General features: G+C 47.2%; 1 protein-coding gene across 3 annotated transcripts; it reads left to right on the plus strand.

Moving 5' to 3' along the window:
- The first annotated feature begins 32,519 nt into the window (after positions 1–32,519).
- Positions 32,520–45,557, plus strand: LOC144101104 (uncharacterized). 3 transcript variants are annotated; one of them, XM_077634144.1, is made up of 5 exons: positions 32,520–33,172; positions 35,868–36,035; positions 37,110–37,198; positions 43,805–43,893; positions 44,657–45,557. In XM_077634144.1, the coding sequence occupies exons 2-5, from the start codon at positions 35,891–35,893 to the stop codon at positions 45,006–45,008; spliced, it is 675 nt and encodes a 224-aa protein (XP_077490270.1). In that variant the 5' UTR covers positions 32,520–33,172; positions 35,868–35,890; the 3' UTR covers positions 45,009–45,557. The 3 variants fall into 3 exon arrangements, with proteins under 3 accessions (XP_077490270.1, XP_077490252.1, XP_077490262.1); XM_077634126.1 differs by lacking the exon at positions 32,520–33,172 and having other exon boundaries at positions 35,092–36,035; XM_077634136.1 differs by lacking the exons at positions 32,520–33,172; positions 44,657–45,557 and having other exon boundaries at positions 35,092–36,035; positions 43,805–44,058.
- The last annotated feature ends 26,532 nt before the right edge of the window (positions 45,558–72,089 follow it).

Raw genomic sequence — 72,089 nt, forward strand, 5'->3', positions numbered from 1 at the left:
CATTGCCAAGAAATTTCTTTGATAGTAACGTAAAGCAGAGGATGAAATGAATGTAAAATAATTTACAATCTTGGCGGGTACTGCCTCCTAGACAGGGATTGTATGTATAGGTTCTTTGAGATCCAGCAGTTATTTTTAACCACCTATGTTCTTTAACACAATTTCGTGGAATGTGCCAGAAAGTCTGAATAATCTTGTCATTAAAATACTTGTCTTCAATTAAGCAACAAGCAATTGTAAGCTACCAGTGCCATCAAATGAGAGTGGTGGTTTAGTTAGTCTCATTTTCATACACTTACTCCTGCATACCACGCCTTTGTGGAAATACCAGAAACAAGCACATTTATGACGCTGCAGCTCTACCCGAGTTGTCTCCCATAAGGGAGCAGAAAATATCTATTGTCAAGTTTATTTTTACCTTTGATAGCTCTTTGAACTTCCAGGCTTTGGGCATCTGTACACACTTGGGAATATGCTGGGAATGTATGCAGGACTTCTCGGATCATTTGACCTCTCGCCGTGTAGAAAATGTTTGCTGCAGATCCTGGTGTTTTTCGTAGGCTCCCATGGGCTGCCATCCTCTCTACAAGATCCAGTAGATAACAGAAAGGTGCATGAACTAAGCAATTAGTTGAAAGGGCACATGACACAATATTAACAGAGTGAAATCAAATGCAAAGCCAGGCAATAAATATTACTGGTAAATCACATGTTAAATTGAATTTTTTTTTTTCAAAGTAGAGATGGTTTATCGAGTTTAACGTCACAAAAAACTCAGGCTGTGAGCGACTCCGCAGTGAAACACTCTGGATAATTTCAACCATTTGGGGTTCTTTAACGTGCACTAACATCGCATAGAAAACGGGCACCTAAGCATTTCTTTCGCGGCTAGGATCGAACCCAGGTCTTCCGAGTCAGCAGCCGAGCATCTAAACCATAAAGCCACCGCGGCGGCTTTCAGAGGCGAAACAAAACCGCAATAAAGCAGCATGAAAACATATTAATTCATTTCATGCAAAAAAGAGAACCACGCATGCTAGAACTACTACAAGGGTTAATAAAAAACGAAGGTCTCACAGAGTTTACAACTTCTTTCATTGTGACCACAACGCGTAACATAGCCGGGGTAGAGAGATTACGCATTCACCGCAGAACAAATGTTTCGAAGTTCAGGCGGTTACTGTTACCGCGAAGTCATGCTAAAAGCATTCAACACAAATGTTGTACGCCCTATCTAAAGCTTTTAATGCCCACAGGTGTCACGTTGATGCTTAATTCTTGAAAGGCATCGCGACCTTGTTTTTAACATGGAGCATTTTGTTCAAACCATCTAAGCGCAATGAGCACATCACAGCTTCGCTAGCGATTTTAACTGTTGACGAGGCGAAGTTTAAACGGGGAAGCGTTCGCTAAAGGTCAAGCGCTTCAAGCAAGACAAAAAAGAAAAGAAAAACGATCGAACGCTGAAGCAAACATAGCGCGGTTTCTCACCTTCTGCGTCGTACAGCCGCGATCCATCGCCGCCGTCGCTCTTGCTCGTGAGGCAGGACCGGAAACTTATAGAAGTGCGTTCCTGGCGAGTTTTTGTAGGTATTCGAGCAGCCAACTACGCAGCAGTTGTTTCTCGACATCGCTGAAGGCTGACAGCAGCGTTAATTGCAATCAAGAACACCCGCACGACCGCACGCGCGTGGACATGCATAGACGCTGGCGGGAACAGCGCCCGACCGAGCCCGCCTACACTTCGCGGTGTTGGCGACAGGCGGCGCTACCGGCGTTTTGCTCACGGCGTATAGGCTTCGGTTGCAATTCACGCTTCCCGTATAGTTTTGACAAAACCCTTATGGTACAGACATGAGCTGAGCCGCAGCGAGAGTAGCACATGAGCTTGCCTCGCAGCTGTGGCGTTGCCACATAATTTTAACGCACCACTGTGAGCATTTAGTGCTCATGCATTAGCAGATAACCCGTAATGGTGCGGGAGAGTGTGCGCACCACCAGAACATTTGTACTTTGGCCATGTTTAAGCCGTGTTCGTATTGTTTGTTTCAGCTAAAAAAGCTGAAGCGACGTATCATAGCACACAGCCATGTGAATGTGATCCGTGAGCAAAGTATGTGCGGATGTGCGGATGTGCGGGAAAATTGACTGGGAGCAGTCTCCACTGGTATGAAGGCGGACCTGCAACATTAATGTATTTTTATTCCGGTTCTCCCGTGAGCTAACAGCAGATGTGTCTGCAAACAGGCATGGCCACAGCGAAAACTCACCCACCATCAAGTCCACGGAGGCGGTGAGGACAGTAACCTTGTATCCCCTTTCATGTCAAATAGAGGGCACACTGTCGCACGGAGGACGATAGACGCGACAGTACACGACTACACCATCCGGACGGTGCCAGTGGGAAACAAAGCTTCCCTTTTTTCCTGAGAACAGCGACGGGCAGTGTTGAGAGATTTCCCATATGCAAATGCCACCACAACACAACGACCTTTGTACAAACGGTGGCGTTTCTTTCTTATCGACCTTGGAGAACAACAAGAGCGAGTGTAACCAGGGATGCCTCACCTAAGAAATAGTTTGGTTGTTGCACTTTTTTCATCGAAGGGAAACTGCTCCAGAATTTACTTCTGCACTTCTATCCGCAAGGAAAAGCCGTGTTTACGGCTGAATGCCAAATTAAAGCCATACAATAGTGCTGAAGAGACCCTAGCAGGTGGATTTGGGGAACAGCCTGAAGTGAGGGCACAGTTTCAGCAAGATGGTATGTGACTCTGGCCTAATCTCCTCAAACAGCTGAACTTTCAATCTTTGCGCATATTTTAGTACCGCGTACTTTGTCCTGTTAGTGAGTTTACGACATGTAAAATCGCCAGGTCTCTATACCCTCTGGAAGCCATAGGTTGGGGCACTTCACTCATTAGTGCATTCATTTAACATCATTCACACATGCGAGTGTTATCTGTATTTGTTTGCGTGTGGATATGAACAGTATCTAACCGTACACCTGTCAAAGCCAGTCGATGAAGCGGGACATAACCTCCTCATGCAGGGCATCAAGATTTACAAGGAGTATCTTGATAGCGAGTAAGTTATCTGTGAAAATATGTTCTGTATCTGGCTCAGCTGTCTTTTGTATATTTGCAAACTGATACGTTAGCACGTTATACGTTATTCGTTTACTTTACACGGTGCTAACGGTGCATGAGTTCTCATCATAAATATCAGGAAGATAGTATTAGGTTAAAAGTATACTGAACTTATTTCACGCAGTGCAAACTGCATATGGCAGAAGTGGCAGAACGCTTATTTCACGAGACCGCGGTGTAAATTTCGAGGCAGTGGGATGAACAGTTTTGACTATACATTAGCTTAGCTCGTTGGTACTTGCTAACTATTAATAAATGCATATTCTGTAACGTGTAAAGTTGTGCTTTAGTTTTGCTTTTTTTCTTCAATTGTCTGTTACATTTGAGACTGTGATGGTGAAAAGCTTGTTCCTGAACAAATGTGTTTCAAATTCTTGGCATTCACTGTAGAAAGGCTAAACAGACTGATTACATTTCACCTAAACATTTTCCGAAAGAAGGTGGTATGCACAAACCACAACCAGCTTTACAGACAGTGATTTGTTTATCACCAAATTTAGTTTGGATTTTGGAATAATAAAATGGCAGTTTGCCCAATACGTCGCTATCATGCTGTTTGAAAGCATACAGTGGAATGCTAGATGCGTGAGTGGAGTGTGTGTGCACAATCTGAGCGAGTATGTGGACCAGAAAAATATCCGCTAGAGCGAGTAAGCCACCTCGAAGGTGCAGCTGGGTGGATGTGCCAAATAGAGGCAAAGCCACAATAACACTTGATGCTCTTGTACATGATCGGAAAGCAGTCTGTTTCTGCATTGACCTATAAGTACAGTCGCCGACCGATTTTTCGCACTCGGCTGCACACAGAAAATAGCGCGAATAATCGCTACTGGGAAGGTGGCCCTCGGCACCGCTACAGCTGCGAGAGGGTGCCGGTGACTCCTGCCGCGGTGGGCGGCTCCAAAAAACTTCACGACGGACCACGTGATTGGACACGAATCACGGTATTAAAATTTGTACTCCCGTAATTATGTAAAAAAAAAACATTGTCTACACCTATCCTCAAAGCGCCTTTCTCCTCGTCACCTTACTACAGCAACATTTCGAGACGGGACCAGTGGAGCTCGGCCGGGCAGACACGACCCAGGCTAACTAAAGGCACAATCCTAACAGCACAGATGCTTTTGTCCGTGCACAGATTGGTTCCTTAGTGCAGCCCATTTCAAAGTGCCACTTATACTAGAAGACGCTGTACTCCATATTATAAAATATGTATTAAGTATTTACATTTTTAATATAGTTATCAACCTTTAATAGATGTGACGGCCAGTGAGTATTGTGTAAGGCCGTTTCAAAAGAGACTTACAGGAAAAATAGCTCAACAGGTGAAAGGTATTCAATGCTTTGCAGTGCCGCTGATTTCTTGTTTTCTATGTGCAGCATCAGTGAAATGTATGACAAATTACTGCGTGTGCGAAACTTGCGTCAAGGCAGTCAAGGCGTATTTTTCGAACACTGCTGCTGCTGCTGCTGCTGCTGCTGCTGCTGCTGCTCAGGATCATGTTTTTCATGGGTTTCTCTGTGGAACGTAATGAGTTTCCCAAAAGCGCGTCGACAAGACGTGAAGGCGTTTTGCCAGGAGATAAAATGCCATTTGGATGGACTAGTAACTTGTGTTACGAGTATTGTTTTGTTGTATGCCCAGTTTTATACATCAGCCATATGAGTTCCAAGTCTATTTTGGTTGAACTAATTGAGACGTCTGACAACTCAGTGCACATTCAGCACTGACTTGCAGCAGTTAGGTGTGATGTTTTGTTTGTTGAGATCTTCCTTCGTTCAGTGGAGCTTATTTTCAGTGCGCTGCTTCTACGAAAACACAATGCCATAATATAAAGTTTATAAAAAATGTTCAAATCATAACATATTTATGATTTTTTCTCACTAGTGATTTCCACTGAGTATTGTGCAAGGCTCTTTCAGATCAGAATAAAGAGGCGCCAGCGTTGCCCATCATCTTGCCCCCACCCCCAACCATAGTGGTGACAGTGACGACACCATGTGTGCTCTTTTGGTTGCGGGAAAGAGAGTTCACTGACGAGCAGTCCGCAGGACGGACGGCGGATGCACCAGGACGCCACTTCGCTGCCTAATAATCGGCGACATTTCCTTCATCTACAGCCAGCCGCCCACACCTCCCACGTGGGCGGCTTCACGAAGGACCACACGCTTGGGAGACTATTCAAGCAGCAAGATTAACCAACTAGGGACCCGGAGTTACCGAGCGCTACCTAATCAGCAGCGGAGCATAGGTGCTGGTAGAGCATACTGAATTCTGCTCGTTTCTCTCGTGCTATTCTACAATCCTGTAAATATGTACAATTAATGCATTGTCCACTACTCTTCTGAGAGCTCGTCACATCAGAGCAGATGCATTTCGAGACGGTACCCGTGGAATTCGATCTGCAAGGTAGCCCACGCGTGACATGAACGCTCCGAGGGTGCTACCTCGGGCAGTAATGCACATACATGGTATATGGACGGGACCTAGCCGTGTGCCCCGAAATCGAATGCCAAGGGCGCAGAGCACATTAACTGTTGGCCAGAGCACAGTTAGTACAGTTACAGTGCCTATAATATACTGGTAGTACAGTCGCACAGTGTTCTAGAACACTGCACTCTCCAAGATCCAAAGGCACGTCGTACCAGCGTGCTCCTTAAACATTTGGTATGGCCAGCAATATACGCGTGAGGACCCAGTACCTACAAGCTAAGGCCCTCGAAGAACTCAATAAGCGGGCAGAAGATGCCCACTCGGATTTTGAGAACGTATTCAACGGAAGCGCCAGGTAGAATCCAAGCTGCGGCGGTGAAAGGCTGAAACCTAACGGGTGAATCTCGAGGGTGCTACGAGAGTGGAGTCGCACGAAGGAGTTGCTGCTAGTTGCGAGTTTGATGGCGTAAGGATGACTAAGGCAAAAGAGCGCCAGTTATTAATAACTCCTGTGATTAAAATGGTGTGGGTTATTATGGCACGCTGTATATTAAAAAATTGACTGGGTTTTGCCACAGGCAAGAAGGCTAAGATTTACCTCCCACCGTGCTTGGCTACGGCGCCCTCTTGTCAGTGTCAGAACCCCCTTTTGGTGATGGTGATAATTTTTATGGCGCAAGGGCATCTCTGGCCAAAGAGCGCCAAACCAAAAGGTGTTTTCGCCTGCTCAAGATGGGGACAGAGAGAAATTTCTTAAGCAGTCAACGCTAACAAAGCCGAGCACAAGGCCTCGGGAAAGCTTGCTCATTCCCTAAAAAAATGAAGGACGGCGTGGTGGGTGGTACCCATAGAATTTTCGAATTGCATGCGACAGTACGTTCCATAAAATAGACAGTTAAAAAAACCAACTAAACATGGACCATTCCAGTGCTGACATTCCGGCGGCTCTGTTCCCCAAAGCAAGCTGTTCTGTTTTAGGTGTTTGTCCGATTCGTAGTCTTGAATGTTTGACTTGGTAATATCTGTTCTTGAGACGGCAATCGTTCTATTCATTTGTATTGGGCTTAACACCATGCAATAATTTTCTGCAGGTTTCAAACCAACTTCTCATTTGGACATCAGCGCTCGTTTAAATATTCTTTTATTTTCTGCAAGGAATTTTAATCTTGCAGATATCGCTCACAGTTGGGTTTCATACCATGGAGTAAGCAAGGTCGTTCCCTGTAATGCCAGCTCGGCCTGGAACCCAGCTGTAGTGCACGCTGCAGCCGCATATCGCAAGATGATGAAGTAGTTGTACGCTGTGTAGTAAAAGAGGGATATTTATTTCGTTATTTGAAATAACTTCGGTCATAGCGCTCCTCGAGTGGGTGTAAATTACCGCCGTATTTTGTTTTCATCACTTATTTCCAACGCCGCTGATATGGCATGCAATTCAGCAGAATACACATTGCCTTTTGGGTTAATGGTAACGGCACCACGAATTGAACCCTTAAATATTTCGTTACCCGAGAATACCAAAGTTCGTCAAACATGTCATATGATGCTCTCATCAGGCAAAGCAGTGATTCTATGTATCTAAGTCCAACTACATGTTCTAAAGTATTCACTGCATTTTTTAACATGAAGAACAGCAGATGCCACGATGCGGATCTACAGATACGGCCTGTGAAGCATGTGTTAGATATTCTAGCCCCAATTTTAGCACATATATTTAATTTAAGTTTTGAATGCGGAGTGTTCCCACGGCGCCTGCAAATTGCTAAAGTGACTGCTTTGTATAAGAAAGGAGAAAAGCTTTGTGTTTCAAATTACAGGCCAGTTTCCGTGCTGCCAATCTTCTCTAAAGGACTGGAAAAAATTATCCACACGCGAATATCATGCTTTTGTGACAAACACCAAATAATAACAGATTCGCAGTTTGGTTTTATCAAACAAATCTACGGAGACAGCATTAATAAGCCAGAAAGAGTATACCTTACAGTGTTTCGGGGAAAGAAAACATGCCCTTGGTGTTTTATAGTTTTTTTCGCAGGCTGTCGACTACATCAGTCATAATATACTTTTGGCAAAACTGTTCGACTACGGCTTTAGGGGTCGTGTTCATGCGCTTCTTCCGTCACACCGCTTCCTGTACACCGCTTTTAATTTTTAAAGTATTAATAGCTGTCAATCCTCAGTAAAAAAAGTAACTGCTGGCGTACCTCAGAGAAGTATCCTTGGACCGCTTCTTTTTAACCTATATATAAATGATGTCGTTAATCAATGCCTGCATGCGAAGTGTGTTATGTATGCAGATAACGTATGTGGAGATGTGATAAACGAGGCAAATAGGACACTAAGTCCACTCCATCAATGGTCCCTTAATAATCAGTTGCAAATTAATGTAACTAAAACTAAGGCTATTATATTCAAACCAATAATAAAAATATTATTCTACCATGCGATCTTAAGCTAGGTCTGGAAACGATAGAAATTGTAGACAATATAAAAATATTAGGGGTATATTTCAACAGCCAGCTAAGCTGGGATAATCATGTTAACACTGTTATCAGTAAGCTTTCTCGTGTCACAGGTATCATTAACCGGCATCGTTATTTACTTCCATTCAGAGTTAAACTTCTCCTGTATAATTCGCACTTTATGTCCCAAGTAAACTATGCGCACTTAGTTTGGGGAACAACTACAGGTACCAATAAAAATAAGATTTACGTTGTACAGAAGAAGGCTCTACGTGCAATACTCAACATCGGTTCAGATATAAACACATGCGACTTATTCCGCCAGTTCAATGCCGTAAAAGTGTCTGAAATGTATAATGTTAGGCTGGCTGAAAGATATAAGAAGGACCTAAGAGAAAATGTGAATTACTTGCGTGACACGGCACACCTTTCGCTAAATGTACAAGTTTACTAGCAGACACAGCGAACTGTGGCATATTCCAACATGCCGCACCATATATGGTACATATAGCCTAGCAAACACGCTGCCCCGTCTTTTAAACAAGTTTCATGCCGCAAAAGTTGATGTTTCGCGAGCATGCCGCAAAAATATTCAGGATGTATGTGCTACTTTTTAGATTTCATCATGCTTTCACTGCTTCCTTATCTCTTTCGTTCCATAAAGTGTTGACCTGATTTGAATAACCAATGACATGTTTTTCTGTGAAGTATGTTTTTCTGTTGCTTTTTTGTTGTCATTTTTTGTGTACGCTTCATTTTCTTATTGTCTTTTCTAATGATTTTTGTGTATGTATGTTGCCTGCTGCCCTGCAATGTAGGGGCCGAGGGGCATGTCAAGCTACAATTTCTGACTTTTTTCCCTCGACCCTCACCATGTATACATGAGAAAACAAAACTCAGTTGAATTCAAAATTGAATAACACGGTCAAGTGTTCTGGAGCTATCTATAGAAAGCTGGAAAATAACAATATTATTCATCAATGATTTGCCGTAACATTCCTCGCGCTATCTCTAATTATACGTCCAGAGGATGCCCAGCCGACAGTGTTTTTTTTTCGCTGTGCGTTGCTTTAGCAATACTAGAGACAAGCAATGGTGGAAAATTTGCGGGCGATGATTATAACTTGATGCTCCGGATTTAAGCGGTAGTCGCAAAGCTTTTTATGCTGACGAATAGGGTACATACCGTGTCCTAGTTACTCGACGAGGACGCGATCAGTCTTATGGCGGAGATTTTATGAGCAAGAGAAACGCACCCGTAGGCGCTATTAGGAGTGCCTTGTCTCAGCCTGGAACGTTCCTCTTCTCATGCAAGAAACTGAGGACCGCGTCATTGGCTGCTTTTTGTATCAGTTTCCATGTCACAGTCAGGGTGTTATCTTGGTTGTGTTCAATTGAGATTCACGCTTTAGCGCTTCAGGACGTAGAGAATGTTGGCGCTTATACATTTTCCATCGCGCTGACGACGACGGTGTTGTTAAGCATGTTTAGATGTCTCAGATTAAGTTTTAAAATGTTTTGAACGCTGTAACGTGACCGGTTCTTTAATAATACGATATACACACGAGCGCGTTCCTCGTGCCGAGAGAGGCCTTATTTCTTATTATTTTGTGAGGCCTTATTTATTTTTCGGCGACATAACATCGAGCCGCTGCCACGATTTCAACCTCCAAGCCTAAACCGCACGCTCGCCGCAAGCGGACAAAGTACAAAGGGATCACCGCACACGTTGCATAAACAACTATGTGCGTAAAACACATTTGACGGGCAACCAAAGTTGAAGACAAGCAGTCGCAGATGAGGATGCCAAAGCTCGGCCCGATCTCTAGCGGCGCCGCATTTCGTCCACAATGGCATTCCTTTCTTTAAACAGTATATACTGTGACCATCTCAGTAGTTAAGACCACGACTGTCCGCTGAAGAAACAGCGCCAGTGAAAAAACCTTTAACCTAACGGGCCCGCGGCCGGTACATTGCCGTATGCGGCGCTTTTGTGACGCGCGTCACGTGCGAGTGCCCGTACACACATGCACGCCGGAGCAACCCAGACAACCCAGAGCGACCAGTGCGACCACCGCTGACAAGCACCCCAACATTTGTTAACACGCCGGGCAGTGCGCTTGCGATTGGGCGAATGGATGCGCTAAACCACACCTGTAGCGAGCGCAAGGTTTTGCTCTGCGGCCAGTGCTGTATGAACATGTATGCTTTTTGAGCCCGCAGTGGCAGGGCACTGCTTGTCTTTTGTGGAAAATCATCCGTTAAGCCATGACTGTTATGCTGCACTGTAGTGTGTATTGCGTCAGACGTCGCATAAGCCTGGACTCGTTACGTGGAACCGGCATGGCTGAAGCACTGCCGCTCACGTTTTTCCTGTTGCTTTTGCAGACACATGGCGTCTCCGCTTTGAAGGAATGTTGCGGTTGCGCCGTTTCGTGTTCATCTCCTACGAGTTCACCCTTTTCGTCTGGGATATGCGCCGACGGATCAAGGAACGCAACATCGTCTGCTGCTGCCAGGGAAGATTCGACGTGCGTCGCCGCTGACTTCGGCAGATGTGCCGTACCGGTCTATGAACACTGGTGCAGTGATTGCCTTATCGACAGCCTACAAATACCGGGATCTGGCAGTCAACCAGGGGGGCGTGGAACCGGCATGGCTGAAGCACTGCCGCTCACGTTTTTCCTGTTGCTTTTGCAGACACATGGCGTCACCGCTTTGAAGGAATGTTGCGGTTGCGCCGTTTCGTGTTCATCTCCTACGAGTTCACCCTTTTCGTCTGGGATATGCGCCGACGGATCAAGGAACGCAACATCGTCTGCTGCTGCCAGGGAAGATTCGACGTGCGTCGCCGCTGACTTCGGCAGGTGTGCCGTACCGGTCTATGAACACTGGTGCAGTGATTGCCTTATCGACAGCCTACAAATACCGGGATCTGGCAGTCAACCAGGGGGGCGTGGAACCGGCATGGCTGAAGCACTGCCGCTCACGTTTTTCCTGTTGCTTTTGCAGGTTAGTAACACAAACTTGCACTGTTTTCGCGCGCATTTCGTTTTGCCGGTTCCACCCCATGTGTTATTTGCTTGTCTCAGAACTCACTCGCAACAGAAAGGTTACTCGCTTCGTCGTTTTCGGTTATTGCGTCGTATTTCCTTTTATCTGTTGCTGCTACTTCTATGTGGTGATGTTGAGCTTAACCAAGGTCCGTCTACCGCAGAAACTCTGCAGATGCTCCTAGATGGCCAAGATACGATCAAGGCCAAGTTGAGTGCAATAGAACTGACCCAAGTTGAAAGTAAGAGAGCCATGCATGATCTCGGCAGCCGTATTGCATCAATAGAGTCAAGAATAGCGAGCCTTGATGAAATGAACTGTGCAGTTGGTGAATGGAAAAAACGATTTGAAGATCAGCAGCGGATGTTGAGTTCAGTAATGGCAAAGGTTGAGCATCAGGAGAACCAGAAGAGGCGTTGCAATTTGCTTTTCTTTGGTGTCGAGGATACAAAACCAAACGAGTCAAATGAGGACTCAGTAAAATGCGTAACTGATGTGTGTAATTCGAAATTAGGCGTTCAATCCGTAAAACTAGAAATTGCTCACAGGTTAGGCAGATTCAAGTCTAGTAGCAACCGTCCTTTAAAAGCGATTTTCGCCTCATACGCTGACAAGCAGAAGGTTTTAAAGAGGGCTTATAAATTAAAAGGAAGTGATGTCAGTATTTCAGAGGACTTTTCTGAGGAAGTACGTAGAAAGAGAAAGTTTCTATGGCAGTTCGCAAAATCGCTTTAAATGTTATAGAAATGACACACTTGCATGGAGGTGTATTTATTCTTGTGGATGCTACAATTTCTTCTTACCAAATAAATGTTGCCGATGAATGTGAAGCTGTATGGTGTAAACTGGTGCTTAATAACAAAAAATTATAACTGTGTGTTCGTTCTACCGCCCGCCTGATCCATCAGTTGATGTGTTTGCGCAGCTGGCGGGGACAGTTGACGCAATTCAAACAGATTTTATGGTGATCGGAGGTGATTTCAATCTGCCTAGCATTAACTGGACTCATCAACCTCACTTCCAGTCCTTTACGAGTCGCTCCTGCCAAGAACTGATCAACTTGGTTGAACTTTATGCATTGCGTCAAACGGTTCTGGAACCGACACGTGGGGATCACATCCTAGATTTGTTGTTCACAAATCAACCTGAATTCGTCAATTCCACTCAGGTGCTACCTGGAATAAGTGATCACAGTGATGTGCTTTGTGAAATGAAAGTTGAACATGTAAGGAGCGCTGGTACAGCACATAGGCGAGTATATAACTATGAAAAAGCAAACGTAAGGGAGATAAATGAAGAGTTGAATAAGTACCAAACGATCTTTGAAACGCATGCCGATAACTCTGGAGTGGTTGAACTATGGTCTAGATTTAAGGATGATGTTTGAACTGAGGCAGTGCTTTGTTCCGGCATGGATATTAACGAAAAGGAGTAAAAGTAAACCATGGTTTACTCGGGAGCTACGCAGTATTACGCGCAAAAGGCAACGTGTTTACGTTAAATTTAAAGGAAATCAGACGCGTGAGAATTGGTTCAAGCTGCAGGAAATTGCCGGAAGAATGAAAGTTGCTGTTGCCGCTGCAAAGAATTCGTTAGGCATTTCAATGGAGACGAAATTAAAAGAAAATCTAAAGGAATTTTGGAAACATGTACAGAGAAATGGAAAAGACTCTGTAACTATACCACCTCGTGTTTCTGGTGACACCTTTGTTGATGATGATGCACAAAAAGCTGAGTTCTTCAATAAATATTTCAGCTCTGTTTTCAGCTCTGAAATCGAACATGCTGATATGAATACCCCGAGTTTCCAGCCAGTGGCGAGTGTTATGGATGATGTTGTGATCAGCATCAACGGCATACAGTCTCTGCTGCAGAATCTGAAGATTGGTAAGGCTGGTTGTCCTGATGACTTGCCAAACAAATTCTACAAACTGTGTGCTGAGTCGGTTGCACCCTACTTAAAGATAATTTTTGAAAAATCGCTTGAAGAATCCTGCCTTCCAGATGACTGGAAAATTGCAAGTGTTGTGCCAATCTACAAATCTAGCCCTCGCAACACTGTATCAAATTATAGACCGGTATCTCTAACTTCAGTTGCGTGCAAGACACTCGAACATATTTTGTTCACCAGTATAGCAGCACATATGGACGCACATTCATTGTTTAATCCTCGTCAGCATGGTTTTCGAAAGGGCCTATCGTGTACTACGCAGCTGACTGAATTTGCGCACGATCTGGCTGAGGCACTGGACAGGCGACTTAGCGTGGACTGCGTGTTTTTGGACTTTAAAAAGGCCTTTGATACCGTGACGCATTCTTTACCAATTCAAAAAATGTCTTTTTACAATATTAGCCCTCAAGTGATATAATGGGTAAAAGATTACCTATGTTTACGGCAGCAGTTTGTGGTTATGAATGGCGCCGAGTCTCAAAGAGTGCAGGTTGTGTCTGGTGTTCCCCAGGGCTCCGTGTTGGGACCACTATTGTTCCTGCTCTACGTGAATGACATTGGTGACGGAATAGTATCTCAAATGCGGTTATTTGCGGATGACTGCGTTCTTTATAGTGTTGTCACTGGTGAACGAGATGTGGAAATGTTCCAAGAAGATTTGAACAGAATCTGAGTGGTGCGTTAAATGGAATATGAATTTGAATTTGTCCAAGACTGTCCATATGAAGTTTACAAGAAAGAAAAACCCTGATGTGTATTCATATGTTGTTAGGAACACTGTTAGAACAGGTATTTGAATTTAAATATCTAGGCGTTTATTTTACTCCTGATTTGAGCTGGCGCCCTCACGTCGATTATATCTCTGCTAAAGCATGCAGAAACTGGGGATTTCTTCGCCGAAATGCAAGCACTTTTCCACTGTCATGTCGTGACATTTTATTCAAGACTTATGTCAGGTCGGTTCTGGGCTACGCGTGCACTGTCTGGGACCCGCCTACTGCTAGAGATAAAAATAAGTTGGAGAGGGTGCAGAACATTGCCTCTCGTTTCGTGTCTGGCACACGCGGGGCTCGTTACAGTGCATCGCGTACGAAGGATGCACTCAACTGGGAATTGCTTGACACGCGCCGAAAGAAGTTGCGTCTGAAGCTATTTCATGCTGTTTATTATTCAACTGCTCGGGTTGAACGCGAAAGGTATGTGCAGGAGCCTTTTTATAGATCCAACCGTGTTGACCATGTTTTTAAAGTCCGCGAATTCGGGGCAAAAACTGAATTGTTTAAAATGTCTTTTTTCCGAAAACCATTAGAGAATGGAACAGACTACCGAGCGATGTTGTGAGTGTGACATCAAATAATGCGTTCTTTCGTTCTTTAATGATGTGATGCGATTGTGATGTGTTCTTTTGAAGTGAGATGTACATGGAGAGCGCTTTATGCTTGTAACTCTGCCTGCGAGCGGAGGTGTCATGTCAATCCTTTATCCTTTATTCAAGTTACTCACAGGCTCCTTTACATTGGAGCATTGTGTGAGTGGGGCAGTACATAGAAGTTAGAGAACAGCGCAAAAAAAACACAAAATAAGGACAGAAAATAAGGACAGAAAAAAAACTTTATACAATAGTTAGCAAGAGGCACTCAGAAGAATACAAATAAAGTAATACAACACACAATAATTACGTGTTTCAAAATGTGGCTCTAAGCAGCAATAAAACATTTTTCGCAAGAATACACAGAACTGAGACAACTAGGCGAAGATTGCGGTTATTTTATCACGAAATGTAGCAGGATTTCTGGTATTAGTAGCATCGTCAGGAAGGCTGTTCCAATAGTTTATGGCACGTGGGAGAGCAGACATGTTGAATGCTTTTGTATGACCAAAAATACGCGTAAAGCTGCTATGATTATGGAGGCGATGAGATGTGCGACATGGCCGTGACAAAGGTAATGTGTGACTGTGAAGACTGAAAATCATTTTATGAAATAAGCAAAGAAGGGCTACGGTACGACGTGATTCTAAAGACTCAAGTGATAGCGATAACTTGATCTTAGTGACGCTGGAATGCCGGTTATAATCACGAGCGATGAAGCGTGCAGCACGGTTCTGTATAGATTCGAGATTACGTGTTAGATACGCTTGGTGAGGTGACCAGATGGGTGATGCAAATTCTAGTTGTGGGCGGACAAACGTCTGGTAGGCTAGTTTTCGAGTGTCAGATGGTGCACCATGAATATTACGCTCTAAGTATCCAAGGGTTCGTGAAGCCTTAGCTGTAATTTTATTAATGTGTGTCGACCAGGAAAGGTTTCGATTTAGGTGAATGCCGAGATATTTATATGAGGACGCTGTTGTCACATGATTACTGCTGAGCGAGTAGGTGAAAGAAGAGTTTGAAAGTTTACGGCTGAAAGTCATTAATTTACACTTATCAGTGTTGACCGGCATTAGCCACATGGAACACCAGTTTGTTATATGGTCTAGATCTTTCTGTAAAGCGATATGATCGGTTTGATTAGAAATTCTGCGGTAAATAATACAGTCGTCAGCAAACAAACGGATGTTAGAGGTAATGTCGGTTGGCAGATCGTTAATATATATTAAAAATAGTAACGGGCCCAGGACACTGCCCTGGGGAACACCGGACGATACTTCAGAGATAGAGGATGAACAATTATTTATACTGGTAAATTGTTTGCGAAATGAGAGGAAATTTCTAATCCATGATAGCGTTAATGAGTCGATATTTAAAGCAGAGAATTTGGCAATTAAACGACAATGTGCTATCCGATCAAAAGCCTTAGAAAAGTCGATGAAAATGCAATCAGTCTGTTGGTTATCATTCATGTTAGTCAGAACTTCGTGCGTAAATTCCATGAGTTGAGTATCGCATGACAGTCCTTTTCTAAAACCGTGCTGATGAGGGTAAAAAAAGCGGTTTTGTTCAAGGTGCTGCGCAACATTTGAAGCAATGATATGTTCTAGGAGCTTACATGCAATACTGGTTAAAGATATAGGTCGGTAGTTACTGATGTTACTTCTGTCTCCGGATTTGAACACGGGAATGACTTTGCCTATTTTCCAATCAAACGGAAGTTCACCTGTAGATAAAGACTGCTGAAAAATGTGATACAAGATTAAGCTGCTCGAGTTTATAGTGAGTTTAAGAATTTTGGCGTTGATTCCGTCAACACCAGAGCTAGTGGACATTTTAAGGTTTTTGATAAGTGACGCGATGCCTTCAACAGTTAATTCGATGGGGGTCATATATCTGTAGTCGACGTCGGCGGTGGCAGGAATGTTAGAAAGATCTTCATGGGTGAACACTGAAGTAAAATAATTGTTAAAGATAGTCGCACTTTCTTCGTCAGTAATGAAATTTCCGGTATTGTCCTGTAGAGCGATTTGGGTATGAGTGTTAGTTGGGGATATTGTACGCCAGAATTTTTTAGGGTTGTTGCGCATAAGGGATTGAAGATCATGAGAATAAAATTTATGTCTCGCTTTACGAACGGCACGGCAGTATTGTTTTTCGCAGTCTTTCTGTTGCAGTTTCAGAGAGGGAGATCCAGATTTTTTCATTGCTTTAAATAAGCGCTTCTTTTTATTCTTAATTGTGCGAAGTGACCTATGATACCATGGCTTAGAAATGTTGACCCGAAATGAAGTTTGTGGTACGTGAGCAACCATTAATGACAGCAACTTTTCTTTAAATAAGGTCCAGTTTTCATTGACGGTACGGGAAGAGAAAGTGGAAAGGTACGAGGAGCAAAATTCTTGCAGACCAACGTTAAGAGCTTTGCAATCAGCTTTTTTATAGTTGAAGATGAGCTTAGACGTTAGATGCCGCGTATGTGATGGAATGCTAACTGCAAAATTAAGAATCAGATGGTCACTGAATCCCTCACTAGTAGAGACGATGCTTGAATTGTCGGGGCATGAAGTCAAAACAAGGTCAAGAATATTCGTTCCGCGTGTAGGTTGGTTTACTGAGTTAAAGAAAAATCTAAAGTTAAGTCGATGAAGTCTTTAGAACAGCGAGAGTCAGAGGTGAGGTTAGACCAGTCAATGTCCGGGAAATTGAAGTCCCCCATCAGAAATATATTAGCTTTAGGAAACTTGGTCCTTATGGCACTGAGGTTATCGCGCAAGTGAGATATGAAAGCAGCGGAGCTATCTGGTGGTCTGTAACATGCACCTATTATTGAATTAACGAATGATGACGTAATGCAGATCCATATAATCTGAAGGGGACTGGGTAAATTAACAAGATGAGATGCTATACGCTTCTTGACGGCTATTAGGACACCTCCTCCTCTTTTGTTTTCTCTATCTTTGCGGAAGATTATGTACTCGTTGGTATCGGGCAGTACCTCAGTGTCAGAAATATCAGGATTAAGCTACGTTTCAGTTAATGCTAAAATGTCACACTCACTGTTATCCAGGTATGAACATAGTTCAACACGTTTGGGTAGCAAACTACGCATAGTGCATGATAAGTGTAATCGTGATGGCGTGTGATTACGACAAGTAGAGTTTGAATGATCGATTGTACCAGCTATCTTTTCCCTTGTGAGCTATCTTGTAGATCGAATGACGCTCCCAGATGCAACATCAAATACGAAGGTGACGTCACCGATGTGCAGTCTGTCTACGCTAAGTTTATACGTGGCGTTTTGTGACTTCGCAAAATCAAGTAGGTGTTTCCTTGATATTCGTGTTTTTAACGAAAAATCTTCTCGAACAGCATAATTTTTGCTCTTGAATTTGGGCCCCTTTTCCAGAACGAGCTGTTTGTCTTTGAAAAGTGCAAATTTAACAATGACAGGTCTGCATTTGCCTTCCTGGTACTTCCCGAGGCGATGTGCGCGCTCTATTTGGGACGGCTCGACTGTTACACCGAGGGTTTCCGAGCATAAGTTTATTACTTTTGTCTCAGCGGATGACCAGGTTTCGTCAGAGGTGTCAGGTAGGCCGAAGAAAAGGAGATTGGAACGGCGTAGACGGTTTTCGGCGTCTTCGCAGCGCGATTCGATAGACTTTAACTTGTCCGAGATCTCGAGAGCAACCTCGGGCGCCTGAACTGGTGAAGCACTACTGTTTTTTAGAGCAGCAGTGTCCACCTCTAGCACCCGAATTCGAGCTGACAGCTGTCTCAACTCGACATCAACGGACGCCTGCCAATTCTTTAAAGCGCGAAGGTCGTTGCGGATATCATCCTGGCCTAATTCAATTCTTTGCACAGTTTGCAAGACAGTTGCTAGAACTTCATCCGCTCCCGGGCCAGGATTCGATTCAACATCCCCTGACAGAAGCAATAGGATTCTACACAGCAGGTCTTTTACAAACTTGTCACAGTTCATGAAAGCAACAGACCACTCACTGGGGCACAACACCACAATAAGAAAACGATTGTCGCTCTTTACGCGGCAGTAGGAGCAGTCAAGGTAACTGACCTGAAAGAGCAACATCGGTGAGCGCTTCATTGCAGTCGTGGTGCTGTGCCCCAGCGGGGCGCAGTGAAATGGCGGTTGATATACTGTGCATCCTGTGGTGATAGCGTCGACACGTGTGGTCCATCCCGGTTGCCAGCAGAGGCGGTGGCAGCTGTCCAGAAGTGGCGACCGCTTCCAGTTTTCGCGTCCATCATGCCCGGTAGAGCTCGCGCAGGATTTTGCGGACTGTGCCTCCAGAGACGCGCCGAGAAAAAGGGCCACCTGAAACAGCAACATCGGTGGGCGCTCCATTGCAGTCGTGGTGCTGTGCCCCAGCGGGGCGCGGTGAAATGGCGGTTGATATACTGTGCATCCTGTGGTGATAGCGTCGACACGTGTGGTCCATCCCGGTTGCCAGCAGAGGCGGTGGCAGCTGTCCAGAAGTGGCGACCGCTTCCAGTTTTCGCGTCCATCATGCCCGGTAGAGCTCGCGCAGGATTTTGCGGACTGTGCCTCCAGAGACGCGCCGAGAAAAAGGGCCACCTGAAAGAGCAACATCGGTGAGCGCTCCATTGCAGTCGTGGTGCTGTGCCCCCAATTGCTCCCGAGCTCTTGGTTATGGTCTTCCTCGTCGTCCTCATCTGGAATCGCATGGTGTTGCTGAATTCCTGTTGACTTCTCCTTCTTCCGTTGTCCACAAGATGAGGTGGCCCTCTCCAACTTTCCGAGCTCCCTTTGTCTTTGGTGGGAGAGGTCATCTTGTCTTTTCCCTTTGTGTCCTTTTTTGTTTTTTTCTTCTTACGGTCTTGTTTCATGCTTTGGTCTCCTGTAGTCGTATCCGTCACACTCTCGTTGCTTGAGTACAAAAATTCTTCGCTTGCACTCATTGCCTTCATGACCCGACGTCTGGCCACTCGACGGTATGATGTGTTCAGTCCGTTCTCGAAAAAGCAATTTCGTATTGCCTCTGTTGGTTGGTTTGCTCTCTTCTCCTTGAATTGATGGCCTCTAGCACTTTCTCAACAACCAGCGATTTTTTCCAGCCTCTGGGACGATTTCATCGCAATTTCGCCAAATTTGGTTCATTTAGGTTATCGTCTGACCACCTTGTGCAGTTGACCTATATACAAGTCGTGGGTTCGATTTCTCAAAAGCTGTATGAGTTAGACGCTTCAAACAGGTGTCAAACTGTGGGCCTCACTCCCCTGATTACAACGAGGGGCTATAGCAATCTGTGAGAGCACCCGTTGCCGAGTTATTAGATTTTCCGCTTTTTGGGAAATCTTAACTCGGTATAATTTCGTCAAATTGCGGTCTTCGTTCTTGAATTGGTGATAAACCTTCCACTCTTTGTCTTCTCTTTTCAGAGCATATTTTTTCCAGCGATTTGGGACGTTTTTTCAAAAATCACCAAATCTAGCGGAATCCACTGAAAGTCTGGCAACCCCGTACATGGAAAACCTTGGCTTTGACGTGAACGGCCTCGTTTTTCAACTTCTAGAGCGCCTACATGAAAACCAACGGCACAGCGGGATTGCCCGTATTTTTCTGAACAAAACAAGTGGTCAATGATGAATATCGGTTATGTACTTCAAAAGTTATTGTTGCTTTCGCTGATATTTGTGGCCAGCGCAAGATGGCCGCGCCCACGTCTGGGGAAGCCGCCGCTGCTTGATGAGTTCGGAGGCTGATATCTCCAGAAATTGACGATTCCACTGATTCCTTTTAGTAAATCGGTCTTCGCTATGGGTATTCTGATCTTCCACGAGTATTTTTTTTCCCCGCGCTGACGCTTGTTTCCTGAGGTCCCAGTCACTCTTCAAGTCCGATTAGGCCCAGGCCTCCAATGTGACTAGCAGATGTAAATAAGACACTTTTCTCAGCCAATTCTAGTCCGATTTCGATGCGGTTTGCGTCGCTAGGTCCGCGTTATCTTTATGGAACTGCAGTGTGAAAGGAGATTTGTCCACTCACTCGTTTTGATGTCGAAAACTTGAAAAAACTGCGCAGCTCCGCTCCCGTGCGGCCACCTGACCGAATCAATGTCTGCTATTATGTGCTTCTTTTTTGTACATTGCCCCCCTCCCCACTGTAATGCCACGGCGCTGTGGGTTCCTTACTAAATAAATAAATAAAAGATAAGTCTATTGTTTTCGTCTGGCTTCCATCGGAGCAGGACGTGATGAGTGTGCGCATGTACCTTGGCCGGTGAATTACGGCCCTGAAAAAGAGGACGCAGAGCGCGCTCAAAGAATGCAGCTTTCGTACGAGCCCGCCAAGCAGGCGGCTTCCTACCGAGAACCCGGCTGTCGCAGGCCTGTGTATAGGCCACTATACAGCGAAAGCAACAAGGCACCTTCCTGATGAGGCTGGGCTTTTCGCTTGCTTGCAGAATCCACTCAAATGGCTCTCGGGGAATGGTAGCAGCGGTAGCTGCCACCTGAGCGACGACGCTTCTGCCCCTCCGGTGCAGAAGCGTCGTCGATATTGTCGTACAGGTGCCGAGAAACTTGCGAGCAATACACGGGCACACGAGGACTGGCACCCTTCACAGACAAATCTGAATAAATGGCACTCCGGCCGATACGCAGAGTTTGAACAAAATGCAGACCAACCCAGAAATTTATAGCCCAAAATTAAGAGATCAAGAAGTCAAAGAAGTCGATACCATCAGCATCCTAGGAATGTTATTTCAAGGAAATGGTCACAGTAGCGACATGATCCGCAAGTTGGAAAGCGTCACGCTTCAAACATCTCTCTTCTTAAAACAGACGTCTAGCAAGCACTCCGAGATGAAGGAACTAATCTGAGCACCCTTTCATGTAAAAAGAGGGCTCACTGTCGCACGGAGGACGATAGACGCTACAGTACACGACTACACCAGCCGCGCGGCGCCAGTGGGAAACAAAGCTTCCCCTTTTTTCCTGAGAACGGCGGCGGGAAGTGTTGAGTGCAGATTTCCCACACGCAGCTGCCATCACAACACAACGACCGTTCTACAAACGGTGGCGTTTCATTACTATCGACCTTGCCGAACAACAAGATCGAGTGTAACACGAGATTCCTGACCTAGGAAACAGTTTTGTTGCTCCACTTTTTTCATCGGTGGGAAAATGTTCCAGCCTTTACTTCTGCACCTCTTTCCGCATGGAAAAGCTGTGTTCACGGCTGACTGCCGAATTCAAGCCAAACACCAGTGCTGAGGAGACCCTAGCAGTGGGCTTTGGGGAAGAGCCTGAAGTGAGGGCACAGTTTCAGCAAAATGGTATGTGACTCTGGCCTAATCTCCTCCTCCCACAGGTGAACTTTCAATCTTTGAGCATATTTTTGCACTGCGTCCATTGTACTGTTAGTTTACGACATGTAAAATCGCCAGCTATCTATACCATCTGTCAGCCATAGGTTGGGGCACTCGACTCATTAGTGCATTCGTTTAAAGTCATTCACGCATGTGAGTGTTATCTGTGAGTATTTGTTTGTGCGTGTGGATATGAAGAGTATCTAACCGTAAGAAAAGTATCGATCTCCTGTCAAAGCCAGTGGATGAAGCGGCACATAGCCTCCTCATGCAGGGCATTAAGTTTTACGAGGAGTATCTTGATAGGGATTAAGGCACCTAAGAAAATATATTCTGCAGCTGGCTGAGCTGCCTTCTTGCGCATTTGCAAGCTTATACGGTTGCACGTTAGATGTTGTTCCTTTACTTTACACGTTGCTAACAGTGCATGAGCTCTCATCATAAAATTAACAGGAAGTTAGTATTGTGTTAAAATTATACTGAACTTATTTCGCGCAGTGCGAACTGCATCTGGCAGAAGTGGCAGAACGTTTATTTAACGGACAGCGGTGTAAATGTTTGAGAAAGTGGGATGAGCAGTGTTGACTATACATTACCTTAGCTCGTTGGTATTAGTTAACTATAATAAATGCATATTATGCAGTGTGTAACGTTTTGCTTTATTTTCGATTTTATTTCTGGTGCGCATAAATTGTGAAGGTGGTATGCACAAACAACAGCAAGCTTTACAGAGCGTGACTTGTTTATCACCAAATACGCCAGCTTCCTAGACAAGTTTTTATTTAGTTTGCATTTTATATCAATAAAATTCCAGTTTGTCCCATAAGTTGCTGTGATGCTGTCTGACAGCATACAGTTGAATGTTAGATGCGTGAGCGGAGTGTGTGTGTGCAGAATCTCAGCGAGTATGTGGATCAGAAAAATATCCGCTAGAGCGAGAGAGGCACCTCTAAGGGTGCCGCTGGGTGGGTGTGCCAAATAGAGGCAATGCCACAATAACACTTGATGATCTTGTACATAATCCGAAAGCAATCTGTTTTTGTATTGACCTATAAGCACAGTCGCCGACCGATTTATCGCACTAGGCTGGACACGGAAAACAGCGCAAATAATCGCTGCTGAGAAGGTGGCCGTTGACACCGCTACAGCTGCGAGAGGGTGCCGGTGATTCCTCCCGCGGTGGGCGGCTCCCCAAAACTTCCCAAGTGGCCATGTGATTGGACACAAATCACAGTATTAAGAGTTGTGCTCGCGTAAATATGTGAAAAAAACATTGTCTACACCCATCCTCAAAGTACCGCTCTGCTCGTCACCCTACTACAGCAGCATTTCGAGACGGGACCAGAAGAGCTCGAACGGGCTGACACAACCAAGGCTAACTAAAGGCCCAATCCTACCAGCACTCATGTTTTTATCCGTGTACAGATTAATTGCTCAGTGCAGCTCATTTCACTGTGCCACTTGTACTACAAGACGCTGTAGTGCATTTATAACATTTGTGTTAAATATTTACATTTTTAATGTCCTTCATAATTCAAAAAACTGCGCAAAATGACACAGGACGGGAGGGAGAAACACGCACACACACCTGTGTTATTCTGCGCAAAGTTTTTTTTTAATATGTCGCTACACCAACTGGCCCAACGTTTTGCCCTAATAATATCCTTATCAACTTTTTATATATGTGACGCCCAGTGAGTATTTCGCAAAGCTGCTTCAAAAGAAACTTACTGCAAAACTAGCTCAACAGGTGTAAAGTGTTCAATGCTTTGCAGTGGCCCTGATTTCTTCTTTTCTATTTGTAGCATCATTGCAATCGATGACTTATTACTGTGCCTGCGAAACCTGCGTCAAGGCAGTCAAGGCGTATTTTTGGAACGCCGCTGCTGCTGCTGAGGATCACGTTTTTCAAAGGTTTGGCTGTGGAACATAATGCGTTCTCCAAGGGCGCATCGACAAGGCGTGAAGGCGTTTTGGCAGGAGAAAAAAATGCCAATTGCGGGGACTCGTAACTTGGGTCATGAGTACTGTTTGGTAGAATGCCCAGTTGTATACAGTAGACACATTAGTTCCAAAAATATCCTGGTTGAATAAATCCAGACGTCTGACAACTCAGTGCACACTGAACACTGACTTGCAGCAGTTAGTCATCATGTTATATGTTTGTTTAGATCTTTCTTCGTTCAGTGGAGCTTATCTCAGCAAGCTGTTTCTATGAAAACACATTGCCGTACTATAAAAGTTTTATTTATAATGTTTTAAACGTAATATATTTATGATCTTTTCACAGTAGCAATTCCCACTGATTATTGTTTAAAGCCCTTTCAGATCAGAATAAAGAGGCGCCAGCGTTGTGCATTATCTACGCCCCCCCCCCCCAACCAGGGCGGTGACAGTGACGACACTATGTGTCCCCTTTGGTTGTCCGCAGTCCGCAGTACGAACGGCGGATGCAGCAGCACATCACTACGCCAATCGGAAACAACCTCCCCCTTTCCTGAGAACTCGCCAGCAATGGTGTAAGCCGTTTTTCTCACATGATATATCTGACACTTCGCTGTCTAATAATCGGCAACATTTCCTTGAAGATCAAGGAATCTACAACCAGCCGCCCACGCCTCCCACGTGGGCGGCTTCGCGAATGACCACACGATTGGGAGACTATTGAAGCAGCAAGATTCACCAAATAGAGACCCGGAGATACCGAGCGCTACGTAATCAGCAGCAGGGCATGGGTGCTGGTAGAGCGTACTGAATTCTGCTCGTGTTTCTCTCCTGATACCCTACACTACTCTAAATATGTAAAATTAATGCCTTCTCTGTTACTCTCCTCAAAGTTCGTCACACCACAGCAGATGCATTCGAGAAACGACCCGTGGAATTCGATCTGCCAAGAAGTGCACACGTGACATGGACTTTCCGTGGGTACTACCGCGGACGGTAGTGCGCACGTGAAGAATGCGATTTATAATCGCAGCCTTACCGTAAGCAAGCATTAGGAACATGTTTTCCAGAGTTTATCGTGCGTGGCTCATGAGTGCGGCACTGAAGAACATCGAACGACTAGGGGCTAAGAATATTTAGACGCTCACCATAGCTTTTCTATGCCTGAAGACTTCCTTCAAAAGGCATTCGGATTTATGCGCAAGAATTTCGACACAGTTCGACAACGGTGTGGGATAAATAGCAAAGTATTGCTGCTCTGAAGATCGCCAGCTCCTTTGGGCAATTACTGCTAGCGCTGCGTTAGGAAGGTAGGTGCACGGGGTTACTGTTTTTTTTCAGACAAATTGTTTCGTAGTTAAATTTGTAGATGTTCTTTCATTACGGAAAACAAAAAAAAAAGCACGAGAAGAACGACAATCTCAACCACGAGGTTTCCTTAAGCACAGGCAGCCCCGTGAAATTTTGCGCAGTTCCGACCACAAAGGCCATTGTTCCTTTTAATGCGAAGCTTGAGGGCCTCACCAGACCTCCGGCAACAGGAAACTGGAAGCCGAGGTGTCCGTTCCGGGCCACACCATCGCAGACTTTGCCGAAGTATGAAGCATTCCAAGCCGAGTGGTGAAAAATTGTGCTGAAGACGCAGGATGTGAAAATTTATCGTACCTGTGCTTATGGAGTCATATCCAATTATCATTAATTAAAATATTACTAAATCTCTAATAACAGACCGTGTTGGGCTGTGACGTCACAAAAGGGCATCACTCGGGGCCAGGGGATTCCTCCGCCGGCTGTTGAGGTGAGCGGACGTGCGTCCGCTGAGCTCCGTCGACTACGGGGGCTGCGCCGCACCCAGGGCCCTGGATGCGCACAAAACAAGCTGGAATCATCGACAAGAGTCTACCGAGCGCCGGCCTAGCAGAAATTATCAAGGTGGGAGAGGAATTTTTCCATCTTAAGAGCCGCACAAGTGCCGAGAGCCGAGGGAGCCGCTAAGCCTAACGAGGCCTAGGAGCGAGAACAAAGACCGGACCCCCTCGACGGCCCTCCGGGGCGACTCCAAAAGACATGGAGGTCGTAGAGGGGATTGAAATTGATCCTGAGGAGATGAAGATACCTGGACAATGGTTAAAAGCCAAGAAAAACGGAAAGATAATACCGGAAGAGACTGAAGCCGGCGGCCACATGGCAGCGCCGGAACAGCGACGCAAGGAGGAGACGCGTGCGGGAAAGAAGCTCGCCGAAAAATCGGTGGAGAGGCAACGAATGAAGATTCCAAGCGACTACGAGAAAGTTATTATGAGACCGCAAGGAGGCCTGGAAAGACTGATGAAGTTCGGCGGCACCTACCTGGCTGATGCAATCAGCAGGGCGGCAGGCATAGGCGACGAAGGAGCTGGAGACATTATCACCTTCAACTTAAAACACCAGTCCGTGCTCATCGCAACGGGAGACGAAGGGAAAAGAAACCGCTACATGCCGGTGCGTGAAATCATCGTGGGGAAAGAAGCTATAAGCGTCAACGCATATATGGTGGTACCAGAAGACTGCGGGAGGGGTGTTATATACGACGCCCCCACTTTCTGGTCGGAAGAGGACATTACGAGGAGACTAAAACTCTTTGGAAATATGAACCCCCCGGTTCTAGGGGTGAGAAGATTGGGAAAGGACTCTAAAACGGTTCTCATCCTGTTCGAAAGCAAGGAGGTTCCGTGGCGGGTATTCCTCTCAGCGGCGCCAACCAGATGCGTACTTTACAAAAAAAAGTACGAGGTCTGCTATGCATGCGGCCGCATGGGACACAGGCAAGACGTCTGCCCGGCCCCCGAAAACAAGAGATGTAGAGGCTGCGGGGAAGAAAACCCTCAGGATGGACATCAGTGCCAGATAAAATGTCAGCTCTGCGGCAAGGAGCACCTACTCGGAGACAAGAGATACAAAGAAATATATAGAACTCCGTTCATAGTCAAGGAACGAACGTGGGAAAAGAAGAAAATCAAGGAGCAGCGAAAGCAGCAGCAGGAGCAAGAGGCAACAAAGAGCAAGGACCGCCGCAGGGACGACAGCTTCCAAAGGCTGGGCGAGAAGCAAGCGGATTCCGGAGAGGCTCCCTCGAAGGAACCCAGGAGATCGAGATCCAGGGACCCAAAGAACCCCTGGGGCAAGAAGAGAGACCAGAGCAGAGATCCGAGCAAGGACTCGAAACAAGTAAGCTTTGCAGAGGGGCAGTCCCAGGCCAAAGATGATAAAGATAAGGAGATAGAGCAACTTAAAAAGAGAATAGATGAACTACAAAAACTCGTAAACAATCTTACCCAGGTGTTGCATGAGACAAAAGGGAAGCAGAGCGTTGCTCCCCCTCCCCTCACACAACCTGAGCAAGCGAAACAAGTGGTCCAACAGGTTGTCCCATCGGCACCCAGAGCGCAAAAAGATACGAGTGAGGCTATAAAAGTAACAGACCCACCTAGGAGGCCCCCGCTTAAACGTAAAGGTGGGGATGAAGAAACGGACATATGGGTGGTACTAAAGAAGGGAGGGGAAGCCCATAGATCCGAGATGGCGGCAATTCGAACAGAACTACGCGAATTCATGAAGCAGGTGTCGCTGCAATTCCAGAACATGAACCAGAGATTCGAGAGTATGATGGCAGAACTTACGGCCCAGAGAGCCGATATAACAACTCTGGTGGAAAGACAGAGGACCTATGAAGAGCGCCAGGCCACATGTGAGAAAGCATTAACTCAATTACAACATGGCCAGACGCACTAAACAGAAATCCATAATCTGGCAATGGAATTGCCGAGGGTTCCAACGCAAGCGAGCGCTGGTGCAACAGTACATAGAAACCCTGCAGGAGAAGCCGCTAGCAATAGCGTTGCAAGAAACTGGCAAAAAGATAACACTCCCGGGCTATCAAGCCTTTCATAGCGATCGGGGGGAAAAATCGCATGTAACAACGTTGGTTAAAAGGAACATTGCGACAATAGAACACGAAATTCCCTCGAAAACGATAGAAGGAGTCTTGGTGGAGATGATTACGGGTAGGAAACAGGAGCCCAGCCTCTTCCTACTAAACATCTACTCGAGGCCAAGACAACAAAATGTAAGGTTCAGGGCCCTATTTCGTGCAGCTTTGAAGGCTGCAGGTAGGAATCCCCTTGCTATAGTTGGAGATTTTAATGCGCACCATGAAGAATGGGGCTACAAGAAAAAGGATAGCAAAGGCAGACAGCTGTGGGAGGACATCCAAGAGCTAGGCCTCACGCTGCACACAGACTCTGGCTGCCCGACAAGCAAAGGAAATAGCGTAATGGCAGACACATCTCCTGATCTGACGCTCTCCAAAAACGCACCTGCGATTAGGTGGGAGAATACAGAGCAGGACTTAGGAAGCGACCATTACATAATAGCAACTACCCTGGAAACAGGACTTTCGGAAGATCGCTCTCAGCAAGCGAAGATCACGAAATGGGAAAGGTTTAGGGAAATGCGGGATGGTATCCCGGCGGAAGACATTACTGACATAGAAAGCTGGACGAGCAAGCTTAAAAAGCATGTAGCTAAGGCAACAGTAACTTTAGAAGGACAGGACGCCCCAGCGATAGCCGACAGCAAGCTACTCCACATGTGGGAGGCAAAACGCGGGTTAGAACGCAGGCTTAAAAAACAAAGGTGGAACCGGAACCTGAAAAGGAGGATAGCTAGACACAATAAAGAAATCGAGAGGTACGCCGTGCAGCTATGTGAACATAATTGGTGCGGCGTATGCGATGATATGGAGAAAGGAATGAGTCTAGCCAAGACGTGGAATATCCTACGCCACCTGTTAGACCCAACTCAATCGAAAACTCAAACGAACATTAAGCTAAAGAAAACTAGACATGCCTACCAGGGGGAAGACAAGGATTTCATAAAGGAAATAGAACAAACCTATATAGGAAATATAACTTGCTCTGACTTGCCGGCTTATAAAGGTGTAGTAAGAGAGGAGCTCGACGCACCCATAAAGGAGGCGGAGGTTAGAGCAGAGTTAATCAGACTTAAAACAAAGTCCGCCCCTGGGCCGGATGGTATAACAAATAAGATACTTAGAAATTTAGATGACGAGTCCATCATTGCTCTCACAAAATACATGCAACAAGTATGGGAAAAAGGAAAGTTACCCAAACAATGGAAAGAGGCCAGCATAATTTTAATCCCCAAGCCGGGCAAGCCACCCAAGCTGGAGAACCTCCAGCCAATATCCCTAACCTCATGCGTAGGAAAGTTGATGGAACATGTAGTTCAAACGAGATTAACTCGCTACATGGAGGATAACAGCTTATGGCCTGATGAGATGGTCGGATTCAGACCAAAGTTAAGCACTCAGGATGTAATGTTACGACTGAATCATGACATCATAGTCTCCAGTTCTAGGGATGCAAAAGTAATTCTTGGGCTGGACCTCAAAAAAGCTTTCGACAATGTAAAGCACGAGGCGATCCTAGAGGAACTCCAAGCGATAGGAGCAGGACAAAAAACCTATGACTATATAAAGGACTTTCTGAAAAATAGAACAGCAAAAATCAGATATCAAGACATAGAGTCGGGGGTAATTACGCTAGGGAGTAGGGGCACCCCGCAAGGATCGGTCTTATTCCCGCTTCTATTTAACCTTGCTATGAGAGGTCTCCCGGAAAAGCTCAAAAAGATTGGCAACATACACTTTAGTATGTATGCTGATGACGTAAACATCTGGATCAATCAGGGCAGCGATGCCGAAATAGAGCATAAACTACAGGAGGCAGCGGACGTAGTGGTAAACTACGCAGCGAATAGAGGGCTACTGTGCTCACCAGAGAAATCCGCGCTTCTGGTGTATAATCCTAGGCACTTGAGACTCAAACAGAGTAACAACTTCAACATCACGGTCGGAGGACAACCCGTGCCGATGGTGGATAGGATTAGAATATTAGGACTGCATATTCAGAGCGACGGATACAACGGGGAAACCCTGAAGAAGCTCGAGGGATATGCGGCGCAAGTCATAGGGATATTTAGAAGAATAGCACTCAAAAGACGAGGGCTCAGAGAGAAAAGCTTGATCAAGTTGGTGCAAGCATACGTTATCAGCCGGATAAACTATGCTACACCCTACTTGAAGATCCGCGCCTCAGAACGGGATAAACTAGACACGATCATAAGGGGATGCTACAAACGGGCCCTAGGCCTGCCCATAAGCACCTCCACTGAAAGACTCCTAGACATGGGTATTCACAATACATGGAGAGAGATTGCTGAAGCCACGAGAACGGCGCAGCAAGACAGATTAAGCCAATCAAACACAGGAAGGGCGATTCTAAGCATGGTAGGACTCCAGACGGACAGGGGTATTCTAGTAAAGCCGGACATCCCAAGGGACATCAGAGAAAAGATCAGGGTAGATCCTTTACCCAGAAACATGCACCCTACATTTAACAAAGCAAGGAGGGGAAAGAGAGCTGAGGCGCTCACCAAACGCTTCGGCGAAATGAATGAGAAAGCAGTGGCCTACACAGATGCGGCTAGCGGGAAACTGGGAGCAGCGGTGGCAACGGTCGTTAGTGGCCGGGGTACAGCTGTCTCTTCCGCAACCATACGCAGTCGAAATCCAGAGTCGGCTGAAGAAGTTGCAATAGCGCTCGCTTGCGTGGGAACGGAGGCATACATAATTAGCGATAGCAAGACTGCTATCCAAAATTATGCCCGAGGCAGAATAACTCAGGAAGCACTGCGAATCCTAGAGGGACGCAGAATAAATAGAAATATTAGTCACGTTTGGACACCAGCCCACGAGGCAGTTCGAGGAAACGAGGCGGCAAACGCCCTGGCTCGAGATCTCTACTTCCGAGCCGCGGCAGGACCGCCCGATAGCAAGGAACTGGACGAGAGACTGATAAATTACACAGAAATAGTGGAAAATTACAAACTAAACAGGAGACTCTTTCCTCCCCCGGACAAAGAGCTCACTAACACAGAGGCTACGGCTTGGAGGAGAACACAGGCAAAAAATTTCATACACCCAGTGTGGGCATCACATGTCTTAAAAGATGAGGATATTGATGATAAGTGTAGGAAGTGTGGGGAGAGGGGGACCCTCGACCATGTGATCTGGGAATGTGCGGATTCTCCAGGGTTCCGAAAGAACATAGACAGTTGAGAGGCCTGGGAAACCCTTCTGCAAAGCACGGACCCCATCGTGCAGAAGAAAGCGGTCCATCTGGCGATAGCTGCCGCGAGGAGTCAGAAGCTCCTTGCCTGTCTCTAGTCGCGGAGGTCCCGGCCCCTGCCCCTCGGCCTGCGTGCCGGAGGTAGGGAGTAGGGGGCCTTCATTCTGATGGCAAATAAAGGTTTATCATCATCAGCATCACTCGGGGCCATTCGCCCGTAATAACCCGCTTGGGGCCACTCCGAGCCGCTCGAAACCAATGAGCGAGCGGAGATTTCGCGCTCTTGCCAGTCTTCCTCTCATATTCGGTGCGTCCGGACGCCTCATGAAACGAGAGCCAACTACGTCGCAGGATCTGACACCAGCGGAGAAGAAGCGTGCGGCGGCTGCTGAACAGAAGCGACGTTCCTGTAGCTATCCTGCGGTACATAAACGAGACCTAGCCGTATTCAGCTATTGTCCAGAGTACAATTAATACAGTTACTGTGCCTAGAATATACTGGTAGTAGAGTCGCACTGAGTTCTAGAACACTGCACTCTCAAAGATCCAAAGGTACGTTGTACCAGCATGCTCCTGCAACGTTTGGTATGGCAAGCAATATACTAATGAAGGCCGAGTACATAGAGGCCAAGGCCCTCGAAGAAGAAGGCGGGAATTAGAAGCCTGTATCGTATCGCGCCTGGCTCCGAGCGACAAGCTTGATAAGTCGAAGGGGTGTTGCCCCATTTCTGTGTATAAAAGCGAGCGCGCAATAAAGCTTACGGGTTTCGTGCCGTGGCACTGCGCTCAAGCTGGTCTCGTCGGTCAACCCAGTCGACGTGAAGTCGATACAGGGTGTCAGAAGTGCCTAGACCGTGCCGCCCCCGGCTCGTCTGAAGGAAACTTGCCTCTGAAAGAAGACCGCAATATGGAACTTGTAAAGCCAACGGAGCCGTTGCGGTTGGTTTGGTTTGGTTTATGGAGGTTTAACGTCCCAAATCGACTCAGGATATGAGAGACGCCGTTGTGAAGGGCTCCAGAAATTTCGACCACCTGGGGTTCTTTAACGTGCACTGGCATCGCACAGTACACGGGCCTCTAGAATTTCGCCTCCATTGAAATTCGACCACCGCGGCCGTCATCGAACCCGTGTCATTCGGGCCGGCAGCCCAGCGCCATATCTAGTGTTGCGGTTGGAAGGAGACATAGGCAAGCATTGGACGCTGTTCAAACAGTGGTTTAAACTATTCTTGACTGCAACAGTTTAATGGTAAACCTCGGACTGAATCTACGAAGACAGGTTTGCTGCTGAGCATCGCTGGAGAAGCCATCGAGGTGTACAATACCTTCTCCTACCAGGAAAACGAGTGCGAGAAAGACTCCGCAACGGTAGTGAAGAAATTCGACGCAAACTTCAGTTCGCAAGTCAATGGGGTACAGGTGCAGTCAAAAGTAAATGGAAGGCGCCAGAGCGTGACAAACCGTGTCGCAGCGCTTTCTAACGCCGCCTCTGGTAACTGATTAGCTCGGTCGCCAGCAAGCAGCGCGCGCTATCAGCCGACCCTTATCGGGAGCGTATACGGTCATCACTTTTGACGGATCGAACGGATGCTTGTTGCTTTTCAAATGCGACACCAAGGACTTCTCTGGCGCTACCTGCGATGTGCTTGAAGAGCGATTCGCGCCCTTTGATAATGCTCAGCCGCGAGCATTGCCATGTCTCTTCAGTTATGTTTCTGCCGTGATCGGCGTGCTGTGGAGCTTTTGTTTTATTTTTTGTGCTCAGGTCGGAGGGATTGATTGCACCGTTCCTTCGAAGCGCGGTGCCGTCCAGAATACCTGAAGATGAACGGCGCCGAGTTGGCCGATTGATCGGCGCTGTGATTATGATTTGCCAAGCATATCGAGATGAGGATGGCCGCATTGAAGATGCCCCTCGTTCAGAGACCACGATCCACATCGACAGAAGTCCACAAACTCATCGTGGCAGCGGTGGTGGCTGATCCATTCCAGAGGACGCGAGAAATTCGAGAGGCCCTACCTCTGAACATCAGTGAGGCTACAATCCGCCGACGCTTGCATGAAGCAGCACTGAGTGGATGCGTGGCCGCTCAGAAACGCTACTTAACAGATCAGCAGAAGCGCGCTCGACTGGACTTCGCGCGAGCCCATGAAAAATGGTCAGTAGGCGATTGGGGTGAGGTCATCTTTACTGATGAGTCGACTGTAACCTCAAGATGGGATCAACAGCGCCGAGTCTGTCGCCCGTACAACTGCAGGTAAGATTTAACTATATTCTGTTATTGATGCCACACTTTGCAATTGCCAGTGCTATACTTTCGGCGTGGGCGAATAATTTCATTTCATTTTATTACCTTAAAGGCAACAAAAAGGAGTTTTACATAAGGGGTGGAAGAATTAAAAGCACAAATTCACAATAGGAAGAAAGGTTTTACATTTTCGGGACGAAGACGTGGGCAAGTGATGGTGACAACGTTGTTTATAAGGCCGTTGCAGCCTGCGGCTGCACGAAGTAAAAAGTAATTAGAAAAAGTAACGGTGCGTGACCGTGGACGGCAACTTGTAGGTGATGGCTGGTGCGATGAGATAAGCGTGCTGGGGGAAGAATATAGGTGCGATGTGCATAGGGCTGTGGAAGAATTTATGAAACAAAGACTGGCTGGCAATGCGACGGCGGAGCGATAAGGGTGATAATCCGGATGCTGTTTTTCTATGTACAATGCTCGAGTGGGCGTTTCGGAATTTGTTCCAGGGTCCTTTTAACTTGTCTGGAAGCTAAAACTCACGTCTGCACCTCAGCAAACCGAGTTTTAGAACGGCGCTTGCCCACATGTCTAGCTATAATGTTTTTTTTGTTTGCACGTAGGTATCAGCCGGGGTACTTGCACAATGTGCTCAGCAGTGAATGCATGGCGAGCCGTCTGCAGAGATTGACTGGGCCCACTTGTGCAGCTTGCAGCGAAATTTAACGCGACGTTCTACTGCGATAACCTTGACGGCTACCTCGTCCCGTCCGCCCTGGACTGGCCCTTTAAGGATGGCTTTTACTGGCTTCAGCAGAACCACAGCCCCGTCCACAAAGCTTAGTCGTCCAAGACTTACTGGAAGAGCGAGGAGTTCGACAGCCGCAATGGGTGCCAAAGGGCACGGACTTCAACATTATAGAAAATGTGTGCGGAGTACTTAAATCCAACTTGGCACACATGAACTTGGGTGCAACAACCAAAGAATTGTGGCTGGCTATTGCAGAGGAATGGGACCGCATTAAGCAAGACCGCGAGTTTGTGCAATCTCTACAATGCTCTGCCCCGGCGCATGGAAGCAGCCATTCGCGTTAACGGCAGTTTCACGCGCTTCTGAAACGCGTTTGCTTTTGCACCTTGTATTTGTTGTTCTTGTGAAACTAACCCGGTGAAATTCTTCCTTCTAAGAAAAAGAATCCCCTTGTTAAGTTCGACGTGCTGAGCATGCGTTACAACCTGGCCAATTCGCAATGCGTGCGTTTCGCGTATTTTACCTCGTAATCTGTTACATAGACCACAGACTAAACCAGCATCGTGTCTTTTTGATTAGTTTGTGCGCATTCGTTCTTTCATACGCGACGGTATATGCGCAACTTACAATATACAAAATGAAGGCAGCAAAAAAAGGGAAGGCTGTTCATTGCTGGTCCTCATTTCTTGAGTGGACACTGGAGAAGCCACGATATACCATGTAAACCTAAGAACAAGAAAAAAAACACCCCGCGGCACACTGGTCATGGCAAAAAAGCATGACTAAGCAGTTGTGCTCACTGCTGAGAATTATCAAACGGCGCGAATCGCTCTTCAAAGACATCGAAGTAGCGCCAAAGAAATCCATGGTGCCGTATTTGAAAAGCAACAACCATCGGTTCAAGCCTCCAAAAGTGATAGCCCTACGCTACAGATAAGGGTCGGCCGATAGCGCGTGCTGCTTGCCAGCGACCGCGCTAATCAGTTACCAGAGCCGGCGTTAGAAAGCGCTGCGACACGGTTTGCCACGCTCTCGCGCCTTCCATTTACTTTTGACTGCACCTGTACATCAATTAGTGTTACCTGTTCCGGAGCCGAATGCAAGAGCCGGTTGAGCCTTTTGAACACTTTATACGAGATTTAAAGACTAAAGCACGATTGTGTAACTTAAGAGCGCTAGCAGAGTCAATGACCAGAGACCAGATTGTTTTTGGCACGCATGATGCAAAGGCTCCAGAGAAGCTTCTCGCCAATAGCCAGTTAACGCTACAGAAAGCAGAACTGTGTAAGGCAGCCGAAGCAGCGTCAGCACAGCAGGAGGTGTGGCTAAGAGAACAAAAGCAAATTGATCCTGTGCGCAGGATCACAGCCGGTTCTAATGAGTGGCTGCCAGCGCGCTATAAATGCCGGAAGTGCGGAAGGGCGCATGGCCCACGAAAATGTCCAGCGTTTGGCAAAATTTGTCGGGCGTGTCGAAAGAAGAATCACTTTGCCGAATGCTGCAGAACGAAAACTCAAATTGGCGAGTTGCAAAGAACTCAAGAAGATTTTGAAATACTCTCAGTGAATAACATGACTAGCCAGGCAGACTGTACAGTGAAGACAAAGGTCGAAAGTATGCTCGCCGAGCTCAAAGTTGGCACGGGGTCTCGGGCTAATCTGCTGCCGTTTGCCGCTTACGCAAAGATGCACCCCAGGCCGCCGTTAAAGCCCAGCAGTGCAGTGCTGCGATCCTACGGTGCAAACCAGATCAAGGACCTCGGAGTCGTACGAAAGGAAGTGACGCTAGATGAGCGTGTTTTCACACAGGATTTCTTCATTGTTCGCAAGGAAGGCCAAGCAATCCTCGGTTTGCAGGCGTGCGAGGCCCTTGGTCAGGTATCCCGACAAGTCCACAGCGTATGGCAAAGCAGTTCGGAAAAATTTGTAAACGAAGTTCGCCACCTCTTTTCTGGTATAGGCTGTGTGAAGCGCCGCTACCGCATGGTTCTTCATGACGGTGCACGCCCAGTCGTCCAGCCGGCGCGACGTGTACCACTGACTGGTCCAGAAAGAGAAGCTACGAGAGGAGCTGGAGCGCATGGAGCGTGGAGGCATCATCGCCAGAGTAACCGAACCCACAGTCTGGGTAAGCCTTCTGGTCATAGTACGCAAGGACGGTAAAATTCGTGTCTGCATGGACGCCAGGAAAATTAACGAGTCCATTAAAAGAGAGCGCTACGAAATGCCTAGACGCTACGAGGCTGAACATGCGTGAGCAAATGTGTTCACGCGCTTAGATCCAAACTCGGGATTCTATCAAATTCCGTCTCACGAAGAAACTTCCAGAATCTGCAGGTTCGCAACACCTTTTGGCCGCTATCGTTTCCTGCGATTGCCTTTCGGCCTCTCGTCGGCATCCGAATTATTTCAAAAGGCCTTAAACAATGTCTTCGAGGCATTGCCAGGAAATAATGTTGACGTCGATGACATACTAGTGTGGGGTGCCTCACGACAAGAACCGCATGTTGAGGTCTGTGCTGAAGGCTGCAAAACAAGCAGGACTAACTTTAAATCCGGCCAAATGCGTCATCAACATGACAAAAATACTTTCTAGGCGAAGTAATTTCAGCAGAAGGCATCCGGCCGAGTCCTTCTCTGGTTCAATGCATGCTGCAGATGCCAGAGCCAAGCAATAAACTAGCCGCGCAAATGATCGGCGTAGTAAATTATTTTATCAAGTTTATTCCAGCGCTGGCACACAGAACAAAGGTTTTGAGAAGCATTACCAAGAGAGACGCAATGTTTGACTGGACGCAAAATTACGCGGACGAGTGGCGCCAACTGTGCCAGGCCTTGAGCGAACAACCGCTGCTATCAGTTCGATCCGACGAGGGAAACAAAAGTTTCATGTGACGCGTCATGTGACGGAGTAGGTGCCGCACTTTTGTAGAACCACAACGGCACGTGGAAACCAGTCGCGTACGCGTCAAGAGCATTCTCAGAAGAACAAAAACGCTACTCCCAAATAGAAAAAAAACCCTGGCCATAACGTACGGCTGTGAAAAATTCAACCACTTTGTCTACGGCCGAAATGTGATCATCAAGACCGACCATCGCCCTTTGATCGCTCTCTGTAAAAAAGCTATCGGCGATGTGCTAACACGACTGCAGCGCTTCTTGAGATTGTTGAGATACGATTTCTACTTGCACTTGGTTCCAGGAAAGCGGCTCCTGCTCGCGGACATGCTGTCTCGAGCTTCCAGCAGTCGAGGAAGCCATTCCGTCTGCCCCGATGACTTGGTGCACGCCGTGAGTACGGTATCTTCACTAATCAGACTCAACAAGTAAACGTCTTGCTACTGAAACGGCCAGCGATAGTTACCTGAAAAACGTGCTGAGAAACATGAAAATGCATGAGCCAATAGATGGTCCACTGCAACCCTTCTTTTCTGAGATTTCCCACGTTAAAGGTGTTCTGCTCAAAGGATGCTAAGTCCTCATTCCAAGTAGTATGAGACGAAATATTTTGCAAATGATTCACCAAGGTGTCAACAAGTGTAAAGCAAGGGCACGTCATCTCGTCTTCTGGCCTCGCATGAACTCTGAAAGTGAGGCGCTAGCTCAGAATTGCGCAATAAGCAAAAATACGCCTACAGTCAGCCAAAGGAAGCCCTCATGATGCACCCTGTACCTGACCCGTTTGGGTACCATGTGGGAATGGACCTTTTTCACTATGATGGAAAGGCCTACCTGTGTGTTTAAGACTCTCAATCAAACTACCAGGGGTGGAACGCCTCCGCGGCACTTCAGCCAGGCCCCTCCTTGATGCAAATAGAGCCATTTCGCTCGTTACGGCATACCCATGGAAGTTATTTCAGACAACGGTCCCCAGTTTTCAAGCCGGCAATTTGCCGCGTTTTCACGCGGATATGATTTTAAATATATCACCTCCAATCCAGTTTTCCCGCGATCAAACGGGCTAGCCGAAAAGGATGTTCAGATGGTAAAGAGCCTGCTCAAGAAAACTACCGAAGCAAAGCAGGATTTCTGGCTGGCACTTTTGGCGTACAGGACTTCTCCTTTGGAGGGTGGACAGACACCAGCAGCTACCCTCCAAGGCAACAGACTACGGACAACTCTGCCTGACTACCGATCTGGACCAGCCCACAAAGTCGTCAAGCATCCACAGCTTCAGACCCCAGCGCGGCCGCTGTCGGCGCTCAACGATGCAGACTTCGTGAGTGTCCGAAGCGGTACATGGGCCACTAAAGGACAGGTCCTGAAATCGTCAACGTACCCCAGGTCCTACCATGTGATGCTGGAGGAGGAGCGGACCCTTCGGCGCAATCGCAAACACCTGCTGCCGACGGGAGAAGCCTTCCAACTTGACTTCAGTCACGGAAACGATGTGGGGGAACTGTAGTGCGTGAGTTCAAGTGCGCCCGTCAGTAACGCAGCTAACAACACCACAGCAGCCCCTGCCCTGCCTCACAGTGTGCCTCCAAACCCCCCCCCCCCCTCCGATCTCCCAAAGACAGACAAAAGCACCACCAGGACTGGAATACGACCAAAACTTTGAACAAATTTCTTGAGTTCGCTGTGCTCATATTTTCGCGTGTTACTTTCGGTTACAAGCTGTACCGACACAAAATTTTGACACGGTCCATTTGAGAATAACGGCATAGTTCACTTCCTTTCTTTCACTGCAACAAAAGAGGATGTGACGTATCGCGCCTGGCTTCGAACGACAAGCTTGATAAGCCGAAGGGGCGTTGCCCCGTTTCTGGGTATAAAAGCGAGCGCGCAATTAAGCTTGCGGGATTCGTGCCATGGCACTGCGCTCATGCTGGTATTGTCGGTCAACCCAGTCGACGTGTCGGTCAACCCAGTCGACCTGATGTCGATACAATGTCCACTCGAATTTCGAGAGCGTATTCAACAGAAGCGTGAGGGAGAAACCAAGCTGCGGCTGCGCAAGCCTAAAAACCTAACGGGCGAATCCAGAGGGCGCTAGCAAGGCCAGTCGCACGAAGGAGTGGCTGTTAGTTTGGAGTTTGATGACTTAAGAGTGACTAAGGCAAAAGAGCGCCAGAGAAATGCTTAACTCGGTGTTATTAAAGTGGGGTGGGTTATTATGGTACGCTGTGTCTTAAAAAATTGACTGGGTTTTGCCACAAGCAAGAAGTCTAGGAGTTCCCTCCTACCGTGCTTGGCTACGGCGCCCTCTTGTCAGTTTCGGGGCACCCTTTTCGTGATGTTCATAAATTTTTATGGTGCAAGTGCTTTTATGGTAAAAGAGCGCCAACGCACAAGGTGTTTTCGTCTGTTCGATATTGGGTCAGAGACAAATTTCCCAAGCAGTAAACGCTAACAAAGCTGAACAAAGGCGTAGGGAAAGCTTGCTCATCCCCTAAAAGAATGAACGACAGCATGGTGGGTGGTACTCATAAAAATTTCGAATTGCATGCGACAGTACGACAGTACGTTTCATAAAATGGCAGTTAAAAACCAACTAAACGTGGACCATTGCAGTGCTGACATTCCCACGGCTTCACCGACCGGTCCAATATGGTGAAGCATATTCGTATCCACACGGGCGAAAAGCCATTCCAGTGCACACATTGCAGAAAAACGTTCACCCAGAAGCATAGTATGATGACACACATTCGCACCCACCCAGGCAAGAGACCATTCAAGTGCACTCACTGCAGCAAGATCTTCACTAGAAAAGATTTACTGTCTGCCCATCTCCGCATCCTCACGGGCGAGAGGCCATACCAGTGCAACCTATGTCCACTGGCTTTTACGCAAAAAATGAATCTAAAGAGGCATGTGAAAACCCACAAGAAGTGAGCATTTCTGTGACATTTACTTAAGGGCACTTGCCTGTTAACAAGAACCTAAATACTGAATGGAAAGCTGCACACTCCCATTAAACTCTTGCCCCTTTTCTAAGCATCCAGGGTCACACATATAGACTGCCTTCATTCATTGCTCTGATTGACAAATTTTGCTGCCTATTCATTTCCATTGGGCTCATTTTTATGCAGCATAGAAAATTTCAACAAGGACATTTCTATGCTGTATTTTGCCATGTTTTCAAGAAGTGTAAAGTTTTTTGCTTGGGAACTCAGTCTTGTAAGAAAATGACTGGTCATAGACAAATATGTTCAGTGAATTGTGGAATTTTATTTCACTTGAATATTCGTGTGGTGCTTGATGTTGGACTCGGATAACAATGTACTGGCCATAGTGTATTTATAAAGTTCATTTCCATGTTTTTTTCTATATGAGGCACCGAAGGGATCCTTAGTTGCTTTTTGTATGGAAATGGGGTTTTGCAAGCATGGATTTCTAAATTTATGCAAGAGCATAAGGCAGCTTCTGTACTAACAAGGTGCTGTATTTTGATGAAATGTTTGTAGACACTTTGACTGACAGTAATCTTCGCAGGACCAATCTTAATGACGTTTTTGCTGCTTTGCAATGCAAAAGTAGCCTGCTTCACTGTTCATTATTCCTTGCTTGTTTTTTCATTTCTTCTTGAAATAAAGTACAATTTTTGTGACATTTCTATATTTTGATCATATTAGCCTTAACAAAAATGGTATGCTGGTACAGCACCTATTTATGGATAAGATGTGGCTAGATCATTGTTGCTTGTTTTATTCTTTCATAGCAATGCACCTTGTCTTAATGTAATAAGTATAAAAAACTGAATTGTTGTGAGCACTTAATTTTCACAAATCACATTAAATTTGTGAAAAATAGTTACAGGACATTATTTGGGCAAAATGCTTACACCATTTTGTGCACGAGTTTTTCTAGAAAAGCACTTTCTCTCTGTCTTGATTATGTATTTGATGCAAATAAGTGCTGTAAACTGGCATTTGTACTGAATCAGTGGCATTACTCGCACGATGCCTGCCACAGAATATCCATTCCATAAAGTGTCATTTTACCCCTCAGTATGAAGGTACACTTTAATAAGACAGGGAACTCATAGCTTCATCATGCTTGATCTTAAATATAGCTTTCCATGCACTGCACTTCATCTTTGCAGTAAGGCATATTTATGTGCGCTGCATGCATAAGTGTGTATTTGTCCCATTGAAAACGGGAGCTCTGAGTGGCCTGCCATCTTGCTAAATTTAGCGCCCGCAAATTATTCGCAAATTGCCGCTCAATCTGGATTCTCAAAGTATTGAGCTTGCAAAAAATATCTCAGTATTCATACTCAAGTGCTCTAACATGTTTATAGACTGTCGTAAAACCTTAGAAACTACAAATCTCGTATGCACATGGTTAAGAGAAAAGAGGGACACAGCTACCAATGCTGGCATCATACATGGCTATGTACGGACATGGTGTACAAGGAAGAGGGCCCACTGAACTAGGAATGATGTTGCTTCCTGCATACTAGAAATGTAATTGCTTAGTTAGGAGTTTACGGGAAATGATGTTGCCTAATCCGTGTGTAGTAATTTTTAGTTCAGCATTCTATTAATTTCCTAACGGTCTATGGCACTTCAAATGAAATGTTGGCCTGGAGGAAGGGTGCTTATGCTCAGGGAAGCTTTTGTGGTGACCTGGTGATGTTATGTGTGGGTGCTACTTAAGGAGAAACTCATTAATCTAGACTTCAGGGCATTGGAAAATCTCTTGTTGAATGAAACTTGCTAAAGACAGTTATAATTTTACGTGTATCCAACTTGATTTTTCCCATTTGGGCAGCTTTTTGCTATAAATGTTCATGCTAAAAGAATAAAACCTGGCTTTATTAATGTAAGGTTTGCTATGTACTGCAGCGTAATCTCAATAACTAAAATTTTTTAGATTATGGAGAGTTTGAAATAATAAAGACAATCTTTTTACTACACTTGATGTGGATGAACAAGGTCACAGTGATGTGCACAAAAAAAACAAGCCGCCGCAGTGGGTGAGTGGTTATGTCGCTCGGTTGCTGGCCCGAAAGACGCGGGTTCAATCCCGGCCACAGCGGTCGAATATCGAGAGGCGAAATTCTAGAGGCCCGTGTACTGTGCGATGTCAGTGCATGTTAAAGAACCCCAGGTGGTTGAAATTTCCAGGGCCCTTCACTACGACATCTCTCAGCCTGAGCCGCTTTAAGATGTTAAACCGATAGAAACCAAACCAAACTGACTGAACAAAAATTGTCCACCTTTGGTTTCTGCTTTGGTGACTGTTTGAAGGATCGCAGCTGACTACCAACTCCGTCTCTCTAGGTAGGCTACCAAGGTCGTGTGACCCTGTGGCATCGTTACAACCTGCCCACTGAATTGTGCGCAAACAGTACCATGGCAGATGGCAGTTAAAGATAGGTTGCAAGATTCTGGTTGAGAAGAGCAATATGGGTTGCATGGGCCCCATTGATGGCAGCACCTATATTTGCAGGGCAGTGATGCATCGCTTAACTGCTGCACCACTGCATCAGGAGTGCTATGAGGACTCGCAGGGATCTATGAATGTAAAGTCAAGAATATCTAAGTACTTTTAAAGCGGAGCTCAAGCATCCCCTTTGGTGTGTTTTTATATGTATTTTATATATTAAAAAAATAAGGCTAAATGGATCTTTAAATTTTCAAAAGGAGGTGTTACTTTCTGTTGATGGGTGTACTTTCATATTGCAAAACTTTAACAGCCAATCACTCACATCATCTTTTGTTACAACTGATGGCATTAGTAATATGATGAGCAAAGCACTGTCCTGCGTGATTGCTTCTGGGATCCCCAGCAGATTCAACTTGTAGGCATATTTGGAAAAAAAAAACATGAAAAAAGCTACTCCTACTCACAGCGCATTTTCTTGCCATTCTGAAAGTACATTATGTGATTTGCACATTATAAGGATTCTTTTTGCTTTTAAGCCAAAAAGTGACGGATAGCATGGTTCCAAATCTCCTTGTTTTGTGCTGCGTTGTGTAGATGAATAAAATTCTCGTTCAGAGGTAATGCTTCATCTTCATTATAAACATCAGCTCATTGTGATGCTTTATTAAGAACTGTTCTTCACTGTTTGTTATTGTTGCTGGTTTTTCTTGCTTAAAGCATCCCTTCCACTGTTGCTGGTTTACGTTATAGTTGTAGTAGGAGCTTTTGATCCGTCATATATTATGCATCTCCCTAATGAGATTTAATGGGCAGGCTCATGTTATAGGAGTAAGGATTGGTAGGTTTGAAGTAATCTTTAATCCCTAGCATTTACCGTGGGAGCAAGGACTTTTTGCTGACATCTGCCTTGTAATATATGTAAAGAGTTGCATTTTGTACTGGTATAATTCTTCACTGAATTCATTAAGTTGAGGTAACTTCTTTTTTACTGCATTGTCCGAGGCATAATTTCCGAAAATTATTTTGTTCACTTCACTGAAAAAGAAATGCTCAAAGGGCTCACCGACCAAGATGTCATAGATGTCCACCAAATCAAAATCCGGAAGGACAATAAGAAAATAGACACAAAAAACGATCCTCACGTTCAACACCAGCACCTTGCCGGATACCCGCCGCGGTGGCTCAGTGGTTAGGGCGCTCGACTACTGATCCGGAGTTCCGGGCTTCGAGCCCGACCGCGGCGGCTGCGTTTTTATGGAGGAAAAACACTAAAGCGCCCATGTGTTGTGCGATGTCGGTGCATGTTAGGGATCCCCAGGTGGTCGAAATTATTCCGGAGCCCTCCACTACGGCACCTCTTCTTCCTTTCTTCTTTCACTCCCTCCTTTATCCCTTCCCTTACGGGCGCGGTTCAGGTGTCCAACGATATATGAGACAGATACTGCGCCATTTCCTTTCCCCAAAAAACCAATTATAATAAAAAAGCTAACGGCGATGTGCTAACGCGTCTGCAGCGCTTCTTGAGATTGTTGAGATACGATTTCGACTTGCACTTGGTTCCAGGAAAGCAGCTCCTGCTCGCGGACATGCTGTCTCGAGCTTCCAGCAGTCGAGGAAGCCATTCCGTCTGCCCCGATGACTTGGTGCACGCCGTGAGTACAGTATCTTCACTAATCAGTGACTCAACAAGGAAATGTCTTGCCACTGAAACGGCCAGCTATAGTTACCTGAAAAACGTGCTGAGAAACTTGACAAATGCATGAGAGCCTGAAACCCACTGAAACCCTTCTTTTCTGAGATTTCCCACGTTAAAGGTGTTCTGCTCAAGGGATGCAAAGTCCGCATTCCAAGTAGTATGAGGCGAAATAATTTGCAAAGGATTCAGCAAGGTGTCAAGTTTAAAGCAAGGGCACGTAATCCCGTCTTCTGGCCTCGCATGAACTCTGAAATTGAGGCGCTAGCTCACAATTGCGCAATAAGCAAAAAAATACGCCTACAGTCAGCCAAAGGAAGCCCTCATGATGCGCCCTGTACCTGACCAGTTTTGGTACCGTGTGGGAATCCACCTTTTTCACCATGCTGGAAAGGCCTACCTGTGTGTTTACGATTCTCTATCAAACTACCAGGGGTAGAACGCCTCCGCGACACTTCAGCCAGGCCCCTCCTTGATGCAAATAGAGCCATTTCGCACGTTACGGTTATACCCATGGAAGTTATTTCAGACAACAGTCCCCAGTATTCAAGGCGGCAATTTGCCGCGATTTCACGCGGATAGGATTTTAAATATATCACCACCAATCCAGGATTTTCGCGATCAAACGGGCTAGCCGAGAAGGATGTTCAGGTGGTAAAGAGCCTGCTCAAGAAAACTACCGAAGCAAAGCAGGATTTCTGTCCGGCACTTTTGGCGTACAGGACTTCTCCTTTGGAGGGTGGACAGACACCAGCAGCTATCCTCCAAGGCCACAGACTACGGACAACTCTGCCTGACTACCGATCTGGACCAGCCCACAAAGTCGTCAAGCATCCACAGCTTCAGTCCCCAGCGCGGCCCCTGTCGGCGCTCAACGATGCAGACTTCGTGAGTGTCCGAAGCGGTACATGGGCCACTAAAGGTCAGGTCCTGAAATCGTCAACGTACCCCAGGTCCTACCATGTGATGCTGGAGGAGGAGCGGACCCTTCGGCGCAATCGCAAACACCTGCTGCCGACGGGAGAAGCCTTCCAACTTGACTTCAGTCACGGCAACGATGTGGGGGAGCTGTAGTGCGTGAGTTCAAGTGCGCCCGTCAATGACGCAGCTAACAAACACCACAGCAGCCCCTGGCAGGCCCTGCCTCACAGTGTGCCTCCAAACCCCCCCCCCCCCCCGCAGCTCCCAAAGACAGACAAAAGCACCACCAGGACTAGAATACGACCAAAACTTTGAACAGATTTCTTGAGTTCGCTGTGCTCATATTTTCGCGTGTTACTTTCTGTTACAAGCTGTACCGTCACAAAACTTTGACACGGTCCATTTGAAAATAACGGCATAGTTCACTTCCTTTCACTGCAACAAAAGAGGATGTGACGTATCGCGCCTGGCTTCGAACGACAAGCTTGATAAGCCGAAGGGGCGTTGCCCCGTTTCTGGGTATAAAAGCGAGCGCGCAATTAAGCTTGCGGGATTCGTGCCATGGCACTGCGCTCATGCTGGTATTGTCGGTCAACCCAGTCGACGTGAAGTCGATACAATGTCCACTCGGATTTCGAGAGCGTATTCAACAGAAGCGTGAGGGAGAAACCAAGCTGCGGCTGCGCAAGCCTAAAAACCTAACGGGCGAATCCACAGGGCGCTAGCAAGGCCAGTCGCACGAAGGAGTGGCTGTTAGTTGGGAGTTTGATGACGTAAGAGTGACTAACACAAAAAAGCGCCAGAGAAATGCTTAACTCAGTGTTATTAAAGTGGGGTGGGTTATTATGGCACGCTGTGTCTTAAAAAATTGATTGGGTTTTGCCACAAGCAAGAAGGCTAGGAGTTCCCTCCTACCGTGCTTGGCTACGGCGCCCTCTTGTCAGTGTCAGGGCACCCTTTTCGTGATGGTGATAAATTTTTATGGCGCAAGTGCTTTTATGGTAAAAGAGCGCCAACGCACAAGGTGTTTTCGTCTGCTCGATATTGGGTCAGAGACAAATTTCCCAAGCAGTCAACGCTAACAAAGCCGAACAAAGGCGTAGGGAAAGCTTGCTCATCCCCTAAAAGAATGAAGGACAGCATGATGGGTGGTACTCATAAAAATTTCGAATTGCATGCGACAGTACGTTTCATAAAATGGCAGTTAAAAACCAACTAAACGTGGACCATTGCAGTGCTGACATTCCCACGGCTCTGCTCCCCAAAGCAAGTAGTTCTTTGTTAGGTGTTTGTCCGATTCGTAGCATAGAATGTATGACTTGGTAATATCTGTTCTTGTGACGCCAATCGTTCCATTCATTTATATTGGGCTTAACGCGATGCAATAAATAATTTTCTTCGCGTTTCAAAACAAGTTTCCATTTGGACATCAGCACTCGTTTAAATATTCCTTTATAGTACTGCGAGGAATTTTCATTAGCAGGTATCGCTCACATTTGGGTTTCCTTCTATAGAGTGAGCAAGCTCGTTCTCTGCAATGCCACCACGACCTTTGAGCCCAGCTGAAGTGCACACTGCAGCCGCATATCGCAAGATGATGAAGTTGTACGCTGTATAGTAAAAGAGGGATATTTATTTCATTGCTTTGAAATAACTGCGGTCATAGCGCTCCTTGAGTGGGTGTGAATTACCGCCGTATTATTAATTCATTACTTATTTCCAACGCCGTTGATATGACATGCAATTCAGCAGAATACACATTGCCTTTTGGACTAATGGTAATGACATCAAGAATGAAACCCTTCAGCACATCAGTTGCAATAGCACCGTCATGTGTTCTGGAGCCATCTCTATAGAAAGCTGGAAAATCACAATACTATTCAGTAATGATTTGCCGTAACGTTCCTCGCACTAGCGCTAAATATACTTCAAGACGATGCCCAGCCGTCAGTGTGAGTTTTTTTCACTCTGCACTGTTTTCACAATACTATACACAAGCAATGGTGGAAAATTTGCGGGCGATTATAACTTGATGCTCCTGATTTAAGCGGTAGTCGCAAAGCTATTTATGCTGACGAATAGGATACATACCGTGTCCTAGTTACTCGACGAGGACGCGATGAGTCTTATGGCGGAGGTTTTGTGAGCAAGAAAAACGCACCCGTAGGCGTCATTATGAGTGCCTTGTCTCCCCCTGGAACGTTCCTCTTCTCAAGCAAGAAACTGAAGACCGCGTCAGTCGCTCCAGTTTTGTCCTGGTTTCCTTGTCACAGTCCGGGTGTTATCTTGGTTGTGTTGAAATGAGATTCACGCTTCAGCGCTTCAGGACGTAGAGAATGTTGGCTCTTATATATTTTCGATCGCGATGACGACGACGTTGTTGTTAAGCATCTTTTCGTCTCTTAGATCCAGTTTTAACATTTTTTGAACGCTGTAACTCGACAGGCTCTTTAAAGATACGATATGCACACTAGCCCGTTCCTCGTGCCGTGAGAGGCCTTATTTATTATTATTTTCCGAGGCATTATTTCTTTTTCGACGACTTGACATCGAGTCGCTGCCACGATTTCAACCTCTAAGCCTAAACCGCACGAACGCCGAGAGCGGACAACCTACGACGAGATCACCAGGCACGTTGCATAAACATGTACTTGTGCAAAACACATTTGACTGCCAACCAAATCTGAAGACAAGCGGTCACAGAGGAGGAAGCCAAAGCTGGGTCCAATCTCTAGTGGCGCCACATTTCGTCCACAATGGAATTCCTTTCTTTAAACTGCCTATCCTAAGCCCATCTCAGTAGTTAAGGCCACGACCCTGCGCTGGAGAACACAGCGCCCAAGAAAACCTCTTTTGCCTAACGGGCCCGAGGCCCGTACGTTGCCGTATAGGGCGCTTGTGTGAGGCGCTTCACGTGCGAGTGCCGATACACGCGCGCGCACTGGAGGAACCCAGACAGGACCTATTATACTGGGAGCAGAACAGGCACGGCACACGCCGGGCAGTGCGCTTGTGATTGCCGTAAGCCATAATGGACGCGGTAAGCCACACCTGTAGCGAGCGAAAGGCCTTGCACCGCTGCCAGTGCTGTAAGAACATGGATGCTTTTTACGTCCACAGTGGCAGCGCACTGCTTGTCTTTTCTGGAATATTTTCCGTCAAGCAATGACTGTTATGCTGCACTGTAGTGTGTATTGCGTCAGATGTCGCATAAGCCTGGACTCGTTACTCATAAAGTCTATAGTTTTCTTCTGGCTTCGAACGCAGCAGGATGTTATGTGTGCGCGCACGTATCATGGTCGGTGAATTATGGCCCTGAAGAAGGGGACGCAGAGCGCGCGCGAAGAATGCAGCATTCGTAGCAACCCGGTAAGCAGGCAGCTTCCTACCGAGAACCTGGCTGCCGCAGGGCTGTTATGCACCACTATGCAGGGAAAGCAGCAAGGCAACTTGCCGATGAGGCTGGGCTTCTCGCCTGCCTGCAGAATTCGTTCAAATGGCTCTCGATTGATGGTAGCAGCGGTGGCTACCACCTGAGCATCAGCCTAAACATCAGCGACTTCGCCCACACCACTCTAAATAACATCCGCGCTTCGTAAGCATGGAAACATCAAGCAAAGGTTATACACGGCAGGGCGTGATGTTGGGTTGCCGTTCATGCGTCGGATACTCTGTGCAAGCCATTACGCCAGCCCTTTTCGTATCTCTTCAGAGTACCTGCTGCCATTCTACCTGAGTTCGGGACGCTTCTGGAGTGCACGCGCCAGCGAAAAGAAGCTTCAACGTCTATATCATGAGCCTGCCCCCGACGTGGACGTCGATCATAATGCAGCAGCCCTGAGAGCTTCCAACATCAACCAAAGGCCCTGCGACGTGGGATTCGTTTGTACGTGAAGTGCTGGACACGCTCACTAGCGTCATGCGGATGCAAAGAACACAGCTACTATGCACACACGTAATCAGCACCCGAACGAGACAGTGATTGCATATGAGGAAGGAATTCGGCACGTCTTGTGAAGCACCGATGTCAATTTCATAATATCAGGCTTGAAAGAGCAGTTTTTCGACAACACAAGCGTCGAAAATGCGGAACACTTTAATGTCGGATCGAAAATTTACAAATACATCACTGAGTTTTGAAGAGACCGCCAAGCGACGCTTAAAGTTAAAGACATCGACTCCGACCCTATACGAAAGGGCGGCCGCGGTACCCCTCAATGGGCGATACTTTCGTCTTTCCTTTTTATTGTCGCCCTGTGCAGATCACCAGGACAACTGATTAACAGAACTCAAGCACAGCTGTCTTGCCGACAATATTATGCTATGGGCGGAAGCAGGCAAGCCAGAGATTAAGAAGCCTTCTTTGAGGAAGGCAGTGATAAGGTGCATCATTTCGCGGGCGCACGAGGACTGGCAATCTTCACAGAAAAGTCTGAACAAATGGCGCTCCGGCCAACACACAGAGGTAGAACAAACTTGGACCACCGAGAAACTTATAGCTCAAATTAAGAGATGAACAAGTCAAACAAGTCAGTACGATTACGCTCCTAGGAATGTGTTTTCCTAGGACTGATTTTTAAGCAAATCGTCACAGTAGCGACAAGATCCGCAAGCTGGAAACGTCACGCTCCAGACATCTCATTTCCTCAAACGGATCTCTAACAAGCCCTCCGAGATGAAAGAACATGAACTAATCAGAGAAAATAGGGCCAGTCGCGGGTGACTCAAGTCGTGGTTCTAGTGAAATTGATTTGCTCTCTCGCGCGCAAAGTCAAATACGAAACCTCATCGACCAACGGAATCAAAGGCGCAGAAAAACTGTATCAGTTTGAAGCGTTTTCCTGCGCGCGAACCAAGCAGGATGGACGAATCCGGACACGCGGAGAGCGACCATGAAGTGTCCATCTGCCTTTTACGGTGCGACGCCCACTGCGACGACTGGAAGGATGCCGGAAGGCCCTCATGGATGCCGGCCTGGACGCCGGAACGGCGCGGTGCCCAACATGTGCGGCAGCACTGCATCACGCCCGCCACCCCCACGTCAGCGACAGCGTTGCGCCAGTGCCCGGCACCACCACCGGATGGAAACGCCCCCTGTCTATCACCGCTACTTCCGATGATGATTCGCCAGCGATCAACCTCCTCCCCACCTGACCGATGTATAAACGCGACACTAGCCACTGCCGCACTCTATGGGCTTGGCAGCACCCCAACCATGACGAGCGCTTCTCACCTTCGACGCTTGTTTTTGCTGCAGGTGTCCATCTGCCTTTTACGGTGCGACGCCCACTGCGACGACTGGAAGGATGCCGGAAGGCCCTCATGGATGCCGGCCTGGACGCCGGAACGGCGCGGTGCCCAACATGTGCGGCAGCACTGCATCACGCCCGCCACCCCCACGTCAGCGACAGCGTAGCGCCAGTGCCCGGCACCACCACCGGATGGAAACGCCCCCTGTCTATCACCGCTACTTCCGATGATGATTCGCCAGCGATCAACCTCCTCCCCACCTGACCGATGTATAAACGCGACACTAGCCACCGCCGCGCTCTATGGGCTTGGCAGCACCCCAACCATGACGACCGCTGTTTATCAACTGTTTATCAGTTTGAAGCGTTTTCCAGCGCGCGAACCAAGCAGGATGGACGAATGCGGACACGCGGAGGGCGACCATGAAGTGTTCATCTGCCTTTTACGGTGCGACGCCCACTGCGACGACTGCAAGGATGCCGGAAGGCCCTCATGGATGCCGGCCTGGACGCCGGAACGGCGCGGTGCCCAACATGTGCGGCAGCACTGCATCACGCCCGCCACCCCCACGTCAGCGACAGCGTTGCGCCAGTGCCCGGCACCACCACCGGATAGAAACGCCCCCTGTCTATCACCGCTACTTCCGATGATGATTCGCCAGCGATCAACCTCCTCCCCACCTGACCGATGTATAAACGCGACACTAGCCACCGCCGCGCTCTATGGGCTTGGCAGCACCCCAACCATGACGACCGCTGTTTATCAACTGTTTATCAGTTTGAAGCGTTTTCCAGCGCGCGAACCAAGCAGGATGGACGAATGCGGACACGCGGAGGGCGACCATGAAGTGTTCATCTGCCTTTTACGGTGCGACGCCCACTGCGACGACTGCAAGGATGCCGGAAGGCCCTCATGGATCCCGGCCTGGACGCCGGAACGGCGCGGTGCCCAACATGTGCGGCAGCACTGCATCACGCCCGCCACCCCCACGTCAGCGACAGCGTTGCGCCAGTGCCCGGCACCACCACCGGATGGAAACGCCCCCTGTCTATCACCGCTACTTCCGATGATGATTCGCCAGCGATCAACCTCCTCCCCACCTGACCGATGTATAAACGAGACACTAGCCACCGCCGCGCTCTATGGGCTTGGCAGCACCCCAACCATGACGACCGCTGTTTATTAACTGTTTATCAGTTTGAAGCGTTTTCCTGCGCGCGAACCAAGCAGGATGGACGAATCCGGACACGCGGAGGGCGGCCATGAAGTGTTCATCTGCCTTTTACGGTGCGACGCCCACTGCGACGACTGGAAGGATGCCGGAAGGCCCTCATGGATGCCGGCCTGGACGCCGGAACGGCGCGGTGCCCAACATGCACTTCCCACGCATCGTTTGCTGCGCTCGCGCGAATCGTGTGACTCGCTCCGGTTTCTTTGTTTACGCATGAATGCAACGTCAACCTCTGAACTCCGCTAGGCATTGGATGGCCCCACAGCTTTCAACCATTGTTCGGCTGGCTCTCGTGTAAACGTAAACATTTTCCGGTTGGCCGTGCGCCACTACGCCGCTCGTCGTCGCCCAACCCAGCCGTGATCGAGCGACTTCAGCGGAACCCGCCGACGCGAGACGAGATCCTCGCGGCTGTTGCTGTTTCGCTTTTCTGCGACTTCGACTCAAGTGCGCCTGCGCAACCGTCCAGCCTGCGGCACGTGGATGGGACCGTCATCTTGGCTACGGACTGCCATGTCACCCTTGTTGGTGATATACCTGGCGTGCTCCCTTGGGCCCCTGACGGCTTCCCACGTGCCTGTCTACAACGTCGAATCACCATTGGCCCTTGGTCTACGTCAGCTCTTCATCGGACTATAAATCGGACCGCACCGGCATACCTCTTCAGTGGGCAGGACGGCAGCAGCCTTTACAAGATGCCTAAGCGTTGCATGTTCTTCGTGCAGATCCTCGCGGCTGTTGCTGTTTCGCTTTTCTGCGACTTCGACTCAAGTGCGCCTGCGCAACTGTCCAGCCTGCGGCACGTGGATGGGACCGTCATCTTGGCTACGGACTGCCATGTCACCCTTGTTGGTGATATACCTGGCGTGCTCCCTTGGGCCCCTGACGGCTTCCCACGTGCCTGTCTACTACGTCGAATCACCATTGGCCCTTGGTCTACGTCAGCTCTTCATCGGACTATAAATCGGACCGCACCGGCATACCACTTCAGTGGGCAGGACGGCAGCAGCCTTTACAAGATGCCTAAGCGTTGCATGTTCTTCGTGCAGGTATGTTACCTCAAGAACGCTCACTGCGTTCGATCTGATGATCGTTGTTTGCTGCTGTTTTCCTGCCCACAGAGTTTTGTTAGTGTCTGTTCAAATGCTGTATTTTGCTTATCTCGCCTTCTACAGAGCGGGGATGTTGAACAAAATCCAGGCCCCCCCAAACGATCACTCTCAGCTAATTCATCTAAACATCTTAGTGGGAAACGGGCAACGCGTGCCAATACTGACTTGTCTTCTACTCTGGAGGCGGCAGAGGTGCTTTCTCAGCTCTCGCAACTGCTTGCTGGTCAAAAACGAATCGCTAGTGACATTACAGATATTAAGAAATCTTTTTCCGCTCGTCTCGATGATCTTGAAGCTCGTGTCTCATCACTGGAATCATCTGCAACTCCTTTAGCCTCCGAGTCTTTGAGCCCTAACCTCCGTTCGGACATTATATCCTTAAAGAAAACAATATCTAACCTGGTTGTAAAAAATGAAGACTTAGAAAACCGGTCAAGGCGAAACAATCTTGTTGTGCATGGTCTACTAGAGAGTCCTGATGAAGATGGCAACAGTTTATTGTCCCAAATCTGCAAAATATTTACTGACAAGCTTCGCATAGAATGTCCACGTATCGAGCGTTGTCATCGCATCGGCAGACCCAGTAATGGACGGACACGTCCTGTCATATTAAGGATCCTTGATTTCAGTGAGAAGATTCTTGTCATGAAGAACCTATCGAAACTCAAAGGGGAAAAATTTTACATCACTGAGGATTTTTCTGCGAATGTTCGAGCCCTTCGTAAGAAAATATGGAATGCATCTTCCTCGCTTCGTCACGGTGGTTCAAAGGTGAAGCTTCGGTACGACCATGCTTTCATTGATGGTGTCAGGTACACATGGGATGAAGCCTCGAGTGGCTTGAAACGGGACCCCCATCACGATGTGTCCGAATCTTCTGAGCTTCCTTCGTTATCACGTCACGAAGCCACAGAATATACTGAGCTTCCTTCGTTACCACGTCACGAGGCTGGCGAATCTACTGCACTTGATTCGTCACCCCATTGACAGTTACCTAGCTCTCCATCCAGTCTCGTTGTCTTAAATCTTAACGCTAGAAGCATCTCAAACAAACTCCCCGATCTTCTCGCGCTTGTGTCCTCCCATGACCCTCACATTATTGGCATCACTGAAACCTGGCTACACCCTGACATATATGACTCGGAATTTACCCCACCTGGTTACCTTGCTATCCGTGCCGACAGACATGAGGGCAAAGGCGGGGGTGTAGCTTTACTTCTTCGTTCATATCTTAGCTTTTCTATACTACCCGCTCCTTGCAACACTGAGTCAATTTGGTGCAAGATTTATTTAAAAAAAAAGACTGTTATTATTGGCGTTTTTTACCGACCCCCCGGAACTTCTGTTGATGTTTTGGACTCTGTTGGCCAGTTCATGCATAGTCTTTCAGTACCAAACATCATCTTCATGGGTGATTTTAATGTGCCTGGTATTCACTGGCCATCGATGTCTTATTCTGGCCGTGATGCTTCTTTAGCAAAAGAATTGATAGATCTTTCGCTCTCTCTTGGTCTCACTCAAATAGTTTCGTTTCCTACCAGACTAAATTCATTGCTAGACCTAATCTTCCTGAGCCACAACCTAATAGAGACCGGATTTCAGTGCACGGTTGTCGATGGTATTTCCGACCATGAAGCAGTTCTCCTTACTCTATCCCGCTTTAATAGTAACCCACAGTGCACGTTCACGTCATTTCTGGAATTCCATCACGCTGACGACAACTCCATAATCGACAAACTGGCCGAGTGCTTCGACTCCTTTTGCGCGCTCAGCCGTGACGGCGATGTTAACGACCTTGTTGAATATTTTGAAAAGATTGTTAGTCTGTGCATTAAGTTGTTTGTTCCCGTCAAAACGAAGAAAAGAAATCCTACTCTCCCTTGGATTAATCGAGATGTTTTGCAGATGTCTCGTCGTGTGTCTCGGCTGAGGCGCATGACACGTAACAATAACCCTGATTCCATTGCTCGATTTCAAGCTGCGAAAAATGAACTTCGTAATAAAATGCACTCTGCTAAAGATTTCTATTTCCGCGTTCAGCTTCAAGGGCTGCTTAGCAATAACCCTCGTAAATTTTGGCGATCTGTCCTACCCTCAGGCACTTCATCTACCTCATTCGTTATTAATGGAGAAATTGTCTCTGACCCCGCTGAAATATCTGATGCAATTAATCTTTACTTTCATTCTGTCTTTGCACGTGATAATAACATCATTCCATCTTTCTGTCTTCCTAATCATGACCGTCCTATTTCTGATATCACGGTTAGCACTCAGGGCGTTTTAAATCTTATCTTGCACCTTGACTCAAAAAAATGCGCTGGACCGGACAGTATCCCAAATACCTTCCTTGCACGTTATTTCCTTTGGTCGTGTCGACATCTCTCAATTATATTTCAACAATCTCTTTCTACTGGCATTGTCCCTTCCTCATGGAAACTTGACAATGTACTCCCGCTCTATAAATCCGGCAACAAACAACTTCTTTCTAACTATAGGCCGATCTCTTTAACTGCACATTCATGTAAGATCCTAGAGCACATTATTTATAAACACATCATGGAATTTCTTGAAGCAACTAAACTTCTGTCAAGGGCTCAACACGGGTTTCGCAAGGGATTTAGTACAGTGACTCAGTTAACAGAATTTGCGCATGACATTTTTCTCAGCATAGATGCCGGTAACCAAATCGATGCCATATTCATCGATTTCTCAAAAGCTTTTGATACGGTTCTTCACTCTAAACTGTTATGCAAACTAAAAGTCATTCTCAATAACTCTCAACTCGTTGACTGGATTGCCGATTTCCTCTCGCACCGCTCCCAGTCTGTTCGCTTCAATTCTGTCGATTCTTCGAAAGCTGACGTAACCTCAGGTGTTCCCCAAGGATCTGTCCTTGGCCCTTTGTTGTTTTTACTTTATATTAATGATTTGCCTGACAGTATAACCTCAAAGATCCGTCTATACGCCGATGATTGTGTATTGTACCACACTATTAACTCTGTCAGTGATCACTTCCTTCTGAATGAGTCTTTTGGTATATTCTGTGATTGGTGCAATACGTGGCAGATGAAAATCAACTTCAGCAAAACAGTTGTCATGTCTTTCACCAACCGCCTATGCCCTTCTAATTACAATTATTCATGCCCTTCTAATTACGATTATTCATCCCTGCAAAGGGTACATGAATATAAATATCTTGGCGTTGTTTTTTCACACAATATGTCATGGTCAAAACACATCGATCATATCACAGCTAAAGCTCTTAAAAAGGTAGGTTACTTGAGGCGCACAGTACAGGATGCTCCTAAAGAGACGAAACTGGTCATGTATAAAACTCTAATTCGCCCTCTTCTTGAATACACTTCCAATGTTTGGAATCCATATAAGCAATGTGAAATTGATCAAATAGAATCTGTACAACGTAAAGCTGTAAGATTTATTTTTCGCCGCTACGACTTTCATTTTTCACCCTCATCTGCGATATCTTCCTTAATCTTAAGTCCGCTCGCATCCCGCCGGAAAACTGAGTCCTTAAAACTTCTTCACTCAATAGTGCATTCTGCTAATTGCCTCTCAGAGAGTAAGCATATCACGTTTTCAAAACCATCTCTAACCAGGAGCCATCACGATCTTAATATCCAACCCTTTTTTGCCCGTACTAACGCTTTCAAATACAGTTTTTTTCCGCGTACCGTGGAGAGTTGGAACTCTTTAAATGGAAATATACGTGCCTTTTCTGTGTCTGATTTTGCGTCCGAAATTGAGACGTAGCATTATATGATGTTGTATGCAGCGTTTGTTTCACATTTTGCCATGTACCCCTTTATGCGCGCAACTGTACCGCATGATATATGTAACCACTCCTGCTATAGCCCCTGGAATGGGGCTGCAGTATTTTCAAATAAAAATAAATAAATGTGCGGCAGCACTGCATCACGCCCGCCACCCCCACGTCAGCGACAGCGTTGCGCTAGTGCCCGGCACCACCACCGGATGGAAACGCCCCCTGTCTATCACCGCTACTTCCGATGATGATTCGCCAGCGATCAACCTCCTCCCCACCTGACCGATGTATAAACGCGACACTAGCCACCGCCGCGCTCTATGGGCTTGGCAGCACCCCAACCATGACGACCGCTTCTCACGTTCGACGCTTGTTCTTGCTGCAGGTGTCCATCTGCCTTTTACGGTGCGACGCCCACTGCGACGACTGGAAGGATGCCGGAAGGCCCTCATGGATGCCGGCCTGGACGCCGGAACGGCGCGGTGCCCAACATGTGCGGCAGCACTGCATCACGCCCGCCACCCCCACGTCAGCGACAGCGTTGCGCCAGTGCCCGGCACCACCACCGGATGGAAACGCCCCCTGTCTATCACCGCTACTTCCGATGATGATTCGCCAGCGATCAACCTCCTCCCCACCTGACCGATGTATAAACGCGACACTAGCCACCGCCGCGCTCTATGGGCTTGGCAGCACCCCAACCATGACGACCGCTGTTTATCAACTGTTTATCAGTTTGAAGCGTTTTCCTGCGCGCGAACCAAGCAGGATGGACGAATCCGGACACGCGGAGGGCGACCATGAAGTGTCCATCTGCCTTTTACGGTGCGACGCCCACTGCGACGACTGGAAGGATGCCGGAAGGCCCTCATGGATGCCGGCCTGGACGCCGGAACGGCGCGGTGCCCAACATGTGCGGCAGCACTGCATCACGCCCGCCACCCCCACGTCAGCGACAGCGTTGCGCCAGTGCCCGGCACCACCACCGGATGGAAACGCCCCCTGTCTATCACCGCTACTTCCGATGATGATTCGCCAGCGATCAACCTCCTCCCCACCTGACCGATGTATAAACGCGACACTAGCCACCGCCGCGCTCTATGGGCTCGGCAGCACCCCAACCATGACGACCGCTTCTCACCTTCGACGCTTGTTCTTGCTGCAGGTGTCCATCTGCCTTTTACGGTGCGACGCCCACTGCGACGACTGGAAGGATGCCGGAAGGCCCTCATGGATGCCGGCCTGGACGCCGGAACGGCGCGGTGCCCAACATGTGCGGCAGCACTGCATCACGCCCGCCACCCCCACGTCAGCGACAGCGTTGCGCCAGTGCCCGGCACCACCACCGGATGGAAACGCCCCCTGTCTATCACCGCTACTTCCGATGATGATTCGCCAGCGATCAACCTCCTCCCCACCTGACCGATGTATAAACGCGACACTAGCCACCGCCGCGCTCTATGGGCTTGGCAGCACCCCAACCATGACGACCGCTTCTCACCTTCGACGCTTGTTCTTGCTGCAGGTAAATTCTCAATACTGCTTATTTGCGCGACGCACGCGGTATGCTGGTTTACTGGTGCTGCCAAGCCCAATGTGTTGCATTCATATTGCCTCTGATTGTTACCATGTCATAAAGCAGTTACTAATCTTATCAGGTGATATTGAGCTAAACCCCGGTCCCCCCACCCTTCGTTCCGGTGAAAATGGCATTTTCGAAGCACTGGACGAAATCCGAGCCGACCAAGCCTCACTTCTCGCAGAAATGAAGGCTATCCGCGTCAGGCTTCCCCAAAGTGACAAAGCATTTGAAGAAATAAAAAACCGACTGGCAAAAATTGAAGCCGACTGTTCATCGATAACAGCTGTAAAGAAACAAGTGAACGAAGTGCAGGCGCTCTCCGAACAGAACTCTGAGCAGGTTGCTGCTATTAAAAGCAGACTTGATGATTCGGACGACAGGTCGCGCAGATCAAACTTGGTTTTTTTTGGCCATAAAGATGACGAACGGGAAACGTGGGCGCAGTCAGAGGCCCTTATTATCCAACACTGCAGCGAGCAGTTAGACACCACTCTTGCTCCCCTAGATATCGAGAGAGCTCACAGGCTGGGAAAGTTTGGGGCGGACCAAAACCGACCAATAATTGTTAAATTTGCGCATTTTAAGGTTAAAGAAAAGGTTCTTTCATGTGCCAAAAAACTGAAAGGCACAAGTTACAGTATTTCTGAGGACTACTGCCCAAGTACTCTTGCCGCTAGAAAGCGCCTTGTGGAATTCGCGAAGGCACAGGAAGAAACTAAATTCAAACTCAGACATGACAAACTAACCATCGGAAAGAAAACTTACACTTTCGACCGCAGTAATCAGATGGTTGTCCCCCACCCTTTACACACGTAGGAAACACTTGTCTGAAACCTAGCCGTTCTTACTTATCCTTTATATATACTAATATCAGAAGCCTTTTGCCTAAACTTGATCCTCTCAGCAATATAATTCACACAACAGAGTCTAACCTTGTTGTTCTTACCGAGACGTGGCTCACATCATCAATCACCGACTCTGAAATTCTCTCGCTTTCTTCCGACTTAAATATTTTCCGGCGGGATCGAACCGACAAGCGTGTGGGTGGCGTACTGATAGCAGCCCACCGAAATCTCCAATGCATCGAACTAAAAATATCATCGCCCCTAGAAATTATATGTGTTATTTCCAATGCCTCTTACCCGCCTATAATAATCGGCGCCTGTTATCGCCCCCCCGACGCAACGCTTCTTTTGTCGCCGAATTCCACGCAGTTCTTCAATGCGTAACTGCAACGCACCGTCAGTCACCTATTCTGCTGTTCGGAGACTTTAACTTTCCTGCTATTACCTGGTCTAATCTCGCCAAAACACTATCAAAGAATAACATTGAAAGTGACTTCGTAAACACGTGTCTAACCTTTGGACTAACGCAAGTAGTCGCCCAACCAACACGTCATAGCAGCAATTCGTCTAATACACTCGATCTGATCCTAACCTCTGACTCCGATAAGCTCTCTTCGCTCACATCTTTACCAGGTCTTAGTGACCATTCCATCATGCACGGTTCGTTTCATTGCCATCTACCGGGTACAACAACAATAATGAAAACAATAACATTATATGACAAAGGAAACTATTCCGCAATCAATACTGCACTTGAGGAATTTTCCGTCTGGCTTCTTGAGGACCTTTCTAAACGTTCCGCTGAGACTAACTGGTTACTTTTCAAGGATAAAATGCATGAGCTGATAAAGACGTACATACCCACTATCACTATAACCGATAAACAATCATCGCCATGGTTCAACCGCACGCTGAAACGTCTCAACAACATAAAGAAAAGACTCTTTCGCACTGCTAAACGAATTAACAGCGAATGCTCATGGAAAAAGTATTACACTGCGGAAAAGGAGTTTGAGTCACTTGCTAACAAAACAAAGCGTATTTTCTATTCATCAGTTTTGCCAACCATGTTAAAAATGACCCTAAAAAATTTTGGAGCACTATAAACCCTAAACGCTCGCAACCATTACAATTACACGATCACTGCAATCGCCCGATTCCTGCAAGTCAAACAGCCGAAGAACTAAACCGTGCATTCACTTCTGTTTTCACACAAGAACCTGCTAACAATTTACCAGATTTTCCCCATTACGATCACACTGTTATGCCTGAGATCACTTTTAATCCTCCCGGTATTGTGAAAATCATTGACTCATTAAGGCTTTCATCTTCTGCAGGTGTCGATGGCATTAACTCCACGGTACTAAAACATACGAAAAACACTGTCAGTGTGATTTTATGCCATATTTTCCAGCAATCATTGTCATCAGGAGTGGTGCCGGAAGATTGGAGAGTAGGCAAGGTTGTTCCAGTCCCGAAAAAATGTCCTCCATCTTTATGTTCTTGTTATCGTCCCATTTCACTCAGTAGCGTTTGTTCAAAACTAATGGAGCATGTGCTTTACTCTCACATAGTAAAATTCCTGATATCTGTCACTTTTTTTCATCCTAATCAGCATGGGTTTCGCAAAGGGCTATCATGTGATACTCAACTCGCTTTATTCATTAACGACATAAGCTCTAATCTCGATTTGAACATTCCGGTGGACGCTCTCTTTTTGGATTTTGAAAAGGCATTCGACAAGGTTCCCCATCAAAGACTTCTACTTAAACTTTCAAGCTTACACATTAACCCCCTTGTATTAGATTGGATACGCAATTTTCTCACTAACCGGAAACAATTTGTGTATGCTAATAAACTTTCGTCATCTTGCTCCCCGGTCCATTACGGTGTCCCCCAAGGCACTGTGCTTGGGCCTTTGCTTTTTCTAATCTATATTAACGACCTGCCTAATAATATCACTTCTCATATCCGCCTATTTGCAGACGACTGTGTAATCTACCGCCCCATCCATAACACCTCGGACTCTCGCTTACTTCAAGACGACCTTAAACGTGTTGAAGCCTGGTGCAACACTTGGTTAATGTCCTTAAACACTAACAAAACGTCATTGCTTTCTTTCCATCGGCGTCAAAACTATCAACACTTCAAGTACGAAATTAGTGCATCTGAAATAGCATCTGTTCAATCGTATAAATATCTCGGCATCACATTTTCTAACACACTTAATTGGTCAGCGCACATAATAAACATAACAAACGAAGCCAATCGCACTCTTGGCTTCCTCCGTAGGAACTTGCGACTCGCTTCTGCTTCTATTAAAACGTTAACATACCTCACATTTGTCCGGCCGAAGTTGGAGTACGCATGCTCAGTCTGGGACCCTCATCAATCTAACCTTTCAAACACCCTCGAATCAGTTCAGAATCGCGCAGCTAGATTTATTTTTTCGGACTACTCGTATCACACCAGCGTCACTGCACTTAAATCTGAGGCTAATCTTACTAATCTCGAGTCCAGACGTTGCATCTTTCGGCTCTGCCTCTTTCATAAATTTTATCACAGCCAACTTGATGGTTCAGCTATCCTGCCAGCTCATCGCTTATCAAGCCGCACCAACCATCCCAAAACAGTCTACCCTCCCCCAGCACAGACTACAGCTCATCTTCGCTCATTCTTCGTGCAAACTGCTCGAGACTGGAACGGCCTGCCATTCGACTCCGTGCACCACTCCGATCCACTGCACTTCAAGGCTGCCATCCAATCTCCCATTAGTGACACACTCAGCCCATCCCTCATGTAATACCCCATTCCTGGGGCATTTGAGGTATTGATAATAAATAAACTACGTGGCCTCGAAAAAGAAGCACTACGCAAGCATTACGCACTTCACAACTAGAAAGATAAGCGGCCACGAGAGCAGGATGCCAGATCATGGAAAGTCTCGGCATCCGTTACTACACACAAGGCCAGAAAGCCGCCGTTCCGGACGCGACCAGACAAACGGTAAGAGTCGACCCGATTCCACGGAACGTCCACCTGGAATACAACCGGAGAAGATAGCCAGGGCCAGAGCTATCCTGCATAGCCACGAAGGCGAAACGGAGACAAGGTTCGTTGACGCCGCGGAATACGCAGAACGCTCTCGATTCGCGGTTGCGGTCGTCAATTCGAGTGGCGAAACGCGCATAACGGTAGTGTACCGTGCGAGCGCGCAGAAGCGGAGGAAGCAGCGGTGGCACTCGCCCTCACGGATCCGATGCGCACCACAGTTCTTTGTGATTCGCGACAAATGGTCCGAAACTTCGCAAAAGGATGGATTTCAGAGAGCACGGCCCGAGTCCTGAGCAATCGACAAGTCCAGCGGGAGGTAGATTTTCAAACCACAATTCAGTGCTTCCCGGCGTACATGAGAGAAGTATCGAAGACATATCGCAACCGAAACGAGACGGCACACGCCAAGGCGCGCGTGCTCGCGAACCGCGGCGGTGACCGTCGTACATGGGACAGCAGACTGCTTGACCAGCTACAACGAAATTACCAAGGCCATCTGCCTGGCCCGCCGAACCTTCCCTCCACCCAGCGACAAGCTGGACCGGGCGCACGCGGTGGCCCTCAGACAACTGCAGACGCTCACGTGCCCCAACCCGGAACGATACCACAGGCTCTACCCCGGCACATACCCAACAAATATATGCAAGGTCTGCCACAAGACCATCGCCACTTTAACCTATATGCTCTGGGACTGTAACAAAAACCCGCACGGTGCTAACTCCGGAACCCTCCCGCCGCGGTGGGCCGCTGCCTTGCGCAGCCCCAGCCTCGGTGACCAACTCTGGGCCGTCCAGCAAGCCCGTGAGGCGACTGCGAGGCAACACCTCGACGTCACTGCGTGAGAGACCTAAGGCCCCGTCGGCGAAAGCACTGCAGGACCTTAAATAAAGTTGCTACCAACTAACCAAAGCGCTGTGCGACAGCAAAAGCATCTGCACATTAGAAATGGAGATAGTCTGTGTCAGCGAAGCGGCCGTCGAACTCAGTCAACATTTTTTAATCAAAATAACGTCATGCGCCGATTTTACCTTCATAGTTTTCTTGAAAAATTGTTCATGTCACGTAATGGGTACTGCGATGGATGGCTTCACGCACTGACAGACAACGAGACTTTGAAAAAAATGACCCTTCCGTTTTGTATTTGGCGGCATTGGCAGTGGAGGCAGTTTTTCAGCGTGCTTTCTAAGCAAGCGCAACCTGAAACTTGTGGCCGTAGGCATTCATGACACACATGAGCGTGACTTGCAGGTAACCTGTAACGCCCTGTGTGAGACCGGGGCTGAGGATAAAAACAGCGTTCAATGTACTCTGCTTTTCCTGCTCTAGCGATAACTGCAGCATTCACCGGTGTAGATGCCTAGTCGATATTGTCGCTTGTTGTCGCACAGGTGCTGCGAACATTGAGAGCAAAACACGGGCGCACGAGGACCGGCCTCCTTCACGGAAAAGTGTGAACAAATGGCGCTGCTGTCAATACCCAGAGGTAGAACAAAATGCAGACCACCGAGAAATCTATTAGCTCAAATTAAGAGATGAAGAAGTCAAAGAAGTCGGTACGATCAGCGTCTAGGGGTGTTATTTCAAGGAAATCGTAACAGTAGCGACATGCTCCGCAAGTTGGAAAGCGTCACGCTCCAAACATCTCACTTCATCAAACGGATGTCCACAGCCACTCCGATATGAAGGAACTTGAACTAATCAGGGGGAATAACTACATGGTGTCGAAAAAAAGCATTACGCAAAGGAAGGAGCATAAGAGACAGCTCTTAATATTCCCCCATCAGCACTTCTACCGAAAAACTAACCGCTTTGGGCATGGTCCACAAGACGGTGAAAAAACTTACCTAGCGTAACCTCTACTTGCAGTATACTCGTTTAAACACCGTGGCAACGGGATGGTGCATCCTTGCAGCCATAGGAATACATCCCGAGAGGGCAACGCATCTAAAAACAAGCCTTAATTAACAAGCAAATTAGGAAGAATTTGTTGGCCCCTCCCTTCCCGAAGAGCATGTACCCCGAATACTATGAATCACGTTGCCAAGAACGCAGCAAACACCCGCACGAACGCGACCACAAAGACCCTTGTGTGGTGTACACAGACGCAGACGACTTTTCCGTGAATCTTCACATTCGCAGTAGTTTTGTTTGTGTGGAGCTCTGGTGAACAGTTACGTACACCTATGAAAATGTTGCGATGCGCCATGATTGCCTACAGGAATTTTGTTGTGATGTGGGCAGATATTTCATAGAACGATAATTATCTGCAATTATTATCAGGTACACCACCAGGAATATATTGGAGACGAACTATGGGAGGCAGTTCAGGCATAGTTTATTTGGAAATGAGAGGTACGTTGAATATGTGCAGAGATCATTGGCCTGAATTATTTCCCAAACAGGGGGTTCTGGAAACAGCGCGGCAAAATTATTAGTACCCACTGTTCCTAATATGCGGTGAATACTGATCAGTGCAAATGAATGAAGATAAGTATGGCTCTGCCTTGATGACGAAGACAAAGACAACAAGGATCCTCGAGGTACTGGAAGCATAGTAGGTGCCACAACGTCTGAGGCATTCCTTCCTTCCTTTACGCGAGGACGATATGGATGGTGAAAAGCGTCCGAGTCATGAACCACAAAGGGACCAGGCAGAAGAAGACAGTGCCAAGGAATCCCATGACGAGGGCGCGCCAGATGTAGACCCCTCGAAGCCAGGCCCTTCGATGATTCAGCGCATGGCCGAACCCCAAGGAGTCTCCTGGGCACCACTGGTGAGGAAGCGCGCCGTTGAAGATCTCACTGCTCGCAAGCGGTCCGCAAAGGACAACCTAAGCTCAGCGGCTCCCGAGAGGATCCGGCTGAAGGACCATATCACGGAGTCGCTCGTGTACGACTACAAGACCATGGCCAAGCATAGCCTTAAGCTCACCGACTTTCCATTTAACGTCACCGCCGAGGAGGTGCAGGAGCTTTGCAAGGACGCCGTTCAGATTCAGCACAAGGTTAGCCACGACTGCAGTCTCCTGCGCAGCACTGCGCGGTACGAAAGTGAACAGAGAGCGGTGGAATCCGCGCAGTCCCTCCAAAAGGCCACGCGGAAGGGTACTCCATTCCGCGTCTGTTATTGCGGTGCACGCTGGAGTGAACTGACACGCTCTCCGCAACTTTTGCACGACAAGCTGAACCTGCACGGTGTGCCGGAGGAGTTGCGTAGCAAGGAAAAGCTGAGCACCTTCTTTCCCACCAGACAAATGATCGGCGTGCTAGCGGACGTTCGCATCGCGATGAAGTTCCCGTCTGCGAATGAGCTGATCAAGGCAGTCAAGGACACCAGGTGCTGGACCATCGGTGTTCAGGACATACGGTTCATTTTGAAAATCACGAAGAAGGATCCAGCTTGGGCAAGGTTCAAGACGGGCAGAAAGGAAGGAAGGGAGTTGAAGAAATGAAAGTCATTAGATGGGCCTGGAATCTCGGGATCTCAGGGTCCTGGTAAGACGCACGGGAAGAAACACCACTAGTCGGTTCATACAGTGAGTCAGAAGCCACGTTTCTTGCTCCCAGTAACGCCCAGTGAGGCTTCTGATTCCACCATAAAAGCCATAGCAGATGACACTTCAGGAACTGACGGTATTTCTGAGGACTACCCCGGGCAATGCGAAGAGGTGTGCATAGGAGATACACTGAATTTCCTAGGCGTATATCCGGATATGGACGTCTGTAGGGATGCCCTACGGACATGCCAACCTGGCAGTGGAGAATCGGACCTGCCACAGATATCAGTTGTTGATTGTATTCATATTTTCCTAACACGATTACCAACTAGAACATGCTCCATAATGAAGTGATTGATGTTCGTGACTTTGAAAATTCTATTTAAAGCATAATTCAATTACATTTTTGTTCTGAATGCACACTCTGTTATATATTGCTGCATTAACTGACATATTAATCTAATCTGCCGTAAACCTTTGACCTTGTTTGACCCCTATAATGAAATCTCTCTACAGCATTGCCTGACTGGCGATGTAAGAATAACTAAAAATAGATAAATAAAGACATAAATGACCTCGTATGCACTGGTTCTGATTCAGCTTTATAGAAGAAGTCAACCACTAATCGCTGCTGCTGGCCAACATGCAGGTTATTAATGGCTAATGTGGGACGCACATTAATGCTAATTTGAAGCAAATCTCTGACTAGCTTCTGAAACAATGCTGCCATCAAAAAGAAGAAAAATAAGGAAACAGCTTCTGCACATACTTTACAGCATATACAGATAATGGCCTACATACCACTGAAATGCCGAGCAAATGGCGAAATTTACTTGCCTATGCACTATTTGTATTTGGTTTACGCACCACTGAAACAGCCACTCTAGCCGACCGAGATAATTGTGAATATGGCAGGTCGAAAAGTTCTAAAGATATGTTTCAGGGCTGAGGCTCCTCTGTTGTGAAGCCGCATGCGCTGCCGCCACGTGCCCTGCATATCTACTCCGGGCTCACCGAATAAGCTACGTTATCGCCTGAGGTACCGGCCACACCCCTAGCGAGGGGGCTATAAAACCAACTAACATTTCAATAAAACCGTCCCATTCTTCGCCAACCTCTTGTCGATTCACTTCAGTAACAAAGCAAAGTGACCACTCATTTTTGAGAAATGGCATTATCTTCTGCGAATAAAACGGCCGCTAACACTCTCCGGTTGCAGCCAATGAGACCGCGTCCGTCCGAACCTCCGCTTCTTCGGCGGCCGGCGTTGGACACGCGGTTTGTCACGTACCAAAAATGGAAGCGCAGCCGGACGCCAGTCATGCTTCATAGGGTGAATTTTTCCTTTTTCGCGGAATTTGAAGGGTGAAATTTGTCAAAGTGGGTGTTTTTACGTAGTGTCAGGATATTTCAGGACCCCAAATAGCCTCACTTTTTCTAAATTCACGCCGTTTTTAAGTTGTTACAAGGAAGGTCCTGAGATAGAAAATTCTTTGTTCAGTTGAGAATATTATCGATCACGGCATGGAACTCACTGCTGAGCTCACTATCGCTCACTGTGAAGAGCTGAGAATAGAGCAGTGGCTGAAGCTGGAGGCTTCAAGAGACTATAAGCAGATACCACCATCTATAAGCCGACCTAGAATGCTCCACACCTTTAGTTCAATGCATTTTATGCAGATATGTAATTTAAACGGCGAGATAGGCTAAATGTTAATATGCCAAGAAATTATAAAGAGGGTGTAAGAAGGTATTCGTCTTTAAACAACACTTCCTTTTGTTCTCATCCTGGACAAAAAGTAACAGCCGTACATCTTCGCAGAAAGAAGTGTCGAGTTAGGAAACACACGCGCGTCAATGACATCGTAGTCGAAATCGAGAGAAAGAAACGGGCTTGGGCAGGGTATGTAATGCGAAGGCAAGATATCCGCTGCACCTTAAGGGTAACGGAGTGGATTCTATGAGAAGGCAAGCGTAGCAGAGGGCGGCAGAAAGATAGGTGGGCGGATGAGATTAAGAAGTTTGCGGACATACGGTGGGCGAAGCTGGCACAGGACAGGGTTAATTGTAGGAACATGGAAGTGGCCTTTGCCCTGCAGTTTGTGTAGTCAGGCTGATGATGATATTATGCATGCAGCAAATAAATAACTGCCCACACTGCAAGAATAAAAATGCTCTGCTTCAAAGGCACTAACATACCATACAAGAAACACACTGAAGTTTTGCTCCGTATAAGACCAGCTAATAAGCATAATTCCCATTCTCGAACCACTGCTGAAGTGCTACAAACTGCAGTCCTGTCACGCAGCATACACCACTTAACTTCCCTTGCGAAACGAAATCGACAGTGACCGCGTCCCGGCGATCAGAGAAAAATAGGAAGGACGTAAATTAAAATTCCGCAACATGCTGGGAAATAAATAAGTTAATGCCACATTTTCATTTTTTCAGGATGCGTGCTATCTTCGCATTCGCAGTAGTTTTGTTTGTGTGGAGCTCTTGTGAACAGTTACGTACACCTATGAAAATGTTGCGATGCGCCATGATTGCCTACAGGAATTTTCTTATGATGTGTGCAGATATTTCATAGAACGATAATTATCTGCAATTATTATAAGGTACACCACCACGAATATATTGGAGACTAACTATGGGAGGCAGTTCATGCATAGTTTATTTGGAAATGAGAGGTACGTTGAATATGTGCAGAGATAATTGGCCTGAATTATTTCCCAAACAGGGAGTTCTGGAATCAGCGCGGCAAAATTATTAATACCCACTGTTCCTAATATAGGGTGAATACTGATCAGTGCAAATGAATGAAGATAAGGATGACCCTGCCTTGATGACGAAGACAAAGACAACAAGGATCCTCGAGGTATGGAAACATAGTAGGTGCCACAACGTCTGAGGCATTCCTTCCTTCCTTCCTTTACGCGAGGACGTGATGGGTGGTGAAAAGCGTCCGAGTCATGAACCACAAAGGTACCAGGCAGAAGAAGACAGTGCCAATGAATCCCATGACAAGGGCGCGCCAGATGTAGACCCCTCTAAGCTAGGCCCTTCATGATTCAGCGCATGGCCGAACCCCAAGGAGTCTCCTGGGCACCACTGGTGAGGAAGCGCGCCGTTTAAGATCTCACTGCTCGCAAGCGGCCGCAAAGGACAACCTAAGCTCCGCGGCTCCTGAGAGGATCCGGCTGAAGGACCATATCACGGAGTCGCTCGTGTACGACTACAATACCATGGCCAAGCATAGCCTTAAGCTCACCGACTTTCCATTTAACGTCACCGCCGAGGAGGTGCAAGAAGGACGCAAGAAGTACGGTAAAATTCGTGTCTGCATGGACCCCAGGAAAAAAAACGAGACGATTAAAATAGAGCGCTACGAAATGCCTAGACGCTACGAGGCTGAACTTGCGTGAGCAAAGGTGTTCACGCGCTTAGACCCAAACTCGGGATTCTATCAAATTCCGTTTCACGAAGAAACTTTCAGAATCTGCACGTTCGCAACACCTTTTGGCCGCTTTTAATCCCTGCGATTGCCTTTCGGCATCTCGTCGCCATCCGAATTAATTCAAAAGGCCTTAAACGATGTCTTCGAGGCATTGCCAGGAAAGAAAGTTGACGTCAATGACATACTAGTGTGCGGTGCCTCACGACAAGAACCGCTTGTTCAGGTCTGCTCTGAAGGCTGCAGAACGAGAAGGACTAATTTTAAATCCAGCTAAATGCGTCATCAGCGTGACAAAAATACTTTCTAGGCGACGTAATTTCAGCAGAAGGCGTCCCGCCGAGTCCTTCTCTGCTTCAATGCTTGCTGCAGATGCCACAGCCAAGCAATAAACTGGCCGCGCAAAAGATGATCGGTGTAGTAAATTATTTTGGCAAGTTTATTCCAGCGCTGGCAGACAGAACAAAGCTTTTGAGAAGCATTACCAAGAGAGACGCAGTGTTTGACTGGACGCAATATTACGCGGACGAGTGGCGTCAACTGTGCCAAGCCTTGAGCGAACAACCGCTGCTATCAGTTCGATCCGACGAGGGAAACAAAAGTTTCACGTGACGCGTCATGCGACGGAGTAGGTGACGCACATTTGTAGAACCACAACGGCATGTGGAAACCAGTCGCGTACGCGTCAAGAGCATTCTCGGAAGCACAAAAACGCTACTCCCAAATAGAAAAAGAAACCCTGGCCATAACGTACGGCTGTGAAAAATTCAACCACTTTGTCTACAGCTGAAATGTGATCGTCAAGACCGACCATCGCCCTTTGATCACTATCTGTAAAAAAGCTAACGGCGATGTGCTAACGCGTCTGCAGCGTTTCTTGAGATTGTTGAGATACGATTTCGACTTGCACTTGGTTCCAGGAAAGCAGCTCCTGCTCGCGGACATGCTGTCTCGAGCTTCCAGCAGTCGAGGAAGCCATTCCGTCTGCCCCGATGACTTGGTGCACGCCGTAAGTACAGTATCTTCACTAATCAGTGACTCAACAACGAAACGTCTTGCCACTGAAACGGCTAGCTATAGTTACCTGAAAAACGTGCTGAGAAACTTGACAATGCATGAGAGTCTGAAACCCACTGAAACCATTCTTTTCTGAGAATTCCCACGTTAAAGGTGTTCTGCTCAAGGGATGCAAACTCCGCATTCCAAGTAGTATGAGGCGAAATAATTTGCAAAGGATTCACCAAGGTGTCAACAAGTTTAAAGCAAGGGCACGTAATCTGGTCTTCTGGCCTCGCATGAACTCTGAAATTGAGGCGCTAGCTCACAATTGCGCAATAAGCAAAAATACGCCTACAGTCAGCCAAAGGAAGCCCTCATGATGCGCCCTGTACCTGACCAGTTTGGGTACCGTGTGGGAATGGACCTTTTTCACTATGATGGAAAGGCCTACCTGTGTGTTTACGACTCTCAATCAAACTACCAGGGGTGGAACGCCTCCGCGGCACTTCAGCCAGGCCCCTCCTTGATGCAAATAGAGCCATTTCGCTCGTTACGGCATACCCATGGAAGTTATTTCAGACAACGGTCCCCAGTTTTCAAGGCAGCAATTTGCCGCGTTTTCACGCGGATATGATTTTAAATATATCACCTCCAATCCAGTTTTCCCGCGATCAAACGGGCTAGCCGAAAAGGATGCTCAGATGGTAAAGAGCCTGCTCAAGAAAACTACCGAAGCAAAGCAGGATTTCTGGCTGGCACTTTTGGCGTACAGGACTTCTCCTTTGGAGGGTGGACAGACACCAGCAGCTATCCTCCAAGGCCACAGACTACGGACAACTCTGCCTGACTACCGATCTGGACCAGCCCACAAAGTCGTCAAGCATCCACAGCTTCAGTCCCCAGCGCGGCCGCTGTCGGCGCTCAATGATGCAGACTTCGTGAGTGTCCGAAGCGGTACATGGGCCACTAAAGGACAGGTCCTGAAATCGTCAACGTACCCCAGGTCCTACCATGTGATGCTGGAGGAGGAGCGGACCCTTCGGCGCAATCGCAAACACCTGCTGCCGACGGGAGAAGCCTTCCAACTTGACTTCAGTCACGGAAACGATGTGGGGGAACTGTAGTGCATGAGTTCAAGTGCGCCCGTCAATAACGCAGCTAACAACACCACAGCAGCCCCTGCCCTGCCTCACAGTGTGCCTCCAACCCCCCCCCCACCCCTCGGAGCTCCCAAAGACAGACAAAAGCACCACCAGGACTGGATAACGACCAAAACTTTGAACAGATTTCTTGAGTTCGCTGTGCTCATATTTTCGCGTGTCACTTTCGGTTACAAGCTGTACCGTCACAAAACTTTGACACGGTCCATTTGAGAATAACGGCATAGTTCACTTCCTTTCTTTCACTGCAACAAAAGAGGATGTGACGTATCGCGCCTGGCTTCGAACGACAAGCTTGATAAGCCGAAGGGGCGTTGCCCCGTTTCTGGGTATAAAAGCGAGCGCGCAATTAAGCTTGCGGGATTCGTGCCATGGCACTGCGCTCATGCTGGTATTGTCGGTCAACCCAGTCGACGTGAAGTCGATACAATGTCCACTCGGATTTCGAGAGCGTATTCAACAGAAGCGTGAGGGAGAAACCAAGCTGCGGCTCTGCAAGCCTGAAAACCTAACGGGCGAATCCAGGGTGCGCTAGCAAGGCCAGTCGCACGAAGGAGTGGCTGTTAGTTGGGAGTTTGATGACGTAAGAGTGACTAACGCAAAAAAGCGCCAGAGAAATGCTTAACTCAGTGTTATTAAAGTGGGGTGGGTTATTATGGCACGCTGTGTCTTAAAAAATTGACTGGGTTTTGCCACAAGCAAGAAGGCTAGGAGTTCCCTCCTACCGTGCTTGGCTACGGCGCCCTCTTGTCAGTGTCAGGGCACCCTTTTCGTGATGGTGATAAATTTTTATGGCGCAAGTGCTTTTATGGTAAAAGAGCGCCAACGCACAAGGTGTTTTCGTCTGCTCGATATTGGGTCAGAGACAAATTTCCCAAGCAGTCAACGCTAACAAAGCCGAACAAAGGCGTAGGGAAAGCTTGCTCATCCCCTAAAAGAATGAAGGACAGCATGGTGGGTGGTACTCATAAAAATTTCGAATTGCATGCGACAGTACGTTTCATAAAATGGCAGTTAAAAACCAACTAAACGTGGGCCATTGCAGTGCTGACATTCCCACGGCTCTGCTCCCCAAAGCAAGTAGTTCTTTGTTAGGTGTTTGTCCGATTCGTAGCATTGAATGTATGACTTGGTAATATCTGTTCTTGTGACGCCAATCGTTCCATTCATTTATATTAAGCTTAACGCGATGCAATAAATAATTTTCTTCGCGTTTCAAAACAAGTTTCCATTTGGACATCAGCACTCGTTTAAATATTCCTTTAT

Source organism: Amblyomma americanum, chromosome 1 (genome assembly GCF_052857255.1).
Source record: "Amblyomma americanum isolate KBUSLIRL-KWMA chromosome 1, ASM5285725v1, whole genome shotgun sequence".
Taxonomy (NCBI): domain Eukaryota; kingdom Metazoa; phylum Arthropoda; class Arachnida; order Ixodida; family Ixodidae; genus Amblyomma; species Amblyomma americanum.

Coding starts and splice junctions, on each gene's coding strand:
- LOC144101104 (XM_077634126.1), top strand. CDS start 35,096: ATGACCAGAGACCAGATTGTTTTTGGCACGCATGATGCAAAGGCTCCA. Junction 37,199..43,804: donor CCGATGACTTGGTGCACGCC/GTGAGTACGGTA, acceptor ACTTGGTTCCAG/GAAAGCAGCTCCTGCTCGCG. Junction 43,894..44,656: donor CCGATGACTTGGTGCACGCC/GTGAGTACAGTA, acceptor TTTGGCGTACAG/GACTTCTCCTTTGGAGGGTG.